The sequence below is a fragment of the Mytilus galloprovincialis genome, chromosome 12 (assembly GCF_965363235.1).
Source record: "Mytilus galloprovincialis chromosome 12, xbMytGall1.hap1.1, whole genome shotgun sequence".
NCBI classification, from domain to species: Eukaryota; Metazoa; Mollusca; class Bivalvia; order Mytilida; family Mytilidae; genus Mytilus; species Mytilus galloprovincialis.
The window spans coordinates 6,625,345-6,697,433 of NC_134849.1; the positions used below are offsets into that span (position 1 = coordinate 6,625,345).

At 32.4% G+C, this 72,089-nt stretch overlaps 1 protein-coding gene across 1 annotated transcript; it reads left to right on the forward strand.

Annotated features, from left to right (window-relative positions):
• Window positions 1-11,909: 11,909 nt before the first annotated feature.
• Window positions 11,910-45,354, forward strand: LOC143054824 (cullin-associated NEDD8-dissociated protein 1-like). The gene is made up of 32 exons (XM_076227873.1): window positions 11,910-12,099; window positions 14,605-14,706; window positions 16,808-16,875; window positions 17,405-17,517; window positions 17,941-18,041; window positions 18,810-18,876; window positions 19,431-19,529; window positions 20,597-20,723; window positions 21,394-21,556; window positions 22,182-22,294; window positions 24,580-24,734; window positions 25,605-25,713; window positions 26,057-26,242; window positions 26,750-26,861; window positions 27,115-27,208; window positions 30,773-30,890; window positions 31,171-31,302; window positions 31,919-31,952; window positions 32,685-32,784; window positions 33,008-33,093; window positions 34,642-34,842; window positions 35,240-35,404; window positions 35,804-35,871; window positions 36,374-36,468; window positions 37,037-37,140; window positions 38,164-38,231; window positions 38,864-39,053; window positions 39,852-40,040; window positions 40,849-40,920; window positions 41,759-41,930; window positions 42,833-42,979; window positions 45,067-45,354. Exons 1-32 carry the CDS (start codon window positions 12,058-12,060, stop codon window positions 45,195-45,197), a joined length of 3,723 nt encoding a protein of 1,240 aa, XP_076083988.1. The 5' UTR covers window positions 11,910-12,057; the 3' UTR covers window positions 45,198-45,354.
• The last annotated feature ends 26,735 nt before the right edge of the window (window positions 45,355-72,089 follow it).

Genomic DNA, 72,089 nt, shown 5'->3' on the forward strand with positions numbered 1-72,089 from the left:
AATATACTCTCCTCGAAGTCAAGATCTTGTTGAAAGTTAGAATTTGGGATCTTAAAGTCATAATAAACGAGTGAAAAATAATGTTATTCCAACTCTTGAACTAATGCATACAAACGTCATAAACTTACTAGTCTTCTGTGCACGATTTTATCATTTTTTTCGCATAAATTTCGTATAATCGTCATTTTTTTTTCAATCGGTCAGTGTTGTTGTGAAAATATGGGAGGTAATTAAAGTTCGTGTTTTGAAGCCGAAGTTTAAATATAAACGATTGTCACCTGTTTGTCAACAATCAACAAAAAGCATGAATATTGAGCATGTATTTAACATGTACAATCTTAAGGACATTCATGCGTATTGCGATCACCGGATTTTTACGAGATGGGTCGCACTGAGGTCACTTTGCATACGGAAAATATGTCGGGGAATTGCTTCCTGGAAAGGAAGCAATGAAAATAAAGTAAACTTCTTTAAATATGAACAAATTAAAGAATTTTCTTAAGAAAAAAGTATATGTACATAATGAAAACTATCCATTCAGTTATAAAAAAAAAAGCATAAGCATTATTTTTTTTTAATTTGAGGTTTCTTAAGACTTTTTAAGAAATGAGCCCGTGCGAAATTATTTTCTCTGTGTCAAAATATTACAATTTTTTATTGTATAGGCAGCGCACGGTAGGTTGTCTCTTGAGTATGCATCTCAACGTAAAAAATAGTGTGTTCATTGTATACAGAATTGCTAAGATATTTTGAAAACATTTCATTGCCCCCCCCTCCCGATTACAAGTGCAAACTTTTTGGCAATTGTTTTTATATTCTAATTTGAGCATTTTCGAATTATACGGATGCTAGCAGATACATGTGGTAAATATACTAAACTAGAAGAAAAATGTCAAAGATAGAGAAACGTGGCGTTAAACATCAGCAATAAATCAAAATCAATACTATATCATAAAGAATATCGACAATCTTTTGTGGAATACGAGATATATCCTTTGTTGTATTGAGAACTATTTCCTCATTATATTTGTCTCAAAATCTCATACATCTTCGCCATATATTAATTCTTTTAAAAAATGATAATTACGCATTTTTTCTCGGTCAAGGATTTTTATAGTAAGTAAATCTTTATATACAGGTGGAGACCGTCAAAAGTTTTGTTCATACATGAAGAGTGTACTTTTTTTTTACGGAGATTGAGATATAACTTAAAAACAGATGTACAAATTAATGTTTAATATGCCTACCAAAATAATCCCCCCTCCCCCCCCAAAAAAAAGAAAACACAAAAAAAAAAACACAATTGCACACAGGCTGAGACATGACTCGTAAATGTTTGTTTTGTTATTTAGTTCATCCAAACAAATGAGGGAAAGGGGGGGGCGGGATCGGAACTCCGGGATCGGGTATTTTTAAATACAGGATTTCGGAATTAATCTTTTCGGGATCCGGGAATTCTTTTTTCGAATTTCGGGATGGCGGGATTTATTTTAAATTACTTTAAATTCGGGACCTCTGGATTTCATTTTTTAAAGTCCGGGATTTCGAAATCAGGACCCCTCCTATTTTTTTAGTAGGTATATAGTAGTAGTATGATATAGAGATGATCGATATAATCTCGTTCTCGACCTTCAAGTTTTATGGGTGAAATAGAATTGAGAACAGTTCTATTCTATATTTGAGATGCTACTTTCAGGGTACATTTTTATTTTTTATTCGGTTAATTTTTACCCATATATATATATATAATTTTTATATAGAACAATTTCCTTTGAGGAGACAACCATACGAATCAATACTAGTAAGACAATTCTTTTAAGGATCCACTGAATGTTCTTTTATTAGGATAATATTCCATGTATAACTCTTTAAACTATAAACTATTTATACATGTATCTATTAAAAAGATTTGTGTTCTATTTTTAACATCGAAACTTTCAACAAAATTGCGGACGTGAAAGAAAACACCATTAGAAAAAAAACAAACACGTCAGAATACAAAATGTAGCGATGGATTAATGATCGTGAAACGTCATTTTTGTTTATTTTTCATTTGTTATAGTCTAAAAACTGTTGTATGAATATTAAATTATTGTTCCGACCGTAAAGAAGGTTAAAAATTTAAATGTATTATAGTTTAGTGTCATCTATATGACTGACTGACAGCAGCGGATAATTTATGACCAGTATTAAGTTATGTGGTTCATTTCCTTTTCGCTACTTTGAAAATAATTGTTCCGAATGGTGTGATAATTTTCAAAATAGGGGATATCTAGTCTTACCGTACAAGACTAAGTTTAGTATTAATGTCCCAAACTTGCCCCCCCCCATTCTGCTTATTTCCTGCTACACGATGTCTTTTTCCAGTGAATATAGGGTTTTTGTATGGACAGTTTTGACATACTACATATAGAATACAGGGGCGGATCCAGGATTTTGCAAAGTGGGGCGAAGTTTTTTAAATTCGCCGAGCGGAGCGAGGCGAACAAATTTTGGGACTTTTTTTGGCTAAAAAACATAAAATAAGTGTAAAATGCACTTTTTAAACGGTTCTTGACGTGGGGCATGTATATTTAATAGTTGCTGTTAAGTGTAAGAGTTGGACATTTTTGATGTTGTATTCTCCCCATAAATTGTCTATCATAAAATTATAGTATGGGTCAAAAGCTATAAACTGATATATTTGATGTGGGACTTGTCAGTAAAAAATTGACATGGAAAATTCTCGCTTGTTGTATGTTAAGTTAGCATAAACTCACAGATTTCTTGTTGTAAACAAGATACACACCGCGCTATTCGATGAATTTTACAATACGAGCGACACGAGTTAAAAAAGACAAACAAGCAATTTTTATACAAATGTTAGGTTGATATGTTTTACCCAACACAATTGAAAATTAACAAAAGGCTATTAATGAGTCTGAAACGACAACGAATTTGTGAATGACGGTCGACAAATGGACATAAAGGCCACACCAGCAGGCAGGTTGCAGTCTGATCTTGATAAAAGTATTCGATATATCAGTTCATGCAAACCCCCGTCCCGAAAAAAATACGCCCGTTTTTTTATTTATTATGTTCATTTAATGCTATATTATTCTGTTGGAAATTTTCGTTTCTATTAGCCAAAAAGTGGACAAGATTATTGTTTTCAATCTAAATACGGCCAGACTCTCAGATCTCAGACTGCCTCCTCAAACAATGGCTCGAACCTTGCACTTTAAATCTATCCAGAGCTTATACTGACTGGGGATAATTATTCAGCTATGTTATTTTAAGATAGGCGCGGGCGTTTAGGGTTAAACATAATTTCGTAGGTAAATAATATTAAAGTGGAACTTTTTTCATGAGATTATAATAGAGTATAACTTTTTTTGGTTGAATTGTGAAATAGAAGTCAATACGTTCTTGCTCACTCCTTTGTCGCTTTGAAGGTGTCATGATTTTTCATGCTCAGAATTGCAAATGTGTTCCTGTAATTTGAATTTCAAAATGACTGAGTGACGTTTTTTCGACGAACTGGTCAACTCAACCATACCGAATCACTCTACTGTGATGCGACTGCCATATAAGTTAGAGGTTTAGCGCTATAAAACCAGGTTCAATCCATCATTTTCTACATTTGAAAATGCCTGTACCAAGTCAGGAATATGACAGTTGTTGTCCATTCGTTTGATGTGTTTTATCATTTGAATTTGCCATTTGATTAGGGACTTTCCGTTTTGAACTTTCCTCGGAGTTCAGTATTTTGTAGTTTTACTTTTGAAATAATCAGTAAATACTGGCGAAAAAAAAATCTGTATATGAAAAGAAATGTCTCATAAAAATTAAATACACGGGAAATGGCAAAGTTTACGAAGTCTAGTCTAAGTCCAAGCAAAAAGGGGGGCGTACTCCCTCATGCCCCCCTCTGTATCCGCCACTACACACAGTTACTGACAGCTTGTTCAAAGCCAATAACAACTAATAAAAAAATCAAGCATCTAAGACTAAATTCTTACCAAGATTTCTGTAAATCAGAGTTGATTGAGATCCACTGGAAAGAAATGCACCACTATTATTCTGTGTAACAGATTGTCATTGTTGCGTCAACCAGATTGATTTCTTGTTTTACTTCATTTGAATTTTAAAAGTGTAAGAAAAATTGATTTCTTGTCCAAAAATACCGTGTGTTGCACTTATAAACCTTTCTTCTTGTTTTTAAAACATGCTAAATGTTTATAATTACATGATTGTGTAAATTTACATTCAAACATTAGATGAATTGCATTTATTTCAAACGTTCCAGAAAATATGCTCATATTCGAATAAGCTGACAACAATTCAAGTGAAACAGGGATGGGGATATACAAAGTACTGTAAAAGAAAAGTTAGAGTATCTTTACTAATAAACGAGAAGACCTAATGTTGTGTGTCGCTTCTCTTCCTTCTACAATGAATTAATCATCATGCCTCTGTGTTCTATATAGGTATAGTCGCATTTGTCATCTTTTCTTATGATTTTTCAGTTTGTGTTATTTTTGGAGGAAAACGAAAATAAAGGTGTCAAACCACCAATTAAAAATCCCTATCTGTTCAACCGAATCTTGCAATTTTCACAGCTATCTAAATATTTTACCTTAAGTTTAACTTCAAGGAAACCAGGTATATCCTGAATTGTACATGTATCACCTTTCTACATGCCAATTTTCAACCAATGTTTAAAGTCTTATATGAAATTTCTGATCTTGAAAACACAGGTACTACCAAAATAACTCCCTGTTTTCTGGAAATCTTAAATTAGTGTACTATGAAGCGCATTAATCCTGAATTTTTAACGCAAACTCATAGACAAGTGAATTTTGACTCAAAATGGTCTAAATATATTGTCCTTTCACCAGAAGTTTCATTTCTGCATATTTGTTGGTAAAACAGGATATGTTCAAATACAAACTTCTTTGATTCTTCTTTAAATGTATGTTCATGGTATGAAACAAAACAGTTTTTCTAATGAAGCCTTATTGTGAAATCCTATTTGTAGTCTTGAAAATGTTTTCTGTGGTAACCATTATAATATTTGAATTATTGCCACCAGAAATGTATCATAAGATTTGACAATATTTATTTTAGGTTGTTTCCTAACAAAATTATCTCCCTTCAAATTTTCAACTTCCTGTTGACCTTTAGACAATATGGCTCTTTCTTTGAACATTAAATATTATCTCAATCCAAACCATCCTCTAATAGTGTTGATCAAAATATATTTTTCAATAAGTTTTTAATGAAGATTGGATATCAAACTAGATATTGGGATTTTTATTTAAGAGATTTTAAATTTCGTTTTTTTATTAAATATTTTTGTAAAAAGCGATTCAGGGACAAGTTACCGTCTAACACAGGCTTGTAGTTACTCACAGGACAATAAGAAAACATCCCTTTCACGATGCTTATTGAACAGTAAAATAGAAAACACTGTTCAATAATGAAATTATCGTAGAAAATTTAGCCGAACTAAGAAAACATGCGGAAAGAAGAAGGTATATATATATATGCAACATCGTGACTCCGGATTGAAAACATAGCTATTGGACTGGGTTCAGTTATTAGAAACAACCTACTGGTTTTCGGAAATACTCTATATTTCTATATCGCTTTGATAAGACAAACAGGTTTCCAGTCTTTGTTATAAATATCGCGGGGGAAAGGGTACAAATGGGATTTACTTCAATTTTTTTACAGTCGCCAGCTGGGCGACCATGATGACTAAATATATTCGCCCAGCCGAAAATCTGGTCGCCTCGGGCGACTGGGCGAGCGTTAAGTTTAGTCCTGCTGGTCTCAAAGCAAAAACATGGATTCACTTTAAAGTTTTAGGGAAATTCAAAACATTAAGAGACCGATATGTAGAATAAAGCAAAAATCGTAATTCACATAATCATTAATACCGGATCTGTCCGTCTGTCTGTTCTTGTCTTGTATTGTGCTGATTTTTTATGACTAGATTTAAATATAGTGACAGTCATAAGTGCAGTAATATACGTTAAATACTAGTATTGCTCAAGTCGACACTAGGGACCATAGGCATATCGACCTTGTTTTACGGTATTTATGATTATTTCATTATTGAAGACCCTCCAGCAACTATCAAGATGAAGAACAGGAATAAAAACTTTGACCATTGATCATTTGTATTTTTTTCTTTATACATTGACATTGTGTGCGATTAGCTCCCGTGCACGTGTACTTCATATTCCTTTTTTTTCTGTTAAAGGGTCTAAACACGACTTGATGCAATTTTAACCCTTGAATGTAAATGGTCATATATATGGCAATGCATTGATGTTTTTTTTTCAACAAATGATTTGATACCGGGAAATTGGTGGTTTTACTTTAATTTAAACCATGTCAGCTATCTAGTTTTATCCACAGGCGCTTGGGTATATGATACAGTTATTATTTTTATTATTTTTTTTGTTGATTAAGTTAGATATTCAATTTTCTATATTTATAATACATATCTATTACTTCTGTGCATATCACCTACAGAAAAATTGGGTATGGTTTTATATACAAGAAAGGCAGTTTCGTATTCTTTGATATCAAGTCCAATTCTCCATGCAGAAACGACCACTTTTTTCTGTGTCCAGTAGCATCGTATATTCTAAAAATACTTTCTCGCATAATGCCTGGAAATTAGTAGACATGCAACATTACACAGTGTGACACGTTTACAAATTAAAATCAACACTCAGACTAGTCATTAAGTAGGACAATAAATGAACAAAAGACAAACCCGGGACACAGAAGTACAAACAAAAGACCATCAACTCTGAAAACGAACAAGTAAAATAGAAACATGGATTACGAAAAATATGCAGGGGCGACATCAGAGAGTGAAGAGAACTTGCTTCTTGCAAGACAATTTCAGTGAAAACAATTGATATGAAGACAATCATATGAAGGCAATCTTTTGTTTTAGTTTTTTTTTTTTTGAAATTTAAAACATGAGGCATTTGCCTCATTTGCCTCAATGTAGTTACAGCCCTGAAGACATAATTGTAAAGCTACAAACTTACAAAAAGAGGAGGAAGGTTACAAGAGAATGTGGATAGGGTTTACAGAATACAGAATAATGGGAGAAACAAAAATAAGAATAGAGAAAAATAGCAATACAAAAATAAAGAACACAGAAGAATGGGCAAAATAAAAATAAAGAATACAGAATAGCCATTATTCTTGAAGTTGAAGAATAATGAGAGGAATAATTAATTAAAGAATACAGAAATGAAAGACCCCATCCATACCCCTTCCAAGGGAAGCCATAACTTAAAACATAAGTCTAAGAAATACTGACAATACAATGACAAGTAATAATGACGAAAAGACAATCAGCAGTCTAGACAACACAACATTAAAAAACTAAAAAATTATTACTGACCAAATAAAAAAAACGGGGATAAACTCAGGTGCTCTGAAAGGATAAGCAGATCCTGCTCTACAAATTTTACACAGCTGCATCGCACATTTGTTCCTTATTAAACTTTTGCTCGGATAGTGTGACTCCCTAATAGGATAGAAATCGTAGAATATGCTGTACTTGTAAATGCAAAAAAAAAAAAAAAATAGCATGGTTTATCTGTGTAAATCCCCTTACATGAACTGCTTTGTAACGGAGTCAGTCTAGACAATTCACTTTGAAACTCAACATACACCACTCCGACTCAGAGTCCGACTCTTACTAAAGAAATCATCGTGAATAATTCGCCGTCTTAGAATTTAATGCATTCTGGGTAATATTTTCAAAAGTGAACACCAAAACGTCATGCTTGGTTGAAAACGTCCAAAACAATGGAAATTCAACAAATGTCGTGGCGTTATTTTCATTTTGGAGTACGAACAATGAAATTACCTATAGACCTATCGAAGTTGAATAAAAGGATACAACATATGCAGTTATGTCTGCCTAATATCTTGACTATTCAGTTATGTCTGCCTAATATCTTGACTATTCAGTTATGTCTGCCTAATATCTTGACTATTCAGTTATGTCTGCCTAATATCTTGACTATTCAGTTATGTCTGCCTAATATCTTGACTATTCGTAGTTAATTTTCTGTGTTGTCTTGTTGATGTTTAACTGGATGCGTTTGAGAAGCGGGCAGTTCTTTCTCCAGTGACTTAATTGAAGACCTGACACATGTAATGTTAAGATGCTCACCCATCCACGCCTGCCTTGTAAGGGTGGTGGTTTCTCACACTGGAACTGATTGAAACAATAAATTTAAGGGGCAGTTTCAATAGGAGATGCCAGTCTAGAAGTTTTTCTGGTAAGAATGTGAGCGGTGAGATTTATCTTTAATAGTACGCATGGCTCTAGGCTCCGCCTGATGGACGTTCTTTACATCTTCGGTATCCGAAGTGACGACATTTGATTCACATTCACAAATAAAAACAGTGTTAAGTTACCTTTTATTTTATTTATATAACTCTTACATGTTAACAAAAACATTCCTGATAAATTTAAAATATGATTATTAAAACTGGATAACAGCATACAAAAATATGTCAATTGGTTATATAAGTTGCTTGAGTGGCCGTACGAAAGTTTTTTTTTTAATTTTCGCTTTTGACTATGGTCACCTCTAAATTTTGCGTAACGAAATTTCTGTGCATATTGAATCAGGACAGATATATTTAGTATTGATTGTAATCAAGGTCTGTGTACTCGGGTACTTACAGTAATACAAGTACAGATCAAGTCAGCGACGATGTTTCAACATTTCAACCTACTTATATATAAAAAAAACTGTTGTCATTAAGACCAGACTATATATAGAGCTAATATTATATGTGCAGCTATAATGTAAATGTTCCATAAATACATCGCCGATTGTCACTTTCACAATCATGGAAATAAGTGCAAAGCCTTGTACGAAAATCTTATATCTATTTTTGTTGAGAGGTAAAATCCCAAACTGGGTTAGTTTTTAATCAAGTGTAAACTGGGGTAATTATTTCTGTTAAATTCCCGGGTTCGACCCGGTGCAGCATTTTATAGTGTTAACACGTTACAAGTGTGTCAGCTCTTCAGCGCTATTTACAGTCCATCTAACAAACATTAGGTCGAAATAAAACAGCTGCGACTTACTTTAATTATAATATGGTTTATTTCCTATATATATCCGTTGCCCACACACCCTGTGTTTAACACCACCCATCTTTTTATGATGATGATATATTCGTTATTCTATTCTATATTCTCAAGAGCTTTACATAGTATAATAGCTATGACTACATCAAATAAAACTAGAGGCTCTAAAGAGCCTGTGTCGCTCACCTTGGTCTATGTGCATATTAAACAAAGGACACAAATGGATTCATGACAAAATTGTATTTTGGTGATGGTGATGTGTTTGAAGTTCTTACTTTACTGAACGATTTTGCTTCTTACAATTATATCTATAATGAACTTTGCCCATTAGTAACAGAGAACTATATTTGGTAAAAATTTACATAAATTTACCAAATTAATGAAAATTGTTAAAAATTGACTATAAAGGGCAATAACTCCTTAAGGGGTCAATTGACCATTTAGGTCATGTTGACTTATTTGTAGATCTTACTTTGCTGAACATTATTGCTGTTTACAGTTTATCGCTATCTATAATAGTATTCAAGATAACCAAAAACGGCAAAATTTCTTTAAAAATTACCAATTGGAGGGCAGCAACCCAACAACCAGTTGTCCAATTCATCTGAAAAATTCAGGGCAGATAGATATTGACTTGATTAACAATTTAACTTCTTGTCAGATTTGCTCTAGATGCTTTGGTTTCATAGTTATAAGCCAAAAACTGCATTTTACCCCTTTGTTCTATTTTTAGCCGTGGTGGCCATCTTGGTTGGTTGACCAGGTCATGCCACACATTTTTTAAACTAGATACCCCAAAGATGATTGTGGCCAAGTTTGGATTAATTTGGCCCAGTAGTTTCAGAGGAGAAGATTTTTGTAAAAGATTAATTTACGAAAAATGGTTAAAAATTGACTATAAAGGGCAATAACTCCTAAACGGATCAACTGACCATTTTGGTCATGTTGACTTATTTGTAGATCTTACTTTGTTGAACATTATTGCTGTTTACAGTTTATCTCTATCTATAATAATATTCAAGATAATAACCAAAAACAGCAAAATTTCCTCAAAATTACCAATTCAGGGGCAGCAACCCAACAACCGATTGACCAATTCATCTGAAAATTTCAGGGCAGATAGATCTTGACCTGATAAACATTTTTATCCCATGTCAGATTTCCTCAAAATGCTTTGGTTTTTGAGTTATAAGTCAAAAACTGCATTTTACCCCTTTGTTCTATTTTTAGCCGTGGCCGCCATCTTGGTTGGTTGACCAGGTCACACCACACATTTTTTAAACTAGATACCCCAAAGATGATTGTGGCCAAGTTTGGATTAATTTGGCCCAGTAGTTTCAGAGGAGAAGATTTTTGTAAAAGATTTCTTTAATTAACGAAAAATGGTTAAAAATTGACTATAAAGGGCAATAACTCCTAAACGGGTCAACTGACCATTTTAGTCATGTTGACTTATTTGTAGATCTTACTTTACTGAACATTATTGCTGTTTACAGTTTATCTCTATCTATAATAATATTCAAGATAATAACCAAAAACAGCAAAATTTCCTCAAAATTACCAATTCAGGGGCAGCAACTCAACAACCGATTGACCGATTCATCTGAAAATTTCAGGGCAGATAGATCTTGACCTGATAAACTTTTTTATTCCATGTCAGATTTCCTCAAAATGCTTTGGTTTTCGAGTTATAAGCCAAAAACTGCATTTTACCCCTTTGTTCTATTTTTAGCCGTGGCGGCCATCTTGGTTGGTTGACCAGGTCACGCCACACATTTTTTAAACTAGATACCCCAAAGATGATTGTGGCCAAGTTTGGATTAATTTGGCCCAGTAGTTTCAGAGGAGAAGATTTTTCTAAAAGATTACTTTAATTTACGAAAAATGGTTAAAAATTGACTATAAAGGGCAATAACTCCTAAACGGGTCAACTGACCATTTTGGTCATGTTGACTTATTTGTAGATCTTACTTTGCTGAACATTATTGCTGTTTACAGTTTACCTCTATCTATAATAATATTCAAGATAATAACCAAAAACAGCAAAATTTCCTCAAAATTACCAATTCAGGGGCAGCAACCCAACAACCGATTGACCAATTCATCTGAAAATTTCAGGGCAGATAGATCTTGACCTGATAAACATTTTTATTCCGTGTCAGATTTCCTCAAAATGCTTTGGTTTTCGAGTTATAAGCCAAAAACATCTTATTTATATGTTTCTCCTATTTTTTCTTTTCTTTTTTCTATCCTCATTTCTTTTTATTTTCTATTAATGATAGTCCGTTGGTGCCTCGATAACCGAGTGGTTTAATTATAGTGCGGCGACTACTGTATCACTAGCCTGTCTGCACGTGCATAGTAGGCCAAAGGGTCCACTCGACTGCCAAAGATATAAGCTCCAGGCAGCCTGGCTTTATCAGCCACTAACAACTAACTGCAACGGAATACTGCCTCTTATATTCTTTTTTGCATAACAATACTAGAGACAAATATATAATACCTCCCCTTTTTTATCATGAATACGGCTATGTCATAGTAAAATACCATTAAATATTGATGTATTTCACGACTTCGATGTTTTAATAATATAACTTTAATATAAAAAGATAACCTAGTTAATGTCAATATTTATTGGGACATAGTGCAGATTTAATAAGTAAGCATACCAATATATCCTGCAAAGCCCTCATTTTTAAATATACAATTCCTTGATTTTTTTAAAGATTGAGCTGTAATCTATTAGAAAAAAAACAAAAGTTGTGTCCCTTGTCACATAGAGGTCGCTAAGCGGAAACTGCCATTTCTCTGCGAAAATAAAATTGTTTTGGCATGTGAAGCCGACACACAAAAAACAGAGAAAGAAGAAATATAACAGAACTGACAGATAAATTCAATCATCTTTGCTCTCTGTTAAAACAAGAAAAATGGCGAGTGTATCGTATCATATCGCCAATCTTTTGGAAAAGGTAGACGTCATTTGTCATGATCTAAATATTTGCCGGCACCGTACCAATCATGTTACTTTTTTACGATAGAAAACAAAAAGTTCTAATCTTTGAATTGGGATAATTTCTGTTGTAACGAAAAAAAAGAATTTTGAAAACGCCCCTTTCCCTGCAAAGATGGGCGGGACGGACCCTTGGCAATGAGTCGAATGACAATGTCTGCTAGTGGGATTTAATATCTCCAGTAGTGCCTCCAATCAAACAAAAACAAAAACTCTCTTGCAAATGAAAGTATGTCAATTATCCAGTAAGTGCAGTCAGACATCATGTCCTACAGATTGTTTGTGAATGTTCTATGAGGGTGGTAATGGGGGTACCTTCATGATAGTCCAAATAATTATGACGTCTTGAAAGGCTATTATAATTTTTTTCTTTGACGCCTTACTTCGACGTCATAATGCTGAAGCCGCCATTTTCGGTTTGACTTTGAGAGCATATTTTGCTCTCAACTTTGAGACCCAATTTAGCCATCAAATTTTCATTGAAGGCTAAAAAAAATTGCATATATAAAAATTCTTACCTTTCATGTGTTTGTTTGTGCAAAATATTTCCAATTAATCCCTACAGAAATAATAATATAAATAACAATTCCATCCGAGGCGGGAACATGTCGACTGCATTTTTTAAAACGTTTATCTGATTTCTTTTTAGGAGATTGTAAAATAATCTTTACACCAAACTCTGTAAAATTTGGACAGACCCGAATTTCCGGAACCTTTGTTTTACATTATCTAAAAATTCAGGTCCGTCAAAAAGTACCGAGTTTGGTTCAAAAATATATTTTATACTCCTAAAATGAAGCATCTTAAGGAGAAATCAGCTAAACGTTTTAATAAAGCAGTAAATTCCCTCTCAAAGTCCAACTGAAAATATGAGTTTGGCGTTATGACGTCGAAGTAAGGCGTCAAAGAAAAAAAATTATAATAGCCTTTCAAGACGTCATAATTATTTGGACTACCTTCATGATGAATAATGGTATGGAGTTAACAGTAAATTTTTGTGTATGATGATAGAATGTTTAAACTGTCTTTTAGGGGATAAAAAAAATTACTGATTTTGACGATTCACGTAAATGTTTTCCCCAAAAATATAGATAATGATATATATTTGAGACCTCTGACAAATCACAACAAGGATGATTATATAAATCACGGTAAAATTTTAACCAATTTGACGTTAAGAGTAGCTGAAAATGACTGTTTGACGCCTGCACTGCAGTTAAGGGCATTGATATCAGATACCCTCTTCTATCCTTCATTATTTATTGGTCCCTACAAATATTTTTTTTAAAAATTTAGATACATATTGTGTTACAATGTCATTGAATGTTGAAGATTCAGGAAAAAAGAAGATCACATAATTCAGTTAATAATAAAAAACATTGATTTTCATTGACAAAAAATTAGATATAAAGCCTATAAAAGGGAGATAATTCTTTTCAATAATCCTGAACCAAACTATCCATGTGCATGTTTTACTGATTCAAGGTACATGTATATAAAAGTCCTGTAAATCCTCTTCATCATGTTCGTTGTTTTATTTAAAAGTCAGGGGTACTGTGTGTACAATCTATTTTTACTTATTTGAAGAAGTAAATGATAATTTTCTTATGTTGGTTAATTTGTTATATCCAAATTTTCTTATAAGGTTTAAATGATCTCCCCTTAATAATCTCAAAAAAAAAAAAAATACTTGTATGTGTAAGTAATTTTTTTCATCAACACCTAAAATTCTCTTGTATAAGAATGAGAAAACATGCCTTAAACAATTTTCTCTGGTTACATGTACATGTAGCTCTTTATTTTTTATTAGAACTCAATGTTTCATCTCATTAGTTCAACTAAGAAACTAAATGCTCAAAGATGTTGAATAATTGTGCAAGGCCTTCAAAGACTAGTCCCTGGACGTTTGTAAATCAGCAGTGTTTTCAAGATAACAGACAAATGAGATTTTTTTTGTCTATGAACACATGATCATGATGATGAATACCTTTGAATGAAGTATTTAGACATTTGCAAAGGACAGACAATTAAAAATGCTGCATTGTATAAGAGAATGAATTCCTGAATATCTAAGGGACATAATTAAGCAATATAAATGAATAATTATATTAATATTTTAATACTTCTTCAAGTAATTGAAATAACTTTGTATCCCTTACTGACATACATGCATGAGTTATGAAAACAACACAATTTTAAACATAATCTAGTTTAGTAACAATCATACAGTAGGGAAAGAACACAGTATTTTCAATTAATAGATGTAGGAAGATGTGGTATGAGTGCCAATGATACAACTCTCCATCCATGTTACAATTTATAAAAGTTAACCATTATAGGTCAAGGTACGGCCTTCAACACTGAGCCTTGGCTCAGACAAACAGCAAGCTAAAAAGAGCTCCAGAAATTACTACTGTAAAACCATTCAAACTGGAATTGAGTTTATATTATTTTTACGTTACAGATGACTTCAAACGATAAAGACTTTAGATTTATGGCTACAAATGATTTGATGACAGAACTTCAGAAAGATTCTATAAAGTTAGATGATGACAGTGAAAGAAAGGTTTGTTACAAAAAACTTTATCCTGTATAGCCGTATCAGTGAAGCATGTTAAGAATATTTATTTCTGAAATATAAAAGAAAATTGACCATTTCAAATTTTGGGTAATAAATTTGATGTACTTTAGGTATGTTGATTTGTATTTAAGTTATTTTATCCATATATAACAGTGTTCTCCCCAGGCCGATATGACGCTGCGGTACCGCAGCGCCTTCATAATATTTTCGAAGATCCCGCAGCGTCTTAATTGTGCGCTGTCCCTTAATACTTGATCCCGCAGCGTGTTAATTTTCACATTTTCATTATAAATGTTGGTTAAAATTGTCAAGTTGCTCATCACCGCTGAGAGGTCGGTCAGTGTTACGCAATAAGTTTTACCTGAGCCACGCTTATCTCAGTCTTATCGGACTATGTTATCATGTAATAGCGTACATGATCATCAAGAAGATAGATATTTGTAGAAGAAAATTAAAAACAGTGCAGAAATTGAAGAAATATGAATAGATCGCAAATACATTGTATTTACGCATTGTGTATGTGATCACTTGACCATTTAAATAACGAATTTTTTCATTGGTCGAGAAGAAGAATCTATTTTAACACGACCAATGAACGTGATGAATACATGTGATAAATTTGAATACACATTGCTAAAGATATTTACGATGAAAATTATGAATGAGAGTATTTGTAATTGAAAAAAATAAAATAAACTTTGATTAAAGATAAAGAGAAGTGATTTATTTTAATAGAAAGTGAAAAAATGTTATTTGCAAGGTAAATTGTCTCAAACTGTCGTGTTTTTAGAAATAAAATGATCATTGAACCTCGATCGTAAAATTCCGTTCGTCGGGAAATATGTGACAATCAACACGGGTACAGAATTGCTGCAGCTTCTGTATAATGTCACTAGTTGATAATTTCAATGGTCTTAACTTTAAAAAAACTTGCAAAGTTTCGTTTATATCTACATTGTACCTGCAAGAGATAGGTTTTAACAATAATACACACGGAAGCGTAATGTAAAACTACGGAATCTTGTCAGCTGTTCATTTACATATTTTTATTTTAAAAAGTTGTATACCAAATATGATCAAATATCTTAACCATATTCGATTTTATTAATTCTGAATGAACATGTTCTCTGCAAATAACAAAAGGGTGACCTCTAAGCAAAAGGCAGATGATGGAAGTAGAAGTTTTTTTTTTCAGCCTAATGACTTCTATTAATGAAAAGGGGAATACACCTTCCTCTTCACTGTCGCAGTACAGTCTTCTAAACAGAGTGTATAGTGACCTTTGTCTCTATATTATTTTGAAAACCAGTGCTATGTTAATTTCAATGGTGCTATTGAAAATTTTTGGGAGAACACTGGATTGAAATATTTATACCCCCGCTTTAAAAAAGGGGGGGTATACAGTTTTACCTCTGTCTGTCAGTCCGTCCGTCAGTCCGTCCATCAGTCAGTCCGTCCCATGAAACATTCGTCACATTTTTCTCAGGAACTACACATCCACCCTTTCTGTAATTTGGTATCAACATTTATATATGTCAGCCATACCGTGTGATGCGTTTTCAGATTCATCACTTGACAACTTCCTGTTTACCGAACACTTGTCTGATTTTACACATGATAGCCAAGTTGAAAATTTTCGTCACATTTTTCTCAGGAACTACAATACAAGGATTTCTGAAATTTGGTTTCAGGATTTATATAAGTCAGCTATACTGTGTGATGCGTTTTCAGATTCATCACTCGACAACTTCCTGTTTACCGAACACTTGCATATTTTTACACTATTAATATTATCCACTTGCGGCGGGGGTATCATCAGTGAGCAGTAGCTCGCAGTTTCACTTGTTAATGCTGTTTTTTTTCTTCAAATTATTGTAAATTGTCATATCTAACACACTTTTTCTAGACAATGTCAGCTATTCTTCGAATTGAAATTTGATGATGCAGGAAATTATAAAGTTTTCAAAATTTAGAATAAAACAATGAAAAATATGTTTGTATTTAAAAAAAGGGAGAAACCAAATGATGGTAAAATGTCCATTAATACCATGATTACCTGATGTCTATGTGTTTTTTGTCTCTGTAGGTTGTTAAGATGTTGCTGAAGTTGTTGGAAGATAAAAATGGTGAAGTCCAGAATCTGGCTGTTAAATGGTGTGTATCTTTTACTAATCAGTTTGCACATGCTTGTCCACTAGCACAACAGTCAAGGCTTTTCAAATTTCTATCAGGGCTGTAACTTTGCCAATGTTGTATAAGTTTGGTATTTTAAAACGATTTCATTTAATGATCTAAGATTCCTCATTGTCAAACTATTGTATATATGAATGGGTTAAATCATTGTTAAAATAATAAGGAGGATATTTGGGTGTAGAATGTATTCAATTAATATGGCATTTATTGTAAAACAATATTTCTGCGTGAATTTATTTATATTGTGATTGTCATTATTTTTACAAAAAATATGTGAAATTATCTATTATGATTAAATTCTGTATGAAAATAATGCTATGATATAGTAGTTAAAAAAAATATTCTGTAATTTCAATGCTGTCATGTCTGTTGCAGTCCCCCCCCCCCCAAAAAAAAAAATAAATAAAAAAATTGTATTTTCCAACTTTATAATTAACACCTCAATATTGCCTCTTTTGAAGAAAATAATACAATTATGCTTTTGTTTCAGCCTTGGACCATTGGTGAATAAAGTGAAAGAGTTTCAAGTTGAGACCATTGTCGATACACTGTGTAGTAATATGATATCTGATAAAGAACAGCTCAGAGATATCTCAAGTATTGGTAAGGATGTTGATATCTGCTAAAAAAAACCATTTTAGAGATTTATTTACAAGTTTAATGAGTATAATGTGCATAAAATGTTCATGTGGCTGGTGAATCTTATAGACATTTCAATTCATATGGTCAATTGAAACATGCATTACAGTGATAGATAATTGTTATAAACACTAACATTTTTTATTTATTTCACACTGATTACACACATCATGCACATTTCATATTGATTACCAAGATTAATTGCAAGTAGAAAGTTTTTGTTTAATTTTTTGTTTCGCTAATTTTGCATTAAAAATGAATTCATCATACTATTTCATTGTGTTAGTTAGATTTTATCATATCCCATGTGTGTTAAAGAGGCATGACAACCAATACCTCAGTCTCTGTATATATTTTATTAATGCAAACAACATTATTTTATTTTAGGTTTAAAGACAGTGATCAGTGAGTTGCCTCCCTCTTCTACTGCACTAGCCTCCAGTATATGTAAAAAGATAACAGGCAGACTTACCAGTGCTATTTCTAAAGTGAGTTAGCTCCCTTTCTATATCTACTATGGGTTATGTTGATGGAGGTCTTCTATTTCATGTTTTCTCTTCTATTTCTTTAAACTTAACACAGTTGATATTTTTGTAATGATAAACTGTAAATCTATAAAACCAACATCAGAGTACAAAGTAATCTTTAACCTATTTTTTTTTTCATGTTTTGTGGCAAACTTTTTGTCATTGATTGACATTAATGTCATGAGTTATGAAAGCAAAGATAATGGAAATTATAAAATGGGATTTGAAATTGTGTCTTACTGACAATTTTTTTTTTAGAAACCCTGTTTGACTTGTAATTGCAGTATTGATATTCTCTTAATATGACATGTGTATAATTCAGCATGTAAGAAAGTTTTTAAAGTTTCCATACTTGAATGTTAATCAAATGTATGTTGAAAAGTATTTAAAGGATACACATCTAATAACCATACGTACTATTGTAGCCTTGATACACATCTAATAACCATACGTACTATTGTAGCCTTGATACACATCTAATAACCATACGTACTATTGTAGCCTTGATACACATCTAATAACCATACGTACTATTGTAGCCTTGATACACATCTAATAACCATACGTACTATTGTAGCCTTGATACACATCTAATAACCATACGTACTATTGTAGCCTTGATACACATCTAATAACCATACATACTATTGTAGCCTTGATACACATCTAATAACCATATGTACTATTGTAGCCTTGATACACATCTAATAACCATATGTACTATTGTAGCAAGAAGATATGTCAGTACAATTAGAAGCCTTAGACATACTAGGGGATTTGTTGAGTAGATTTGGAGGTGAGTACAAAAGGCCTTCATCAGGATTTTTCTTATTATAACAGGAAAAATCATTTGATATTAATGATTCAGTTCCAAGTTTTTGAAAAAATTTGATGCAAATCATGCAACACAATAAAAATACCATGAAGGTTAACATCAACAGTGTCTTTTAAAAACATTCATTAGATATAACTACAGTAAAACCTTCATTAAAATGTCACCAACAGGAGAAAAGAAATACCTTTTACTACAGCCTTACAATAATGAAGGTGTCCCAACAAGACAGGTGTTTTCTTTGGAAAAAAAGTTGCCTTTATAGCAGATTTGACTGTATTCCTCTTATAAAAAAATAGTTCTGAAAAGGATTTCACATTTCACCTGCGCAAAATTGATTTTTTCCAAACTATAAAAGATTTAAAATACAGGAAAATATAATTGTCATCAGATGTGATTTTGATCATTGAAAAACGTTATAAATGTGTAATTTAAATAAATCATTATCTTGATTTGCATAGGGGTTGATTTCTACATTCTACCTAACACAATTGTTTAATCATGTCTTTTATTTTTAGGTTTGTTGATCAGTTTCCATCCTAGTATTATGCAATCTCTGTTGCCACAGTTATCTAGTCCCAGACTGGCTGTCAGGAAGAGGGCAATCATAGCATTAGGTTAGTCACAAAATAAAACAGTTTATACTGCACCTAGTTGTGTTTATTTCCAGGGTTCTCACTAAGGTGAGTCCATGAGTCCTGGACTCATCAAAATCTGTGTGGACTCACCATTTTCAAAACTGGTGAGTCCACAGATGCATCAAGATTGAAATATTTTGTATAACCTGAACACAGTTAAACACAAATATCATCATTTTATAGCAAAAGTTTAAAAGTGATCTGAATTTGATTTGATTTCATTGCTCTGTTAGGAAATGGAGACTAAAATATTACTTTATATTGCAATAAAATATTTTCTTCTTATCATACCTAAAAATGATGAGTCCCTGGTCTCACCTTCAAAAATCCTTAGCGAGAACCCTGATTTCCTAAATATAGTAACACAGATATATGTTGTGTAATGTCAATTTCATCATGGACCGTTTTTTCCACAATCAGGGGTCATTAAGGGATGAAAAAAAGTTTGAAATTAGTTTTAAAATTTAAATAGCTATCAATGTATTAATTTAAGTTGCAGTACATAAAAGCAATATTAGGTCAATGTCTGAAAACTATAAACTTTTTTGTATTCGGCGCAAAACTATTGAAGGACTCGGTAGAACCTCGTTCTTCCCCAGTTTCTCAGCCTCATACAAAAAAGTTTATATTTTTTTTCATTGACCTTATATTGTTTATATACTCCACTGTGTATTTTAAAATTAAATTGTTTTCTGAAACAAACACCAAGCTTACGCTCAGTGTAAAATATTGACCAATATAATGTCTACCCACGTTAAGATAAACATAGAGACTGACATGAAGGAATTATTTCTTAAGTTATTACATTGAAACAGATGCTAGAAAAAATATTTACACAGCTGGTTGTGTTTAAAGATACATGTAGATTTTTCTTAGAAACATAAGTTGAAAAAATATTTTACTTCAAAACAAACATCAAAAGAAATATTTTACTCATTTGCAGATATTAAAAGAAAGATTTAACTCAGAAACAGATATCAAAATAAATATTTTTTAATCAGTTTCAGATGTATATAACCAATTAATTCTTTTTTTCTAATTTACAGGTTACTTAGTTATGAGTTGTAACAACACATTGTTTTTCGAGTTGATAGAATTTTTACTGACAGAGTTGAATAAAAATACCTCAACATCCACAACTAGAACATTCATACAGTGTGTTGGAGCTATCAGGTATTGTAAAAAACATAAAAATCAAATGGTTTCCTTCTTTTCCTCTGTCTTCTGCTGTTCATTCAAATTAAATCTCAGAATTTTGTTAAAACTTTAATTTTTGGAATGTCTACTTCAAATAGTAGACACAGGATCATCATGCTCATCTGTAAGTTCTTTCTATTTTCTTACACCATGGAAGAGTGACAATATTGACCTCAGATTGACGGTTTATTTTTTATTTACCTTATTCATTCTATTATACAAAAGACAAGATACAAACCAGCTTTTAAAAGCACAAAATATGTTTTCAACTTTATCTAAACAGATGGTCTTCATTTAGCAGTGTAAGGTCTATTGTATATTAAAAAAGATGTGTGTGAGGGTATTGCATTATTTCTTTGATCACACATATCTCGAAAAATGTATTGAAACTTTAACACTACTGAAAACCAACTTATTTTTTTCGCGAGCGATTTATTTTTGCTACTTTCCCGAGTAAAAAAATAATGCAAATATAAATCGCTCGAAAATATAAAACTTGGATCTTTCCTCATTAAACTACATCATAAAATTTTGAAAATTGCAAAATTAAATAGCCGCGAAGTGGACTTGAAAGGATAAAACGCGAAATAAAGTGTCCGCGAAAATATGTTGGTTTACAGTATATGAATTTATTTAATACTTACAGTCGACAGGCAGGTCACAGATTTGGGGAACATTTAGAAAAGATTGTGCCACCTATTATGAAGTTTTGTCAAGAAGAAGATGATGAACTGAGAGAGTACTGTCTCCAAGCTTTTGAATCTTTTGTCAGAAGATGTCCTAAAGAAATATCATCATTTGTAACAAATGTTAGTTATTTTATGTTTATTAATGGAACAGATATATATATTAAGTTATCATAAGAGAGAGACATCAAATGATTTTTTATCAATTTAGAAAATTTCCACAACAGAATCTTTACAGTTATATGATTATTGACTTCAGTTAACAGAAAATACTTAATATATATCTTTTAAGTCCATACAAGTAAAAAATGCTTAAAAATATAATTTTATTTAAAAGTTCAAAGAAGTACAAATTTGGCTTGACAAACTACAAAAAAAGAGAATACTAGAAAAACTAGTACCAATGATAAATTAATGAATACACAGTATAGAAACTTAAGATTTTACCTTTTGAAAGAAATGGGAGTAAAAAATAACTGCATGTTAAACAGAATAACAATCTTAAGTTCACACAAAAAAAAACATTGTGAAAATAACTGGATTGTTGTGATTGCTGTTTGTTAATTTCAAACTTGTCAAATGATTAATTGTAAGGTCTAGGGCAATCATTCTGAAATATATAATGAGGGTTATTTTAGGTCACATTTGCAGTGATTTATATTTGCACTATTTTTGAAGTAGCAAAAATGAAGAACTTGAGAAAAATTAGTTTAGTTGTAATTAATTGATGTGTTATTCCTGATTTCAGATTATAAAGACATGTCTGAAGTACATCTGTCATGACCCTAACTATAATTACGATGATGACGATGATGGGTTTGGTGATGAAGCTATGGATGCTGAAGATGATGACGAAGATGAGTAAGTCTGACCTTTTGACTTTTAAACTTAGATGTCATGGATATTGAAAAACATGTCATATTTTATCTGTTAAAAGTGCGACTAGGACTATTTTAAGTGCAGATGTAAACGTTGATCACATTAGAAGTATTTTTGTCAATGAAAATCAAGAAGATACATGAAAGCACTAAGAAGAAAATTATTTACATTTTTGAAATTCAATCCATGAGTCATTCTAGCCATATCAACTAGTGATAGTTATTAACATGGTATGGTGTGTTCAAGCAAGGTTATTCTTTATATTTCTGTGTTTTATAATATTAGGCAGGTGCTACCTGATGAGTTCCAGAAAGTGATTGGTTTTTGACTAGTGGATTTTTTTACTTTCAGCAACAATTTTATCAGACTCATCAGATGCTTGCAGCCCACTTCAATGTCAACTTTTTCTACCCCATAAAATATTTTGATATATCTATGTGTTATTTATGAACAAGAAAATCCAAAAGATTATTTTGATTTTTATTTACTTAATTTTTAAAAAAGTTTCTGGCATTTTTGCCCAATTTTATATGTCAAGTTTCATCACTACTATGTGTGTGATAGGATTTCAGGACCATACTACAGACCTTATTGCACAACCCATTTTCCATTTCAATATTTTCATGGCCATAATACAGATGAAATCTACTTTTCTACAATTTTAGTCACCTTTATGGAGCTTATAATCTGTGAAATCATTTAATGTAATTTATCAAAATCTTGCGTTATTTTGAAATGTTTTTACAGACTTGCCAGGTTAAGTGATTGAAGTAATTTTTAATAACCTTGTTTTATGTGTATTGGATATTTCATTTAAACTAAAGACCTCCATGAACAAGAACAACCACAGAAATCCATTTTTACCACCAACCTTGCAATTGTTGCATTAATGTCATTTGCAATTCGGTTGCTGTCTTACTGAAGCATACCTTCATTTCTTTGTATTCATATGTTGTTAACAAACTGATAAAAACCAATTGAATTTGGGTTATAAAGATTGTTTGAGGTGCCTTAAATTTGTTTAAAATCTATTATACGAAATAATCCTCTCACTTTTGTTTTTGCAAAAATTGTTGACTATATTTATTGTTCTTTCAGAAGTTTCATTTATTTAGTGTTTTAGATTTGTTTATTTTGTTATAAATATTAGTATTGTACTACCAAATGTTTTTGATATCATTGTAAATGATCATGTGATTTGTTAATGCCTGTAAACAATATTGGCAGTATATATAGCAGGGATGGGGTAATTGAAAATGTAATGGTAATTAAGTGTAATGCATTACAATTTTCCATGTAATTGAATGTAATGTGTAATTGAGCATTTTTTTAATTACATGTAATGGTAATTTAATTAATTACATTGAAAAAAGCATTTTTATTTCTTTATTTATATTATGTTTTATTTAAATGATTTCATTTCTGAGATGTCAAAATACCCCTTAATGTATTGGCAAGTAATTATGAACAAATTCCCTCTCCTATCAACACATCTTCTTATCATGGAACTTCCATGTTCTGATCAAGCAATATCTGCCACATAAGCTCCTGTAGAAAAACTTTAGAATCGCTGTCAAAGTGTTCAGACAAAAGATATGCAGACTGACAAAACATTAAAATTACTAATGATTATCAAATGCAACGCTTCAACTATGCTTATCGGTACGTCATGCATATTTTACACATGGATTTTATATACATGTATAATATTGTTAAAAAAATATTATGATAAAATGTAATGTGTAATTTAATTAATTACTTTAGTAAAGTAATTGTAATTTAATTAATTACATTTCAAAAACTGTGTAATGTGTAATTAGTGTAATTGATCATTTTTGCAATGTAATGTGTAATTTAATTAATTACATTCCAATGTAATTGACCCCAAGTCTGATATATAGGTAACAACCATTTCAGTTTTCTTATCCTTATTTAACCCGTAATTAATAAGATATTCCATTTGCAATGTGAAAAAGATGTTGAAATATATAAGAATTTTTTTGAAAATTTAAATGTATAAACTTTGATTACTTTTTAATATTTTAATTTTGGATGTAACACATCTTCTGATTGGCTGACATTGTTTTGTTTATCAGCTCAGACACAATTTTGTCATGTAACTGATGTCATCAACATTTTTCATGATTTACTCCCGTTTAAAATGGGATGAACGGGTTATTCAGTGTGCAACTCATTTTTGATGTTATTTCTTCATAAACAGAAAATGTTTTACAGTCATTTCTTTAATATATTTTCCATATTTATAGGGAAGGTGATGAGGAGTATAGTGATGATGATGACATGAGTTGGAAAGTCAGACGTGCTGCTGCTAAATGTTTGGATGCTGTCATTGCTACTAGACATGAAATGTTGATGGAATTCTACAAAACTGTGTCTCCAGCTCTCATTACACGGTTTAAAGGTGAGGAGTTATACAAAACTGTCACCATGTTAAATGGCTAGGTTACTTTTATATTTGATTTTTTTTTATCTTTGCTATCAGGAAAAGTTAACTCTAGCATTGTCTAGTTTAAAAAAAAAACCAGAATTTTACTAAGTTATCTCCCCTGATAAACTACTACAAAGAAATCCATATTATATTTGAATGAAGGCTGACATCTATCTAATGGTTATTGGTGTTAATTTTACATTGGCTTGAATTCATGATTTACTACTCTCCCAGAAAATTTTGTTTGCCATCATTTTTGCAATTTTGAAAAATGAACATCAAATGTGAGAGTCAATTTTTTGAGATTTGAAAAAATTCTGCATACAAAAATTTATAAAAGATATCTAATATGAGTTCTATTGCAATAGTCTACCAGTCACATTATTCTTATTTTCTGAATTTACAGTAGCTCTCATTATTGATAAATTTAATTATTACATTGGTTGCAATGAATTACATTAATTTCCCAGTGAAATAAAAACTGATAATTTCACATTCATGTGGTTATTTCACTTCTCTGACCTCATACAACAATAGAAGTTGTCAAGACGTTGATAACATCAGATCAAAACAAATTGTGAATGCATAGAAAAAGATATAGTTCCTTACATTTTGTACTTCAATTTCATAAAAAAAAAAAGCCATTTGCCAATGTATTAAAAAGAATAACTATTCGAAGAATTCAAATATCGAAAAATATTCAACTCTTGACCAAACAACACTGATAATTAACTCATGCGCTGCGTGCATTCATGAATTAATGTGTTGTTCGGTCTGACACTCATTGAATATTTTTCTCTATTTAGCTATAAATAATAAGATTTGTTCCTTTAAATTTGACAGAGAGAGAAGAGAATGTAAAAGCTGATATTTTCCATGCCTATATCACACTATTAAGACAGACTAGACCTACTGTAACCTCTGACCCTGATGCTATGGATCAAGATGGAGGGTAATATTTTACAGTTAAACCTGTACTCCTTTAAACTAGAGAAAATTGAACTCTCAAAAGGGGTGACCTTTGAATGTAGGCCTTGTAGTCATGGCAGTAAAATAATTAAAAAAAATTGAGCAATAATTGAAATTAACCATAATGGCCAGGTATGACATGATTATGCTTCAGTGCATTTTTCTAAAGAACTACAAATCAGGCTCTCTGTTATTTGGATGTGAGCATGTTTCACCTTGTTTTTTCTTTTAGATCCTTCACTTTAATATCAACACCCTATTTACTGAATACTTCTATCATAAGTGAGCAATATCTCATAGTCAAACTTGTAATTTTCTGTTTTTAGACCAGTTTCCATGTTACAAAATCAGGTACCAGATATAATCAAAGCCATACACAAACAGTTAAAGGAAAAGAGCGTCAAGACAAGACAGGGATGCTTCAGTTTACTAACAGAATTAGTTGTCGTCTTACCTGGTGCCCTAACAGATCACCTACAGGCATTAGTTCCAGGGATACAGTATTCTCTAGGGTATGTTTATATTTTTGTGCTGTAACAGGTCACTTGCAGTAAGTAGCTGTAGGTGATATGAGATACAATATTCTCTTTGTTTCTATTTTGCAAAATGTACTTTTGTACTCAAATGACCTGACCCACCAACTTGGGTATAATTTGAAAGATAGTTTAGTTTTGTCAAAATTTGAATGAAATTTAAAACTTATTTATGCTTCTCTGTCCAATATACCTTTTATCAAATAAAAAATGACAGCAACAATATAGCCAATATGCTGACAAAGGTGTTAAACAACAATTATCAATCAATCAAATCACTATATGCAAGGTAGGAATTTAAATTTGAGTTTAAAATAATATGGTTTAAAGATTTAATGCAATAAATAGGATTATTGAAACATTGAAATTTCTGAATAAACAGCAATCTGTTTGATGCAAATGCAGGTTTATAAAAATAGTTATCAAAGATGAGCATAAAAAGGTTGGAAGTTTTATTTCATATTTCAAGATGCATTATTTTTTCAGGGATAAAAACTCCAGTTCAAACATGAAGATAGACACATTGTCTTTCCTGAACTGTATCCTAACTCACCATAGTCCTGTAGTATTCCATCCTCATGTTAAAGTTTTGGTACCAGTAAGTATAAAAACTAAAGACTAAGGTAGAAATTTTATTTTAAGTTTGGTTCATTTATTTAAGGTCAGGTATATACACATGTTATTGGCAAGTATCACAGAACCATTTAGTAAGCATCAGACAATAAAAAAATACATATGTAACCTTTTTCACTTTCAAAGACATGATCCATTACAAAGTTGTCAAATTGATCTATAATTGTATAGAATGCACTTAGAAAGCAGCAATTGGAATCTATTTTATCTTTTTTCAGCCCATAGTACATGCAGTTGGAGATCCATTCTATAAAATAACTTCAGAAGCTTTGCTAGTAACACAGCAGCTAGTCAAGGTCATCAGGCCATTAGGTTAGTAAAATATTTGTGTTATAAGGAGGAGACTTCTGAACATGATATCCACAAATAACTGTGGTGCTATTCATTGTTACCAAAGTTTGAGAAAGTTTTGATCTTTTACTAATAGTTATTCATATAAAAAAGAAGATGTGGTATGATTGCCAATGAGACAACTTTCCACAAGAGACGGAATGACACAATGTACTGTGCAATGGAAATTATGATGTCACAATTACGAAAACTCATGAGACAAGGAAATATGAATAAAAAGAGACATGGGGAATATGTTAATTAAACATCAGCATGAAAACACAAGAATAAAGACATCTAGAGTTCAACATTAGTACTGTGTTTACAATATATCAAACTCTTAAAGAAGCCATAGTCTAAAAGGTTGTGAGTCAGACTTTGTTTTAGCAAAGACTAACCCTCAATGCTAAAAAATCAACTGTTATATGTTTCTATACATGCCAGAATCATTTCAAAACTGTTAATTTTTCTCCCAAATTTCACTGAGGGCTATTCCAGAAAAAAATGTATGGGGGGGTTGGAAGGCACTTTATTTTTATACCCATCACCCACTAAATTACATTTCATCATAGGACAACTACCCATACAATTCATTTTCAGTTTGACCCCACTACCCATATAATTTTAAAAAGTTTAAGCTAGCTTTTTCAAGTTCACAAATTAGCAACAAAAATAATATGCATTTTGATACCAGAAAGTGGCTATACATGTATTGATGACAGTATATATGTTAATAAGTTTTCGATTTCTTAAGTTTTTTTTGCACTTTTGACAATATCAGATATTTGATATAAATTATTGGTGACAAGTTTTTTTTGCGCCTGTCCCAAGTCAGGAGCCTCTGGTCTTTGTTAATCTTGTATTATTTTAATTTTAGTTTCTTGTGTACAATTTGGATATTAGTATGGCGTTCATTATCACTGAACTAGTATATATTTGTTTAGGGGCCAGCTGAAGGACACCTCCGTGTGCGGGATTTTTTCGTTACATTGAAGACCTGTTGGTGACCTTCTGCTGTTGTTTATTCTATGGTCGGGTTGTTGTCTCTTTTATACATTCACCATCTCCATTCTGAATTTTATTTAAAGCTCAACATTTTATATTTTGTCCTGATACTCTTGGCATTAAAAATAACTTTTATTGCAGATGTGTGCATAAATGTGTTTTGTACTAGTCACTGTCAGTGTCATGAAAATAAACAACTATATATCTATATATAAAACTATCATATTGCATTTATTATTTAAAACAGTGTTTGAGTAACCTCTTAATGTTTTTAGTATTGCTGTTGTCTGATGTGATTTCTTTAAAAGCTGTGGTATATATTAATTTTCATTAATTTCAAATGATTTAAGTGGTGTGGACCTTCTGCTCAAGGATTTGAGAAATATTCAATTCAACTTTTATAAATTATTCTACTTGTGTTTTTAAATATTAAAATAGTCCTCTTGGTCTTTTGTGGATAGTTGTCTCATTGGCAATCATACCACATCTTCTTTTTTATACTTTGAAGCATCTGTGAGTGCAGAAATATTTTTAACTACATGTACAGGTGGAACACTGTAACAGAATATGACCCATCATAAAGAGAGGCAGGCAATAAATTCCAAAAGGGTCAATCAAACTCAAATGTGGAAAAAATAGCTGTGCCAAGCCAATGCAAATAAAGAAAACAAAATGTAAAAAGATATGAACAGAAATCCACATATAACACAACTAGAAAATGGCAACAGAGCAACATGTACCCCAAAAACATTGTTATCTCAGGTGCTTTGGAAGGGTAAGATCCTGTCCAACATGTGGCATCTGTCATATTGTTCATTATACTGTATGTATAAATTCAGTTACAAGTCTCATATGGAGGAGTTGGGTTTGCACACTATAAGTTATCTCCCCTACTAGGATGCATTGGACAGGATTAATTTGCCAGATGCACATCTTCAGGTGGTATAAGACAAATGCAAAGTTTAATTGATCATATATAGTTAAAGAATGGTACTTAAAAGCTTACATTCAGCACAAACAGTCCAAAGCACTGGGTGATTACTATAATTATGCATTCAAATATAAAAAAGATGTGGTATGATTGCCAATGAGACAACTATCCAAAAAAGTACAAAATGACACAGACATTAACACTTGTAGGTCACCGTAGGGCCCTCAACAATGAGAAAAGGCCATACCGCATAGTCAGCTATAAAAGGCCCAGATAAGACAATGTAAAACAATTCAAACGATAAAAACTAACAGGCTTATTTATTTAAAAAAATGAACGAAAAAGAACTTATGCTGACAATTAAAGTTTGGTTTTAACAGGTTTTTTTGTAAAATTGTGAAAGCCATCAAGATGAAAAGCAGCAATAAAACAATTACCTTTTTTATCTGGTAAACATCATCATCATTTAACATGTGTATTGTAAACCTATGTAAATAAACCCATGAAACCTTATTTTCTGCTGTCAGATGTTAAATAATGTTGGATATTGTGTTAAACAAATTTATTCAAATAAGTCATCTTCTTTAAGATTTCTATTTTCTAGCTCCTTGTCTTCTAATTTAAGAATGTCAGCTCGATTGTTCTGTTGTCGTGTGTATGAAACATTGAAATTCTCAAGTACTTTTTAAAGTTCTATAACTGTCAACTTTCCTAACAAACGATCTAAGAATGCTTTTTTAATTTCAGTCTTTTTCACTGAATCCTCCTTTTTTTCTTCCTTATTCCTAATGTATGCCCTTATTTCATCAGAGCTGAGAGAACAAACAGCGATAACATCACACTGTTCTGCCATACTGTTTCCATGCGGTAAACAATCTGGTAACCGAACATGTCATATCAGGGAGAACAGTTGAAAAAGAAATTCTGGAAACCAGTTACTACTCTGACACTTTGTATCTCTCTTCCTTTTAGGAGCACAGATATGCATACATAGTTCCATTCGAAACGCTCGGGCATTATCCAACGGATTTAACATGTGCAAAAAGTAAACAAAATCGCAGAATAAAACACTTTTTCTATCGATATTTAAAGGTTCTATCAACTGAAAAAGAGATTTTCTTCTCTTTAGGTACAACCACCCATCTAATTAAGTTATGTAAGAGAACAACTACCCACACAATTTCAATTCCTCCTCCCCCCATCACCCATGCAAAAAAAGATCAACTGCCGTCCAACACCCCCATACATTTTTTTCTGGAATAGCCCTGATTGTAAGCTTGATTTGCTTCTTTAAGTTGCTCTAACCTGACAGAATACAATAATGATGTAACCTCAGGGAAGGTAACCTGTGAAAAAATATATTCTCTATAGTCAAAAAATAATCTAATGAACAGCATAAGGAATATGTAATGCTTTAGATCATATGAATCCTCTTTCTTGCAAAATCATTTATATATTTCGTGTCTTTTTTTGCTATTTTGTTTGATGGCCATTAAGTGGTTGTTTATATTCTTGTTCTTTCGACTTTGGTGGATATATAGGTGTCTTGTTTGGTAATGCACATCTAATAATTACTAACATGACTAATCAGCATCTATTATTTTTTCCAGATGTACAAGTGAGTTTTGATTACAAACCCTATGTAAAAGACTTATACAAATGTACACTGAACAGATTAGTGGCTGCTGATATAGATCAGGAGGTCAAGGAGAGGGCTATTTCTTGTATGTAAGTCAACATTTAATATGAAGAGTTGTGTTTGATAAAGAATAAAGATAGACACTGATTTGAGAGGAATTACCTTGTCAGGTTTTTAATGTCTTCTCCTTTTTGTATCCTCATAAACAATATTTAGTTATTTCAAGCAAAGAAATGTATAATTGAAATATAAATGATACAACAATTATTAAAGGTTTAAATGACTATTTTAAACACATGAAAGATTGAAATTAAAAAATCATGCAGTGCCAAGTAAATGCAAGAATTATATACTTTTTTTCCATTACAGGGGGCAAATGATTTGTAACCTTGGTGACTGTTTATCTGCAGAACTGAAGAATTGTTTACCAATATTCTTAGAGAGATTGAAGAATGAAATAACAAGATTAACTGCTGTAAAGGCTTTAACTATGATAGCAGGGTAATATAAATTTGATATTGACTTATGATAGTAGCTGCAGGCTTTCAACAGCAATGTTTTGGAAGAATTTTTAAATTAGCACTGATCAAATATATTTACTAGAGTTATTCCCCTTGGAAGTAGAAATTAAATGGAGAATGACATTGAAAGCTATTTCATGCCTTTATTTCTTTTAGGATATAGTTGAATTTGTGCATCTTTAGACATTTAAATGCAGTTCTTTCTTTTCGTTTTTAAACTGTTAATATACAAATTGGTATATTCAGAGTTTAGTATGACACCCATTATCTCTGTACTAGTATACATATTTGTTAAGGGGCCAGCTGAAGGACGCCTACGCGTTCAGGAGTTTCTTGCTACATTGAAGACCCATTGGTGGACTTCAGCTGTTGTCTGCTCTATGGTCGGGTTGTTGTCGCTTTGACACATTCCCCATTTCCTTTCTCAATTTTATTTGGTATTATAACATTTATATTATAACCTTTATGGAAGTTTCTACTAAAGCCAAAAAGAAATATTTCTATATTGCCTCCATTGCTCCTGTTTATTTTGGTTTTCATTTTGAATTTTCTGATGAACATTCTTTGTATAAAATTTTGAAATTATTTTTTTTCAGATCTCCATTGAAAATAGATTTAAAACCTATATTAGTAAGTATGTTAAATTGTGTAGAAAAAGGTACACAAACTACAAGTGAAAGGGCAGTTAAAAGAATAAAAAAATAAAACAGTACGAATTAATTATACCTGAAGTTTCAAAGAAGAGGGGTCATATACTGTTGTATATGTCAAGCCATTAGTCACTAATCGCTTTTAAGATTATGAATCAAATACTTTATATCAAGACTTTTTACATTCATAGTCACTTAAGGGGGCTCGCGGGTCTAAATCAAATTTTTTATTTAATATAGGATTTCGCTATATTTTTCTATAAAAGAACTTTATTTTCTTCTATTTTTCTGTTGAACTAATAGGAGAAAAAGCGGTAATATCGAAATAAAAAAAAGAAATAAATTACAGAAATCGTTTAAATTTTACAATTATTTAGTTTATGTACAGCTAATTCGAAAACAACAATAAAAAATATAGGTCACCGATGAGTTAAAAAAGATATTTCAATTTAAATGCCAAAAAATGGCATTTTTGCACCAAAGGGAGATAATTTGGAGCTTTTTCAATGATATCTACAATTTAAATGTCACCTGGGACCAACACAAATTGAGTTTTTAGAATGATTTTTGTACCATATGATAAAGTAACAACTACTAAAGGTAATTAATAAAATTTGTAATGAAAAATAAATGTTAAATTTTTTTCTGAAAATTTTATATCCGCGAGCCTCCTTAAGGAAACCAAGTTTAACACGCATCTTTTTCTTTTCAGGATGAGGGTATACCAATCTTGGCCTCATTTTTAAGGAAAAATCAAAGAGCTTTAAAACTTAGTACATTAACATGCCTGGATGTTTTAGTAAAAAATTATGGTAAGTAAAATTTAAATACTTTTAGTACTTTTCAGTATAAAAAAAATCTGCTAATCATGTTTGCTGTTTAAAAGTTATAAACATGATAGATGTTGATGTTGTCAGTTATTTGCCTCTTGAGTGTATAATGAGAAATAGTTGTATGTTTCATTCATATTTCTGTCTTCGGAAAATAATCAAAAAAAATGTAAGGGATAAAGTATATTTTGTTATTTTATTTTAGGTACAGCATTATCATCTGGTATGATATATGAAGTCATGAAGGAAATGCCTATACTTATCAGTGAAAATGATCTTCATGTTTCTCAGGTAAAATCTGACTAAAACTTTAGAATACTAAATTAAGTAAATGTAATGCCTATTTCCTTGTCAGTATAAATAATCTCCGTGTTTCACAGGTAAAGGCATGTAATACTGTGATTGTCTATAATTAAGATAGAACTGTTTTGTTCGTTGATGTAACAAAGGAGACTTCTCTTCCTTATTCAGCATGGTGATATATTGATTTAATTTGGCGGAATTTTGCAATGTTTTTTAGAAGATTATAATTAGTCTTTAATACAAATTTCTAAGATCAATGGCAATTTCTAATTCTAGGAAGGTTGAAGGCAATTTGAATAAATTATCATGTTTTCATACACTGATTTGCATGAGAAAATCTGTCCCTTGGAGTTCGAGTTTTAAAATTTGAACAAGCGAAGTAACTCAATTTACTTATAGCATATTTTATTACTATGAATATAATAGATTTAACGTTTTTATCTTATAAAGTAAATAGCCTCTGTTTAAACTTTCCTTACAGACTTTATGGTATCCTTGTTACAGAAATATTTAATCAAATTAAAGATGAAGCTTAAACTTCCATCTTGCATTCTTTCTTAAATGTCTTTGTTCTTAAAATTTTTACATCTTGAAAAAGAGAGTGGGAAGTACCGAGAGGGATAGTCAAACTCATAAGTTGTGAACTAAAGTGACAATGCATAGCAATAGCAGGGGGGAAACAACCAAAAGACAAACAACATCATTTAAAATAAAATAAATTTAAAACTGAGATACTGTAACCCCGCCAAAAACAGGTGGGTGTACTCATAGGAAGAGTAAGCAGATTAGGCCAAAAAAAAATATATGTCTGTTTCCTGTTTCCCGACCGACCCTGACTCAAACCCCCCGACCCTAGATCTTTTTATTCAAATCCGGAAAAAAATCTTTTCCGGTCTGGAAAAATCCATTTCCGGCCCGATCCAGATCCGTATTTTACTATGCCCAAACAATCAAAATGGCTGCTCCCAGCACAAATGTGCTACAATTAAGGTTTAAAAAATGTCAGCACTGGGAGGATTATTCAATTAAAGCTTCTTTAAAGGGATTAAATCATTTTGGGGTGCAGGACCCTAACCAAACATGACATGTAACCGACTGCAAATCTGACAGGGAGTGCAAAAATTAAAAAAAAAAAAAAAAAAAAAAAAAAATCCCGACCTACCGACCCTGATTTATTTGCCTTGGAAGCAGGAAACAGACATATATTTTTTTTTGGCCTTATGCCCCACATTTGAAACTCAAAATATGTAAATATTGAAAAATTTAAAAGATTTCCAGTTAACTCCTACTTGTATTTTTATGGCATGGTGTTATAATACATGTACATGTATAAAATCATTGACACATTTTTTTCAGTAATTAATTGCATTCTAGCCATTTCATGCTGATAGTAAGTTTGGCAAGTATCAATCATTCATTCAATTTGTAAATTGGGTTTCTACTTTGTATATGCTTCATGTTTGTTAGGGAAAAATAAGTTCATAAAAAATTAAAACATTGCCCAGTTTTATGTATCTGTATATTTGTTTTTTTCAGCTTTCCCTACATTTGTTGACCTCCATATCTAAGATACACAAGTCTTGTATGGCGACCATACCCAATGAAATATTACCACAGATCTTAGTACTGATCCAGTCCCCACTTCTACAAGGAGGAGCTTTGAATGCTCTATTGGAGTTCTTCCAGGCTTTAGTAGCTACTGGACTACCTAAACTTGGTTTTAAAGATCTTCTACAGGTAGGTATTGAATGCTCTATTGGAGTTCTTCCAGGCTTTAGTAGCTACAGGACTACCTAAACTTGGTTTTAAAGACTTGCTGCAGGTTGGTAAAGATTGCTGAAGATTTCACCTCTGAAGACTTAACCTTGATTACCTTTTAAGCTATGACCTCTAAATGACCTTAAACAAATTTGATTGAAATGGAACATTTTGTATCTTGATGCAACAGCCTTTGTGACTACATTAAATATTGAATGATTAGAATTTGAATCAACCACATTACAGACATTGATAACAAATGAAATGGTATATTCAATAAACTGACAATTGAAATAAGTTAAAGTGTTAAATTTTTTCGAAGATTGGAAATTTTGATTAGCACTTGTTTTAACCTTGTTATTATTTTGTTTTCCAGATGTTAATAAACCCAGTGTATAACCCTACACAACAGACGTCCAGTAACATATTTGCTGTCCACCGACAAGCTTTCCATTCTATAGCTAAGTCTGTAGCAGCCCTGACAGTTAAAAGTTCCTCAGACTCCACCAGTGTGGTAAACCAGTTTGTTAAAGATGTAAAGGTTGGTATTATCTCTTAGTCATGTTTAAGACGAAATATTAAGCAGTTTATTTTTCACAAATTCTTGTTCGAGTCTCTGGTATTTCTTACACAAACATGCATGTTCATGTAGGGCAAATTTTAGAAATAAGCAACACAGAAATCCTTCTTGAAAATTGCTGACATGTACATGTAAGTATAGTGTTAATAATTAAAGCACACTAAAGTGAGATAATATTACATTGTATATTCATTCTTAAGTTTTTACATATCACAGTTTCATAGTACTGCAATGTACTGTAGATTCATTTATATTCATTGGTACACATTTTTGTTTTCATGGATATCTGATTTTGTGGTTTTTCAAAAGTTTGTATACAAGCCTATTGACAACTTTACTTTGTACTTATTTTTATTTTAGAATGCCAAATCATCAGATTCAGTGAAACTGTTTTCTTTGTTGGCTTTAGGAGAAATAGGAAGGCATATGTAAGTATTCTAACTATATGTCTGGAAGCAAAAATACATGTTCTGGACAACAGGAATTTAAATTAAACACAATAATAAAGTCTTGTTATAGTGGTCATAAGGGATTAAGGTAGGGGAAAATAAGATTGCCACTGAAATTTTTTTAAGATGTCACAAAATTTAATGTCATCATTCTGACCAGAGATGGCTGTGTTCTTATACATTCCCACAGCCAAATAGACGCCCAACTTTGCAAGCTTAAGGGTTTTACTAACTGACTAATGGTGTTAAGGAGACCAAAGTGACCATACTTCTTACACCTGGGTCAATGAATTGAATGCCATACAGTTTATGTATATTACATTATTTGAGTAAAGTGTTCTGAGATAAAAATTAACTACTTCAATACAATCATTTATGTAGAAGTCAAAGCTGATATATTTTACTACTAGAGATAAACAATCTTCAAGACAAATAATCATGATGTCCCAGATTATAAAATTCTACATTGATATATTTGCAGAGATTTAAGTTCTCATGGAGAAATACAGATGGTAATTCTAGAATCGTTCTCGTCTCAGAGTGAAGAGGTGAAATCTGCTGCTTCATATGCTCTCGGTAAGTTATTATGAATTTTACTCAATAAAGGAAGACATATTGTTTTATTTATTTTTTTGGTTTTTCTTTAGTTTCTTGTTTTCATACAGTTGTTTGAGCCAAAACGCTTTTCCTTTAATTTAGCAACTTCGATCTCAAGGCCATAAAAATTGACATTTTCAAGTCAGATATTCCTGAAGTAAAATGAATAAGAAATGGATAGATATATGTATGATTTATCTATTGGAAAACTTATCTATTATGATTTCTCTATATGAACTGTGCTCTGAAGTCCTACGGCTGGAACAAGTCCCTAAAAAAGGCTGCCAGACTAGATTTTAAGACTTAATTCACAGGGGTGTCAAATTTATGAACAATAAAGTTAACCACTTTGGATAAGAAAACTAAATATAAACATCAAAACTTAATTGATAAGATACAATGTTATTTACAATTTCATAAATGATTCAAATTAACAACAAAACTGGAGATTGGCTTGTCAAGCCTATTTGTTCAAATATCTAATGTTTTTTTTTGAAGGAGTAGATTCATTGAGTATAAAATGTTCATGAAATCTACTTTATTGCAGGAAATGTCAGTGTTGGAAACATGCCAAAATTTTTACCTTTTGTGTTGAAAGAAATAGAAAATCAACCGAAACGACAATACTTGCTGTTACATTCTCTTAAAGAGGTATGTCTGATTTTTAAACCGCCATTCCTCCCCTCTTGAAATATTTTGTATAAGTGTTAAAGTAGTTTGAAGATAGAATGAAAGAGAAAGTAATCAATGTATTTAAACCAAAATAGACATTTTGAGGTCACAATTTCACAAAGTAGGAAAAGTGCCCATACTGTGTGTGTATCTCTAATTGCATGGTTTGATTCACAAACCTGCAACTTGGTGCTAAATGTTAACACATTTATGTAAAGTTGTATCTTGCTGAATATTATTATCTCGATTTGGAATTTTATTTTCCCTTTTAAAATTCTTTTACATTTTATTATTCTTGGACCTTTTTATAGCTTAGTATACAGTTTGTGTTTTGCTTATTGTTGAAGATAGAAAGTCACCAGGGCTTATTTATATCTTAGTCCAAATTGCTGTTTGGTCTTTTAGTGTGTAGTTGACTCATTGGTAATATCATTCCACAACTTATTCTTATTCCCCTGCCACAGTCAATGTGCATTAAGTATTTAAATTGAGAATGGAAATGGGGAATGTGTCAAAGAGACAACAACCCAACCATAGAACAGACAATAGCAGAAGGTCACCAATAGATCTTCAATGCAGCGAGAAACTCCCGCACCCAGAGGCTTCCTTCAGCTGGCCCCTAAACATATATTATACTAGTTCAGTGATAATGGATGTCATACTAAACTCTAAATTATACACAAGAAACAAAAATGAGGCGGGGTTAAACATGTTTTTGGAGATCTCAACCCTCCCCCTATACCTTTAGCCAATGTAGAAAAGTAAACGCATAACAATACGCACAGTAAAATTACCCTTGTTTCTGTGTACATAAGTCCTGAAATTGGTTTCCAATCTGTAACATAAATTTGCCTCAACCAAATGTTTTAAAACTTTTACACAATGCTAATTACCACAGAACGCAGCTCAGGTTTGTACAATTATATGCAAGCAGGGGCATCATTTGTGTCTAATGGATGCAACGTCATTTATTAATATATATATTTATGCTTATGTTTACAGATAATAAGCTGTGAGTCGTCGTCAGCAGGTGGAGTAGATACACTTAAAACATATGTAATGACTATTTGGTAAGTAATGCTGTTCCTTAGATAACCTTAAGAATATGATACTAAGGGACTAACTAAAAACCCAATTAGACAAATAAATACAAAGAACACCATGGCCAAAAACAAAAATGAGGAAAAGAAAAAAAACTTGCATGCAAGTGTAATACTTTTACACAGTGTACTGTCATAATAATTCCTGGATAATATCAGCATTCCTGGCCTTTTCCTTTCAAATCAACAAAAACTTCCAATGTTGATTTTGATATTTACTGTCAACATATTTAATGACACCTTTCACATTTAAAGCAATACGAATTCTTCTCTTGTTTTAAAATATCGATAGAAGGACAAAGGCCACAGTTAACTTACAATTGAGAAACAAGATCTCCAACAAAAGCACGGTTGAAAGGAGATTTTCTACAAGGTTAATTAAGCAGTTCTGTTTCCACTGGTCACAGCCCTTTTGTAAAGGTGTGTTTACACACTACACAGGTCGATTTTTATTTCAATTTTCATTTGTATTGGTTGAGTCCCTAGAGAGTACCACTGTTAAATGTATGTGCCTGTTATTCTGATTTTGGTTAAGTAAGCTAGAGTAACAGAAGAAAACCAACTGGTTTATGAATTTGACTGTTATCTTTTTACTATTTCAGGAATATGTTGTTCCATCACTGTGAATGTCCTGAGGAGGGGACCAGGAATGTGGTATCTGAATGTCTGGGTAAACTAACCCTTATAGATCCTGCCAACTTACTCTCCAACCTGAAACAACATCTCAATTCTCAGTCAGCTTTAACAAGATCTACGGTCGTCACAGCAATCAAATTCACTATATCAGATCAGGTACGTAGCTTTGTTCAGGCATTGGTTATTATGAAGTATTTCATTATCCTGTATCAGGTATAAGAATGGTATTTGAAAAAAACAAACAAACCACAGTGGATCTGAACCATTTTAAGTGTTAGTAGTTATATTATGTGGATATCTCCAACTTATTTAGCACATTAAGGATTTTTGCTAATCATGTTTTTTAACATTTTGTCAGATTTTTGGATTTTTATTGTCAGTGTAATGCACACAAACCCCTAATAATTTTATTACATATAGTTTAAAAAGTCACTTTTAAAAATTTCATAAAATTTATAAAACATGAATTGCTGATATTTTTTTATTTTTTTATTTTTTTTTTATGCCCCACCTACGATACCTATGATAGTAGAGGGGCATTATGTTTTCTGGTCTGTACGTCCGTTCCTCCGTCTGTCTGATCGTTCGTCCTGCTTCAGGTTAAAAGTTTTTGGCCAATGAAGTTGAAGTCAAATCAACTTGAAACTTAGTACACATATTCCTCATGATATGATCTTTCTAATTTTAATGCCAAATAAAAGTTTTAACCCCAATTTCACGGTCCACTGAACATAGAAAATGATAGTGCGAGTGGGGCATCCATGTACTGGGGACACATTCTTGTTTATAACTAGTTTACCATGTTTACCTCAACCAAATGCTACGAATACAGAAATTATTCTTTGCATATTTTATTGTGACTTTTGAAGAATGGATAGAAATGCAAAAATAATTATTGCAATTTCAGGAAAATCTGCATACAGTTTACTATATACTTTCTGATTTATTTTTCAGCCACAAGGAATAGATGCTTTATTACGCACTTGTATAGGAGATTTCCTTAAGACTTTGCAAGACCCAGATTTAAATGTTCGACGTGTTGCCTTGGTAACATTTAACTCAGCTGCTCACAACAAACCAACTTTAATCCGAGATTTATTAGATAGTGTTTTACCACATTTATATAATGAAACAAAAGTTAGAGTAAGTAAAGAAAATCATAAAGTGATACAAATGTCTGGTAAAGTCATGATAAACTATACATACTGTGTTTAAAAAATCTTTTACAAATGTTGATTCTTACAATACAAAATAACAGATCATGTTTTAAAATCAACCCATATAACAGATAAGAATGTTATATATTTATTATACCCTGCATTATTAAAGTGGGGGTATAATGTTTTATTTCTGTCTGTCTGTTCTATGAATATTTTTCATCGCATCTTTCTCAGGAACTACATCATAATGATTTCTGAAATTTGGTTTCAGACTTAACATAAGTCAGATAACCCTGTGATGCATTTTCAGATTCAACACTCAAAAACTTCCTGGGCAGGCAGTAAGCAGTAGCTCGCAGTTTCACTTGTTATTTCATCATGTCAATTTTTCATGAAATTTTGAGCTGTTGGATTGATCATTATCTTTACACTAAACTTTTATACTAAGTTTACAAATAAAACAATAAAGACAACAACACCCATCAATTACCCCATGGTAAGAGTTTATTCTGGTCGACATGTTTCCCAACAAGAGTGGCGTCTTCAGGACAATATAACACATGAAATCAAACAGTGAAGTACAAATTTTGCGGTTGTGTGGAGGAAGTTTTCACCATTCATCAGTTATGGTTCTTGTGATATTGCCAGGACACAAATAAATGTTAATAAATCTGGTTTGCTGTCCTTGTGACAGCCTCTTGTTTCAATATGCTTTACTAAAGTTCAAGTGGCACCAATCTAAAAAAATGGAAATATTGTATCAAAATAAAAGTTTTTTTTTTTTTTTTTAGAAAGAATTAATCCGAGAAGTGGAGATGGGTCCATTTAAACACACATTAGATGATGGATTAGATATAAGAAAGGTAAGATTTCAGACATGTGACCAGTATATATGTATTCAAAAGGAGAACTGAATCTGTTGCCATGCTAATCATACAAAATACAAGGTATATATTGTCAGCAATTCTTTCCTGTGCTACTTTAACTTATTTATAAACCTTCTCACCTAACATGCCTAACTTATTTATAAACCTTCTCACCTGACTTATTTATAAACCTTCTCACCTTTTTCATTCGTATTTGAAATCAATAAACATCATGAGAACTCTGAAATATTATAGTAAATGAATTATTTAAAAGCCTTTCAAATCCATGAAAAAGGAAATAATTCAGCTTGTTTAATTTTATATCAATTAAAATGATATTTCAAAAACTGTTCATCACAAATACATCCTCACCACATGATAAAGAGCAGTAACTATTTTGAAGCAAGAAAAGTCAGTGTCTGTAAAAACATTGTGTGGCATATATATAAACTAACTGAAAAACTTATAAAAAATATAGAACAATTGTACATATTTGTAGAATAACTATTTAACAATTTAACACCAACATATTAATTCATGAACATATGTAGTGCACTAGTTAATTTTCAGTTTTGGTTTGTGACAAGTTTTGAATTCTTTGAATAACTATTAATTTTATGACATTGACCATGGGCTTTAAAATAGAAAGAACAGAATAAAATACAAGAACCTTCATCTTTTTCTGTGCAGTCCCAATTTGCTTTGATGCAATATCATCAACATTATTGATGTCAAAGGAATTGAAATTGAAATTTTTATTTAACATGGAAATCTTGGTATTTTGTTGCAACCAATGTAATAAATGTTTTTATTATTTACTAATTCTATGTTTCAGGCTGCCTTTGAGTGTATGTACACTTTACTAGATTCCTGTTTAGATAGACTAGATATATTTGAATTCCTGAACCATGTAGAGGATGGTCTAAAAGATCACTACGATATAAAAATGTTGACATACCTTATGTTAGTTAGACTGGCTCATCTGTGTCCTAGTGCTGTTTTACAAAGTATGTATTGTCATATGTCAAAAGTTATCTCATTTTTGTATGGACTACTGTAAATTCAGATATTATTGCATGCATTTATTATTATGATTTTGTCATTTTAGTCTAAAATGCAATTTGTATTTTTTGTGATATAAAGATACACAAAATTTTAAAATGCGAGTTTAAATTACTGTAAATTCAGAAATTATTGCGTTCATTTATTATTGCGATTTTGTCATTTAAAATTAAATGCGATTTTAATTATTACGATTTTGAGAAAAGTCATGCTTAATTCAGTTAAGATATTACAAAATGCGAGTTTTAATTATTGCGTTTACAACTCTGTCGCATTATTCGCAATAATAAAAACCTCGCAATAATTTCTGAATTTACAGTATTGAGATTATGACTGTGTTGCATTTTTCGCAAAAATAAAAACATCGCAATAATTTCTGAATTTACAGTATTCGTATTTTGCTATATTTTATTGGCACTTAATATTTATGGGCTAGTTATAAAATAGAGATTTACAACTTTTTAATATTGTCAAATAAAGTTCAATCAATCCATCGATGTTTATTGCCATTGTTCATTGCAGATATCAGGTGTCTATGGGCACTCTAGTTTTATTGTAACATATTTTTGTGAATTAAGGCCATTGAAAAAAGGTTTAAAAGTTCATTTCATGTTTTTCACATATATTGGAAAACTCTATTCACCTAGTTAATTTCTCAGAAGAATTTTAGATTTTACCTAATTTGGAACAACACAATTTTCAAAAATGGTCAATGACTTATATTTTGATTCGCTTTGTATCATTCAAAGATTATCTATTCCAGCAGGCCAATATTAGATTTTCCTCTTCATGTGAGAGGTGTCGGGTATGCAATATAAATCACTCATGTTCATTTCTTTCGTTGTAGAATTGGACAGATTGGTGGAGCCACTAAGAGCAACATGTACAACAAAGGTCAAAGCTCACTCTGTGAAACAGGAGTTTGAGAAACAAGACGAGTTAAAGAGATCTGCCATGAGAGCTGTAGCAGCATTATTGGCCATAACGGATGCAGGTAAATAGTTGATTCACATATGTTTTAGACTCTTAGACCTTTACTTATTAAAGCGTTTTTCTGTAGTTAAATCTAAAACATGACCAGCACAGTAGTCAGCACTTCTGTGTTGACATAAATTATGGTTGATATGGTCATAATTATAAATTTACTGTTTACAAAACTTTGAAGTTTTTAAAAACTTTGGCTTTTCTACCTCAGGAGTAGATTACCTTATCTGTATTTGGCAAAAGTTTTAAGATTTTTTTAAATTTTCAATGCTCTTCAACTTCATTCTTTTTTGGCATTTTTTTTTTTTTTCGAGCGACTCGGATGAGTCTTTTGTAGATGAAAAACGTGTCTGGTGTAATGCAACATTTAATTTCTGGTATCTATGATGAGTTTATTTTTGTTCTTGTGGTTTACATTATAATAAATAAATTTTGTGTTTTTACTGTCTTCTGATTGGTTAAAATTATTAGTTTTATTGTGAGCCTGCAACTTTTGTTGCAGAAAGCTCGACATAGGTATAGTGATCCAGCGGTGGCGGCGGCGGTGGCGGCGTTAGCTCACTTCTTAAAAGCTTTATATTTTAGAAGGTGTAAGACCTGGATGCTTCATACTTTGTATATAGATGCCTCATGTTACGAAGTTTCCGTCAGTCACATGTCCAATGTCCTTGACCTCATTTTCATGGTTCAGTGACCACTTGAAAAAAAAGTTCAGATTTTTTATAATGTTGAATTCTCTCTTATTATAAGTAATAGGATAACTATATTTGATATGTGCGTACCTTGCAAGGTCCTCATGTCTGTCAGACAGTTTTCACTTGACCTCGATCTCATTTCATGGATCAGTGAACAAGGTTAAGTTTTGGTGGTCAAGTCCATATCTCAGATACTATAAGCAATAGGGCTAGTATATTCCGTGTATGGAAGGACTGTAAGGTGTACATGTCCAACTGGCAGTTGTCATTTGACCTTGACCTCATTTTCATGGTTCAGTGGTTATAGTTAAATTTTTGTGTTTTGGTCTGTTTTTCTCATACTATATGCAATAGGTCTACTATATTTGTTGTATGGAATGATTGTAAGGTGTACCTGTCTAGCAGGCAGATGTCATGTGACCTTGACCTCATTTTCATGGTTCAGTGGTCAAAGTTAAGTTTTTGTGTTTTGGTCTTTTTATCTAATACTATATGCCATAGATCATCTATATTTGGTGTATGGAAATATTTTATGATCTTGATGTCAGCCGCACAGATTTTATTTGACCGTGACCTCATTTTCACGGTTCATTGCACAGTGTTAAGTTTTTGTGTTTTGGTCTATTTTTCTTAAACTATAAGTAATAGGTCAACTATATATGTTGTATAGAAGCATTGTTAGCTGTACATGTCTGCCTGGCATGGTTCATCTGACCTTGACCTCATTTTCAAGGTTCATTGGTCTTTGTTTAGTTATCTTGGTTAATGTTAAGTTTATGTGACAGTTGTATTAAAGCTTAACTTTATACTTAGGACTATCAACATAATATCATTGATTAGTATAGAAGGCGAGACATTTCAGTGTGTGCACTCTTGTTTTCAATGTTGTCAATTTTGATGGCGACACGCCCACTTTGACCGTTGTGTATTCATACGCCAACATGTGTGTACGTTGTTATTGCTAATATAAATATTATAAAAAGTTCTTTGAGCCTTAGTTTTGAAATTTATTTATAATGAATGGCAATAATTTATTTTAATTTTATTGAACCATAAAACTAATTTTTGACTCTTCACATTTTACATAATCCGCTTTGCGGATTATTCAATGTGAAGAGTCAAAAATTAGTTTTATGGTTCAATAAATTCAAAATAGATAATAGCCATTCATTAACACTTTTGCTTCCAATGGCAGAAGAAAGGACTCTCTGATTTGTGATATGTGTCAACATCAAATCAGGTTTCATTTGAGAACCACTTTCAAACAGTGACTCTGAGAATCATCACTTCATGATTAAGTTGCTAATCATTGATAATACAATATAAACACATTTTTGGTTGACCTATACATGAACAATTGCTCTCCTTGAAGGAAACTTAGAAATTTGCCTTTCTTTTTCAGATAAAAGCCCACAGATGAATGAATTCTTGTCATATATCAAATCCAACACTGAGATGGCGGCCATGTTTGAAAGTATTCAGAAAGATGCACAAGCCTCCATTTCAGATTCTATGGTGATGGATACAAGTTGATGTGTTGTCATGGAGATATCATTAAAGTGCTAATTATTGAACTCTGAAGACATTTTTACATGTGAACAAATAGTTTATAAACCTTTGTTTTGCTTTTATCATGTTATGTTAACGAACTTGTTGATGACTGAATGACAATTAATATCAAATAGAACCTCGTTTTGATTCCTTAATATAAATGAGGTAATTAGAACTCATTCAAATGCTGCAAATTTAATTTTGACCTGCCATCTTTTCTGATTTTGGGGGATTTCTCCTAGAGGTGATGACATTGATGATAAAATCGTCCATTATAAAAAATATATACCTGAAAACATCACTTGTACACTCATTCCAAATCAAAGAGTATTAGACACTTTTGATACGTATACATAAAGGCAACAGTAGTATAATGCATTTGGTCATCTTGTGCCTAAAACACAGGTATTTTGAAAAGTTGGCAGGTATCATTTATGAATTAATGAAATGCATGTTTATGCTATATTTATAGTTTGTTTCAACTGTAATATCTACTCTAACTTCATATAATAGAGGATAACAGTCAAAAGTATGTGTTTCCCTTAATGAAAGCTGCATTTCTAAATGAGAAAAAACAAAACCTGCCCATGGTTAATGTACCAATAATTCATTAATTATTGCGTGCATTTATGCTTGCAATTTTGTTCTTTTAGACTAAAATGCTATTTTGATTTTTGCAATGTTAAATTCATATACCGGTAAAAAAAATCAAAATGTGAGTTTAAATTATTGCGATTATAACCCTGTTCCATTTTTCACTATAATAAAAATATTGCAATAATTTCTATATTTACAGTATCTTTTAAGGTACTGTGGCTTTCTCTGCCAACAAAATCTGGCCACCATCATAGCGCCAAAATCACTGAAAGTGGAATTAAACACTAACAAAAATTCGAAATGAGTGTGAAATGATTACAAATTTTAGACATCCTACTGAAGTTTGTAATTAAACCAATAATTGCTTTTCACTTTTTTTGCAAATATTGTATATCTTAAACTCTGTTGCTATCTGAAAGGTCTTAACTTATATTAAATTGTCCAATGGGACAAGAACATTAGGTACAATAAAGTTTTTCAGTTCCTTGTAGGTAAAGTGTGGAACTAATATTTAAATAGGAAAACAAGTTTAAGTCTTACCATGAATCTTGCATAATCATAGCTCATGTTTGCTACAGTGCAACTGTTATATTTTGTATTCAATTGCTTAGATCTATACATCTCAATCTATTTACAATGTAAGAATAGTGTAAATGTTTGCATAACATTATCCCATCGGAACTAGTTTTAATGGACAGGCATTTTTATTAATTTCTTATGTTCAAAGTTAAGATTCCATATGATTTTTGTGAAGTTTTTATTTTGTGAAGGTCAATCCTTGTTTAGTGGTCTTTATAAATCAGTCTGTTATAAGATATTTAAATATACTGTTTGGAAGTGAAATAAAATTTTCAAACAACACATTTATGATTTTATTACAAACCATGATTTTTAAAAAACAGTATATGAAAAAAATATTATAATGTAACAATACATCAATGTTTTAACATCTGCTCTGTTTGACAATAATCACAAAATAGAAGACATAGAAATGCTTATCTGGTGGCAGTTGTGGCCATATTTGTAGGATAAAAAGTAAATTCACAAAAATACTGAACTCCGAGGAAAATACAAAACGGAAAGTCCCTAATCAAATGGCAAAATCAAATGATAAAACACATTAAACGAATGGTCAATAACTGTCATATACCTGACTTGGTACAGGCATTTTTAAATATAGAAATTGGTGGATTGAATCTGGTTTTATAGCGCTATACCTCTCATTTGTATGACAGTGACATCAAATTCCATTAGATCTACAACGATGCATGAACAAAACAAGACATAATATGTAACATTTTCAAAATAGGGGTACAACAGTCATCACTGTGTCACAATCCCAATTAGAACAAAAACAAACATCTAACAAAGAAGCACAAAAAAGCATATATCAAATTAAACAACCATGTTCATTGCTTACTTACTTTTGTATTTTAAATAAATCCATAAACGATTGAAATATTTGAAGTCATGTGACTGAATGGCTAGGTTCACATCAACTCTGGTGTAGAATCGTGTTTGACGTCGAAGTTAAATGTCCTCACAGGTAGAGATGTGAAATAATTTTAAGTATTTTGAAAATTACAGTAGAACAATAACATAATGGGGGATGTTTAAAAATACACAGCCTCGTCATTTGTACTAAAGAAACACAAAAAGTCACACGTACAAAGCACACCAACAAAAATGAAAGATAATACAAACAACACATTGACGGGATGCATAAGTACAAAGCCACGTCAAATGGATATCACCAAAAACAGACCAAACAGTAAAAGTAATATTAATATTAGAACAAAGACAAATAAAAGAACAATATAACACTTTATTAATTTGATATAGATATTTATCAACGAGGTCTTGTTACCTTACGATGAACTTTTTTTAGAAAATGGTCGTGACATTCTTTGACATACTCCTGATTCATCAACTTTTTGCTCAGACACTGCTGACGTTTTATTAAAGTAAAGATGAAATTGATATATTGCTACTAAGTTGGGGGAAATTAATATCGGCTCGTTTGTCATAAATTCTGGTACTAAAATGACTGTTAATGTAAAATTCGAAGTATAAGTCTAAACATGAGGCAGAGAAAGCCGTGTCTGTTGTCTCGTTATCTTCTAGTTCTGTGGGAACCCAATCAGAAAGTACCGATTGCTAATTGAAAGAACATCATCAATAAATCTGAATTGAAATTAAGTAATTTGGCTTCTTTAATCTTTAAGTAAAATTGAGAATGGAAATGCGGAATGCGTCAAAGAGACGACAACCCGACCATAAAACAAGGCAGTGTCTGCGCGTACCCGCATATGGGTACGAATAGTCAAATTGCCGTTCTAGGCTGCACGTACCCACATCCGGTTTTCTATTAAAATGCCATCGGATCGAGAATGAAACGTGAAATATATACGGAAATTATCGATAATATGGGGATTTCGTGTAGAAAGAGTGAAGAGTATGAAAAATAATATTTTCAAATTGTATTTATTAAATAATGATACATAATAAACATTGCAAAATTAAATGCACAATGATGTAAAATGAAACTGTACAGTCCCTGTAAAAGAAAAACATGATAGAAAATAATACTATTATAAAATTTAAATGAAAATTTAAAGAATAACATTTTAATAATTTAAAAATATACCCATATGATATTTTAAAACAATCTTTTAGTAAAATGTAAAACAAAAACTGAATTTTTAAAATATATAAAACTACTAAAATTAAAGCTTGAGTTTATAAAAATTTAAGAAGCAAGTAATAAATCAATTTAAACCAATTATAAAAGATTCATGTAACTGACTAGTTAAGATTTCGAACAAATTTTACATATCCAATATGATTGTTTTGGCACAGTTTCAACCCTGCACATTTCAAATGTTGCCAGTCTAAACAGCAATCACATGCCAACCGAGTCCTGATCGTGTAGGTTTTTTTTACACTTTATACATATCCAGTCGTATGTTTCCCTTCTTTCCGTGATCTTAACTTTTAGTTGTTTCCAAGCTTCAGTGGTAAAATATTTTTCAATGCGCTGGAGGTTTACGTTTTCATCAATTGTATTAAATTTAATGCCTGATAGTTCTGTACAAATCTTTCTAATTCATTAAAAGTCTGAAATGTCTTCCCTACAGTTATAATATCACTCTCTTCCATTTTAAGAATATTTACTAACTGAGAAAACACTGTTCACTTGCCTATATATATGTGTGTATATTTATAAAAATTCTGAGTAGTTTTGATCAATTTATTCACTAATTGCAACAAATTCCGTATATATTTCACGTTTCATTCCCGATCCGACGGCATTTTATTATAAAACCCGATGTGGGTACGTGCAGCCTAGAAAGGCAATTTGACTATTCGTACACACATGCGGGTACGCGCAGACACTGCCATAAAACAAACAACAGCAGAAGTAAGAAGAGGTCGGTAAGGAGATGAGCACAGTTCGTTACCATAGGAATAACGATAATTTGTTGAAAAAGTCCATCCAAATTCAACAAATATATTGTCGATAAGAAACTTCGGCATATTGATCACTTGTTCCTCTGTGTAGCATGTAGTACCCTTTTGTTACCCTAAGTAATAAATTTATAGCGTATGTTACCATTTTTATCTTGAAAGCAATGCGGATTATTTCTTTTAGGCGATTTTTTTTCAATTTCACATTGGGAATGGTGGTATACAGGGTTGAAAAATCAAAAGTTTTGATAGAACTAATTTTAGAAAAAGACCGAGTTTTAGAAATTTCCAGAAGTTCATTAGAAGTTTTAAGAATCCACATATGGTTTATACCACTACGCCAGTAAACAGTTTAACAGTATTTACGAAGACCCTATTTCACTGCGGAGAGAATTTAAGTCAATCTAATGGACAATTATTTAACGGAACATGCAGATGAGCCGACAATGTACCGTTGTTTGTACGGACTTTTGTGAAGCTTAGTTATCCAATACAAACACGGTAAGTTCTCCGAGTTGTTCTTCGATGTGATCTGCATTGAAGCCATGAATGACTTATGATTTGCCAAAATCTCATCCTTGTCAAATGAAATGTTTTTTTTATTTATTCCCAATTCTTTTACAAGACATTCGTAGTAATACGATTCAAACACAGAGACAATATTATTTGAAATTTTGTACGCATGACCAACAACATACTTATGAAGAGATGATAGACATTTCACGGCCTCTTTGTCTCTTAAAACGGACTTCGATCGATCAATCACACAGTGTTTCAACTTATGAATGCGACGTTTTATCAGAGACCTGACTGTTTCTTCTCGTTTAGCCCATGCTCTGGCGTAGGCCTCCTCAATGGAATCCATAATTATTTTGAAAAAATTGTTTCCAATTGATGCGTTGGGATTCTCTAAACGTAGGACCATGAAAAATCACCTTTCGGAGATTTCATGTTGAATTATGTTTAGATCCCCAGTAAGAACATGACCAGATCGGCTGTAATTATAAGGCGAGTAGGAACAGTAACATGTCAGATATGGGATATATCAGGTGCCCAGGATGGATACGCATTGCCACATCATATGTGGCACCCTTTGTGTTGCCCATTTGTTCAAACACTGTGACATGTTCAAAGTGTGTCAGAAATCATATCTTATATTCTTCTTCAGTCATTCATTACCGAACTGAACAAAGAGATAAAACTACGGGTGCCGTATACGGAGCAGGGAAAGCTTACCCTTCCGGAGCACCTGATTTCACTCCTGATGTTTAGTGGAGTTCGTGTTGTTTCTTATTATTATTTATAACTGATATAACTGAAAAAATATATGATGTAAATGTCTTTTGGTTTTGTGAGTCTTTGTTTACTGCTTGGTTCTGATTGTTATTGTCTTGTTAGGTCACATTCAATGAAACGAGGACGAGATAGTGGTTACAACAATTAAAAATATTTCCTTCTTAACTTTGATTAAAAAAAATCTTCTTTTCATAACTACCTTATTTTACAAAGTTACTGTATGTCGTAAGTGTATTGTCCTTGAACTCATTTGCACGATTCAGCGACTGCTTTGAAATGTGTAGTTTGTTGTGGTATGAATATTTCTTTTATTACGTTACAAAAGAACTATTATTGGTGCATAGGTTTCTAGTAATGTCTAAATGGCCCAGTTTTGTATCGAATGATTCAAAGTTGTATATGTGTGTCTGTCAGGGATCGTTTGTTCTTGGCCAATTTTCGTTTTAAATTGGTCATTGTTAAATAAATGTTAAATTTGAAGTAAAACTATATATTTTAAAACTATCAACTTTAGATATTTACAGTACATAAATAAAGGCAACAGTAGTATACCGCTGTTCGAAATTCATAAATCGATTGAGAAAAAAAGTCGGATTACAAACTAAAACTGAGGAAAGGACATCAAATATAAGAGGAGAACTACCACACAACAGAAACACTACATTAAAATATAACACACACAGAAACGAACTATAATATAACAATGGCCATTGTCCTGACTTGGTACAGGACATTTTAAGAAACAAATGGTGGGTTGAACATGGTGTTGTGGCATACCAAACCTCCCGCTTTTATTGCAAGTTTAAATATAACATTAAAATGGCAACATTATATGACAGGACTACAATACAAATAAATGGGATAACATATATGACAAAGAAACACACAATTAATACGTCAGACGCGCGTTCCGTCCGCACAAGACTAACTAGTGACGCTCAGATGAAAAGTTCGAAAGCCAAAACAAGTACAAAGTTGAAGAGCACTGCGGACCAAAAGTTTCAAAAAGCGGTGCCCAATACGGCTAGGATTTTCTGTCTGGGATAAGAACATCCTTAATCTTTAGAATAATATATATTCCTTTACAAACAGTTAATTTTATAACATGACTATATAATAGATATACATGATAAAACCTAAGTAGTTACTAACTACAGAAAAAAACCCGGACACATTACATAAAACGATATTAAGCAGCACATAAAAATACACAGCCGAGTTAGTCAAAGCCACCAATTAAAGTGACGTCAGATTTGAATTAAAAAAAAAATCCAAAAAATAAGATAGAATTTGGATAGAATCCAAGATTAGATTTGTAATACTGATATAACATTTATTGATAACAATGAAAATTACAATACTTATTAATATAAAATTTTGGTAGAAATTAAATAATTAATTGTATTATCTAGCTATGTCGGTGTTTCTTCTGAATCAAACTTTAAACCAAATATATTGTATAAATTTCGTTGACCCAAACTAAAATCTAATAAACGAACTTGGTGATTAATTATCTATACCATAACACACGAATATAACAGGGAAAAAATTAAGATTTACAACTACAAACATTAAGACAAATGACAAAATCTGATGAGGATAACAAATATAACATCAAATCTAAATACATGAATATGGGATAGAAAAGTACCGTGACACGTCTTTTAGCAATGCAAATTCACAGTCAGCAAAACAGTCACAATGGGGAATAAGTCACGTTTGATAACTAACAAATCGGACGACGTAAGACAAACCACCATCTAACACGTGATAAAAATGTCCTTAAAAACACATCTTATGGATCAATCAATTCGAGATGGTGTCCGTAAAATTTACGGAGTATCATTTTTAATCTGTCCTCCTCAACTTTGTTGGAGCAGTTTCTGCGTTAGGAGCACACTCCTGTATATAAAATCCGTATAGTGTTTACATACAAGAGAATAACGTATCAATTGAGATATGTAAACACCATACGAAGGGGGAGAGGGTATATTACTGCTTGGGAAATTTAAAATTGGGAAGTTGAACTCGTCTCGTTTATCATAAATTATCGTGTGAAGTCGTCCATCTGTGGCAATATTTTGGAAAAGATCAAGTAATGAAGCAGTCATTCTAGTATCAGTAGTATCCTTAATTTCAAATTCACTAGGATATATGAGATGTAAGTATTGGCTGAAATATAGGTTATTCAATGATAGGACATCTTCAATATATCGGATAGTAAAATTCAAGAATTTCGCAAGGTGCTTTTTCTTATGTCTTTTAGAAAGTTCAGAATAAATTCCGCTTCATACCAGTACAAAAATAAATCGGCCAGTAGGGGTCACAATAAGTACCCATTGGAATACTGTTGAAATATAAATCCTCCAAACTCAACAAATATATTATCGATCAAAAAGTCCAGCATTTTGATAATATCATCTTTAGTATATTTTCTGGTAGATTCAGAAATTTGTATCTACGATTCCCATTTTTATGAAAAATATCTGTTTAATGAAATTGTGAAGTCGATCTTTCAACTGAGCATGGGAATAGTAGTGTAAAGCGTAGAAAAATCAAAAGTCGTTATGTTGCTGCAAAATTACAAAGATTGTGATCGAAGATTAAGCAGTAGATCTTTCGACTTTTTGAGAATCCACATCTGGTTAACACCACTGGTAGAATATCACAATATTTTTGGAGTCCATCTTTAACTGTAGAAAGAATAGTAGTCAGTACTTTAGAAAGATGTTTAGTCGAACATTTTGATAAACCAGCTATGTATCGTTCTTTATAAGCAGTCTTGTGAAGTCTGGTTTTCCAGTATAATGATGGCAAATTTTCTTCGTTTTCTGTGATGTTGATACCAAAAGAAAGAAGGACATATTTGGGATTTTGTAAAATTTCGTCCTACGTAAATGATGTGAAAGAATATGTTGGATTATCAGTAGTTCTATTCATACAAAAAGAGGGATGACTTATACTAGAGGGAGAGTCAAACTCATAGCTGGAAAATAAACTGACAACGACATGCTCTGTTGTGAGACATTGCAAATAATGGTTTTTACATATGAAGACAATATTATTTGAGGTTTTATCTGCTGGAAAAACGGCATGTTTGTCATGCAAAGGGGATAACGCATCTACAACATTCGGATTCTGGAAAGGGTTAGTAACTCTTGTGTTCATAGTACATCGTAGTTTTTGAATGCGCCTGTGAATGCATGGTCGAATAGCTTTGATCAATTCAGACAAAGTGTTCAGTTCTGGTTTGTCTGGTTTTCTTGCAAAGTCCTCAACTGCATCCACCATTAACTTGAAGTTCTTTTGCCTGTTGATCGGCTGGGGAATTCTAACATGACCAGCTGGACTATATTTGTATTGTGACGATGCACATGCGGCGTGCTTCAACCAAACATGTATACTAGTTCAGTGATAATAGACGTCATACTTAACTCCAATATATATCAAAGAAACTAAAATTGAAAATCATACAAGACTGACAAAAAAAAGCCATAGACTCCCGAATTGGGACAGGCTAAACAATGTGGCGGATTTTAATGTACATGTATGTTTCATTATTATACACTTTACCAGTTTCCTAGCAGCAATCTCGCGTCATTCTGAATGAAATAACCTTCATTTCAAAATGAAATGTTAGATTCATGATGACACGAGCTTCAACAATAAAGTGAACAGGTAAAAAAAAAAGACAAATGTGATAGAAAATATGTTTTCGTGATCCTAGCAAAAGCAATGTAATAATATTGACTGCTTTTTGCGTAATTTCATAGGGTTGAGAAGTTACCGTGCAAACATATTGTAATATTTTAATGTTTTGTAAATATTGACCTCTAGTTAGTTTGGCTTTATAACTATTTATTTTGTGTACAGAGAAAATTAATGACGCAAGGCTAATTTGACAAGTTGCTAGTTTATTATCTGCAGTTAAAGTTGAACTGTCAGATGTGATTAAGACCAGAAACAATGTCCTGGTGTGTAGGGTTATAAAATTAGTTATGCCTATTTGTTTGTCTAGAGATGAAGTAATTAAAATCTATGATAAGGTGAGTTGGTCAAGAGACTGGGAGATTTTGTATCAGCTGTGATACTGTAAGGATATTGTGCATTCGTTGAGCATTTTAAGTCTTGAATCAGTTAGATTCTGGAGGACTTGTATTTAAAGTAAATATGTGAAAACTTTGTAGCTAACTGTCAATAAGTCGGAAGTAATGTACATTTGTTAATAAACTTGTATATATAAATACCGTATTATTTAGTTACTGGGAATTTTCCACAGGATATATTGTCGTGCCATAGATGGCTATGTCCGTCCGTCTGTGTCGGTGTTGACCTTCCCCTCGATCACGTTACATTTTTTGGTGGCAGCGGTGGGATATTATAATCATGGATTAATTATATTCAGTGGATTTATAGTAATATTCCGATAATTTTGTGTGAGAGGATTATAGCAAATGGAATAAAATATATTTCTTGTGCGTAAATAAACATGATAAAGTAACTGTAATTAAATTGTTATAAAATGAATAAACGTGATTCTTCTGATAAAGAAATCTATTTCGGAGGTGCAAGACCTAAAGTATCAATGGATACGGGAATAGGATTAAGTTCAACTGTGTTTTCATCTTCAACGCCTAGAATGATTGAAACCCAAAGAGAAATTCAGCGTTAACCAAAGAGAATGAAACTCTTCAGGAAGAAATTTCAAGTGCCCCGACTCCGAGAAGATCGCAGATTCTATCCGTGTTCCAACCTTTTGGTAATCAAGGATCGCATTCATCCAAGCTTATAAAAATTGAAAAGCCAGTTGTCCCACTCTCAAAATATGATGGTGCTGTTCCTTGGGAAGATTACATAATTCAGTTTAAAATGATATCCGAATTAAATTGTTGGACGGATAATCAGAAAGCAATGTTTCTTGCGACAAGTCTAAGTGGGAATACGCAAAGTGTTTTAGCCAATATTGATCCGATAAAGCGTAAAGATTATCAATCGATATGTGCCGCATTAACAAGTAGATTTGGAACCGAAAACAAAACAGAGCTTTTCCGTGTGCAGCTTAAGAATATCCGTAAAAGAAGAGATCAAGAATTGCCAGACTTGGCACAACATATCAAGAGACTAAGCCGTAAAGCATATCCTAAAGGTCAACTTGAACTACAAGAGATGTTGAGCCGAGATCATTTCATTGATGCATTAGATGACGCAGATACACGGTTGCGTATATATCAAGCTCATCCAAAGACACTAGATGATGCAGTTAAGTTGGCTGTTGAGCTTGAGGCTTTTTATATTGCGGATAAACAGAGGGACAAACCTTCAAGTGTTCGAAATTTTGCTATTTCGGAAAATTCAGAAGTGTCTGGTCAAATTAAAACAACTGACTGATGTGGTAGAAGAACTTCGACGTGAGCTTCAGTTTCTGAAGAGCGATATGAGTCAACAGAGACGCGGATTTAACAACAATAACAACAAGCCGGGAAAAAGAGGATGTTGGACTTGTGGGGACACGGGACATATTAGAAGAAATTGTCCTAACGATGACAAACGTAACGCGAACTATCAACAAAAAGACAGAGTTAGAACAGGTAACGTTGCGAGTGACGGTGGAGAAATGTATATTCCTGGTAAATTTCAAGGTACAAACGTTCAATGTTTAGTAGATACAGGTGCAAACGTGACAATTTTGAACGATAAGGTATACCATTCTCTGTCCGATAGAAACAAAGTAGTGTTGCGTCCAACACAAACAAACATGAAACTTGCCGACGGTCAACCACTAAAAGTAAGAGGAATCGGTAAATTGAATGTTGAAATTGGTAAGACACTTCTCACACACGATGTTTGGGTAGCTGATATAGATGCAGATATAGACTGTATAATCGGTTATGACTTCATGAAACAAAATATGTGTTGCATTGATGTGGCTAACAATACAATGACTGTTAACAAAGAACAGATATCGTGTGCAGTATTAAATACACAAGGTGTGCGATGTTGTCAGGTTGCTGTGTCAGAGACAACAGTTATTCCGCCGGATGTCGAGCAGATTATTCCGGGGAAAGTTATTGATATTGGTTATGCTCAAGATTGTAGTATGTAAGTAGCTCCAGATAAATTTGTGTAGAAGCATCAGCTCATGTTGGCTAAAACGGTAGTTAAATCATCATCAGATGTCGTTCCGATTCCAGATTTGAACGCAACAGATAAGTCTGTTAAGGTGTATGAACAAACTATTCACAAGCCTTGTGAAGCAGTAACAGTACTTAACGAGTCAGCTTGTTTTCGAGATTCGTCAAGAGAAGATATTCCAGAACATTTATCCAGTTTTAGCACAAACAGTATTTGTGACTTCGTATACCGGATTCAAAAGTTAGAATCGTCAAATCCAAGAGTTGTTCATTACAACAGACTAAAATCGTATCATGGAGATTTTGACAATTGGCTAATTAAAACTGAAATTCAAAGAAACACCGAGTCTCGCGCTACCCCAATTGAAGAATATAACATTGAGTCTGACATTGAATTACGTGAAAATGAACAGTGCGATATGTCTAATTTTTCAACGGACAATATTAAATACGGTCGCGGTCATCGTGTGAAACGTCCACTCAACAGATACGTACCTGATTAGAACTTTGTTGAAGTTATGAACATTTAAAATTGAAATGAACATTGCATGTTTTCATAATTATGATTGAGTGAATTGATTTATTTTATTGTTAAAATGTTGAAATTATTTTTTGATATATTTTGATTTTTCGTATATTTTTATTGCGTATTTTAGTTTTATTTTTGAAAAGTAGTTTTCTATACTTTAATAAGTTAAAGTTATTTTTGTTTACATGTGAGACACATGTTTTTCAAAGAAGGAGGCAATGTAATATTTTAATGTTTTGTAAATATTGACCTCTAGTTAGTTTGGCTTTATAACTGTTTATTTTGGGTACAGAGAAAATTAATGACGCAAGGCTAATTTGACAAGTTGCTAGTTTATTATCTGCAGTTAAAGTTGAACTGTCAGATGTGATTAAGACCAGAAACGATGTCCTAGCTGGTGTGTAAGGTTATAAAATTAGTTATGCCTATTTGTTTGTCTAGAGATGAAGTAATTAAACTCTATGATAAGGTGAGTTGGTCAAGAGACTGGGAGATTGTGTATCAGCTGTGATACTGTAAGGATATTGTGCATTCGTTGAGCATTTTAAGTCTTGAATCAGTTAGATTCTGGAGGACTTGTATTTAAAGTTAATATGTGAAAACTTTGTAGCTAATTGTCAATAAGTCGGAAGTAATGTACATTTGTTAATAAACTTGTATATATAAATATCGTAATATTTAGTTACTGGGAATTTACCCCAGGATATATTGTCGTGCCATATATGGCTATGTCCGTCTGTCTGTGTCGGTGTTGACCTTCCCCTCGATCACGTTACAATATCTAAAGCTTCTACGGTTCACAGAAATTTTTATTCGCTCAATACTTGTACACTCCAATAAAAGAAAAGTAGCATTACAAATTACTTACAATGTGTGTTAAATAACTCGAAGTATATGTGGAAAAAAAAGAAATAACAGCCTTCCAAATCCGCCATTCATTCAAGTCTCAAATTTGAAATTGACTATATTTTTTGAAAATTTAAGCAATACTAAGTAAATCAATACTATCTAAATATAGTAAACGGGTATTTAAATCTAACGGTATTAAATGCGTGTGTACACAAATGATAAAGGTAAACCAAAATGACCTTGTTTTCAACAAGTAGGATTTAGGATAATTCTTACTTTATAAAAGGATGAATACGGATTAAATACGACAATTGATAACTCTGGTTAATTGATTGATTGGTGGTTAACATTACATCGGAATAAGGTAATTGTTTTGTGACTTGTAACTATGAAAATCATTCGATGTAACTAACAACTGTACAAAAGCGAAACAAATAAGTATGACCTAGTTTTTTATATATACTATGGGGATACAAATGAAATGAATAAATGAAATCTAATTTACAATTAATACTAGCATTAGCGTATCACTTGTTTGAATTATGGCGATTTATCGCGATGACATTGGTACTAAGCATTCCATATTTATTTTCACTATATACAAATACAAAATATTTTATACAAATATTTTCTTGGCACAAACTCAATTACACTAATTGGCAACGGCCTATACAACTAGTATAATAATAGTAAGAAAGTAAGTAAGAAAGAAAGTAAGTAAGTAAGTAAGTAAGTAAGTAAGTAAGTAAGTAAGTAAGTAAGTAAGTAAGTAATATTTATTGGTTTGAAATCCAAAATTACAGGATTGATACCAAGACAATACAAAACATACATACATATATAATACCAAATTCATTAACATTGTATATTTATATAAGGAGGTGGTACCACAAAGTTATTTAGTACTTAATAAAGCATTTCTAGAAATGTACATGTCGCTTATAAATTTAACAATAGTTCTAATTATATCAGTCTCACCACATGTATACAAAAATTTAAATCTTGCTTCATTAGTCATATTAAAAAAAGATGGAACTATTTTACTAATTTTGGAAAACAATTGGTCTCTAATTATATTTAGTTTTGTACATTTTAAAGTGAAATGAAATTCCTTTTCTACTTCTATGAGACACAAAGGACAAATTCTTTCTTCTACAGGGGTTTTAGTGTGACGCCCTTGTTCAATTCTAAGAACACTATTACTAATGCGAATTTTAGCAAAATGCCCTATTACTTTTCTGTCTATATTTTTAACAATAAATAGGTTTCCAATTTATAATTTTCTTTAAGCTGTCTATATGTTCTCAGCTTATTACCGTGTACTGATTTATTATCACAAAATATATTTTCTTTCCAGTAATTAAGATATCTATCATTAAGTTTGGTTTGAATTGCATATAATAAACGCCTTTTTGAAATAGTATCATGATTTTCCCAAACATGTGAAAAATTTAATGCAGCAAGTAACTGTTCAATCTTTTTAGCAAATTCATTGGTTAATTGCAGGTTTGAACAATATACATCTTTAAGTAAAAAATTGTTATTAGATTTTATTACATGCAACCAGAAGCCAACTGACAATTTTAAAGCTTCTATAAAAACTGGATACATACCAAGTTCAACTAGTACTGCTAAATTGAGAGCTGATTTATTTACTCCAATTAAAGTTTTTGCAAATTTAATCTGAACTTTGATGGTAGCCAATGACCAATATTTTGACTCTAGATTTGTAATATCTTTTATCATATAAAGAGACCAAACTTCACTACAATAAAGAAGTATAGGTTTAACACAAGCATGAAAAAGTTTTATGTGAGGTAATACATTGATATCTTCAGAAAATAACAGTTTTCTAATACAAAATATAGCTTTTAATAGTAATGATGCAGCAATTAAACAATACTACATAGCACATCTACAGTTTTGTAAGCGCATTTTGGGGTGCGATCCTCTACGCCAAATTTTATGGTGTATGGAGAACTTGGAAAATTTCCTCTTGAACTGCAGATCAAGTTAAAAATGGTATGTTTTTGGCACAAGCTTGCAACAAACGATGAAAAATTATCGGGTAAACTGAACAAGTTACTTTGGTACATGCATGAGCATGAAGGTTATAATTTCAAATGGTTTAACTATGTAAAATCCGTGTTTAATGACTGTGGCTTTTGTGAAATATATAATATTCCGGAGCAAGTTGATTATAATTATATTACAACTAATGTGAGGCAGCGTCTCCAGGACCAGTTTATTCAAAAATGGTTCTCTGATATAAATAACTCATCAAGGGGGGAATTTTATTTACACTTCAAAGAAGAGTTTTGCTTAGAACCATATCTGTTAAAATTGAGGCGGGGTCATAGAGTTAATATATGTAAACTAAGGGTATGTAATACAAAGTTTCCCAATGAAACAGAAAGATGGAGAAATGTACCACGAAATGAGAGACTTTGTCCACTTTGTAAAGCTGGTCTTGGGGATGTGTACCACTATATATGTATATGTACCAATTGTGAAGTCAGAGATTTAAGGGGGAGGTTCATACCTCTATATTATTCAAAATATCCAAACGTTAAAAAAGTACTGGGTATGCTTAAATATTGTAATAATAATGTGCTGTCTAAGCTGTCAATTTTTATTCAAAAGGTAGAAAAGATGTTTGTCTGATTTAAAATTGCAATAAACAAAGATTTATTTCTGAAGATGTATAATATAAAAATGTATACTGAATGTATAATGAAATATGTTGTGATTTATATTGTGCATAATATGCTCCTGTTACGCAGTCTTCTGCGGCTGAGTTTTCTTTAATAAACTATGAAACTACATATCATTGGGCACATTTCGAACAATGAAATGTGCAGTTATAAATATCAACATATATAGGTTAATTGGTAAGAATAGACTACTGACATAAGTATATTGTATGTTATAGCTTCAAATTGTTCATATTACTCATTTATAAGGACATTTTTCCTTAATTCAAATGATTGATTAATAAAAGATGATATTAATCTAAGTGTTTTTCTACACTTGTTATTAAGTAGTAGTTTGATATATTCATCCTCAGTTTTGGATTGTTTGTCATAATTTTTAAAATAGGACAATTTTGATATAAGAACATTTCTTTGTGATTCATATTTTGTGCAGTGCAAGATAAAATGTTTTTCGTCTTCTATATTTTTATTATGAAATAATTTGCACAACCTTTCTTCTCTGTTAACTTGCATGTATCTACCTCTTTCAATTTTAAGATTGTGTGCACTTAGCCTTGGTTTTGCCAAAGGTGCCTTATCTTTCAACATATTCAATTGTTCAACATAGTGTTCACGTTTATTTAAAAAAAAACAAAAACTGTCGAAAAAATGATAGTTTTGATGATTCTGTAAGATATGAATTCTGTTCTTGAAAAATTTGGTCATGAATTCGTTGTTTTATTTGAGCAAGCGTAGGTGTAATAGGTACATTAAAATATGTTAAATATGAGAAACCCAGATTATGGATACATTTCTTCATATTACTTGTCCATAGGTTGTTTTCTCTTGTTTGAATAAATATGTCATTGATTCAATTGATTTTTGAAAGTGTGTCTTTTTTATGTTTCGAAATACTAGAAACTTATCATCTGTTATTATTAATTGTTTATACATTGTCATTTCGGGGCCGTTAAAGCTGACTATGCGGTATCGGCTTTGCTCATTTTTAAATGCCGTACGATGACCTATAACTGTTAACTTCTTGTCATTTTGGTCTCTTGTGGAGAGTTATTTCATTGGCAATCATACCACATCTCCTTTTTTTTTTATATATGATACACGTTTCTATTGATGTATAGAACATTGAGTTTCGTACTGTATACACCTTGAATGTGCAAAAAATTTAGTATCAGTTTTAAATGCTCTAACTAGATTTGTTATATAATAAAGAATATGTTGAAGGATTGTAAAAATTTAAATCACGCCCTTAGTCTGTGTGGACAAACGCACGTCTGGCGAATTAAACCTGATACCTTTTGTAAGCCATTATTTGTATGTTTCTCTGTCCTATATGTTCTCCCATTAATTTTATTGTGGTCCTGTCATGTAATAATGTCATTTAAATGTTAAATATAACATTGCCATAAATGCGGGAGGTTTGGCATGCCACAAAACCAGGTTCAACCTACCATTGTTTTTTTTAAAATGTCCTGTACTAAGTCAGAAAAATGGCCATTGTTATATTATAGTTCGTTTCTGTGTGTGTTACACTTTAATGTTGGGTTTCTGTTGTGTCGAGGTTCTCCTCCTTTATTTTACGTGTTTCCCTCAGTTTAAGTGTGTAACCCGGATTTGTTTTTTTTCTCAATCGATTGGTGAATTTCGAACAGCGGTATACTACTGCTGCCTTTACTTACATCTTGTATCTAAGGAAAATGTTTCATAAGTTATGAGTCCAAAGAGCGTACACAAAATGATAAAAAATCAATACATATAGGCCACCTAGAGCAAAAGTGTGACTATGAATGTGTTTGTTGTTACTTATACAAAGTAAGGTAACCATAGCCAATCATATAAAACTTTTTTATCAGCCTTTAATATTTTGTAGTACGTTGCTTTGGCAACGGTAAAATGCAAAGGAATTTGAATCAGAAATATTACATGTATTAAAGAATAAGACCCAATTCGTTTAAAATTTATTCAAAATTCCGGATTAATAGTGATATAATGTATATTGTATTCCTAATATTAAATATCTATATTTTTAAAACAATAAAAAAAAAATTGGCAGACTGGAAGATATATTTTTTGCTGTTGGTTTCCAAAATTTGTTTTTTTTCCCTTTTCTTAGTTTTTCAAATAACACAAATGAAAGATCCTTATAGTTTGGAGTATTAAATAAGTCATCTTTATTTCTTATCCCTTTATTCTGTTTCTTGTGTACTACTAGTAGTTAGTCTTCATTCTTTGCTATGTTTTCAAATATAAAGTTAACAGTTTATAAATTGATATTCTGATTAATGGTATTGAACAACATCTACTCATCAACGAAAAAGCACTTGAAATTGAAACGGATTGTAATGTTTATTGGTCGTTAAGGTTACAGTTGAGTAAAATCTTAATGTAAAAATGTATGGTTTACGCTAGAGAAAGAGTTGGGCAGATTAGACGTTTGGCGGGGAAATTAGTGGCAGGGTCGAAAGTTATAAGGATGATTGTAAAGGACTCTCTATGCTCCGTAAGGGTAACATTTAGAGAACACCCCTATCAAGTAAATAGTATAGTCGCCCTGGGGTATATAAGAGAATGGGAAACGGCACTCGAGGCTGTCAGTTGGCTGTCGATGAGCTGTCACCCTTCAACCGAGCGTACATCGGGTATATTAAGTGCTAGAAGAGCCTTGATATTCAGAGGACACTTTGTATAGGGTACAAAGTGGACGTACACGTTGAAAGGATTGCCATAGCAAACTGTCCCACTCGGAGGACAGGCTGTACCAGCCCGCACTGTCTGGTAGTGACAGACTGTCCAACTCGGAGAACACGTTGTACCAGCCCGCACTGTCTGGTAGACAGACCGTCCAACTCGGAGGACAAGTTGTACCAGGCTGCACTGTCTAGTAGTAACAGCCTGTCCCATTCGCAGGACAAGCTGTACCAGCCACATTGACTTATAGTGACATAACGTCCCATTAGGAGGACAGGCTGTTATATTGTTTAAACTTGTATATATATATATATAATAGTTCATACTAACTTTGTATCGGCAAAGAGCCCGTGTATATATTTTGGTTCATTGTGGATAACATGGATAGTTGTAGTTTTTAGTATTACCGTATTGTGTGTGGACAACTTGGATCCAAGTATTTACTGGAACGGACGTTTGAGATATAAACGCCTGGTTACACGTTACTCGATCATCCTAACTTTTTAAATTACACTGAGTGTCTTTTTGATGTTTAGATGAACAAGTACCCGACCACGTCCACTATTTGTAAGATATAATTTTATTTCTATCCATCTGATGAGCTAAGCATGTTCAACTGATTTTTATAGTTTGTTCTTATGGTGTACTGTGACATCACTCCCGTAGGTTAGGGGAGGGTTGGGATCTCGTTAACATGTTTAACCCGCCATATTCTGTATCCATGTGCCTGCCCCAAGTCCAGAGCCTGTAACTCAGTAGTGTTGTTTGTCGCTGTGTTACATATTTGTTTTTCGTTTATTTTTCGTACATGAAATAGGCTGTTCATTTTCTCGTTTGAATTATTTGACATTTGTCCCTTTAAGGCCATTTACAGCTGCAGTATAGGCTTTGCGTATTTCTGAGGGCCATACGTTGACCTATAGTTGTTAATTTCTGTGTCATTTGGTCTCTTATTAGCAATCATACCACATCTTCTTATTGTCGAGCCTGCAACTTTTGTTGCAGAAAGCTCGACATAGGGATAGTGATCCGGCGAAGGCGGCGACGTTAGCTAACTTCGTAAAAGCTTTATATTTTAGAATGTATAAGACCTGGATGCTTCATACCTTGTATATAGATGCCTCATGTTACGAACTTTCCGTCAGTCACATGTCCAATGTACTTGACCTCATTTTCATGGTTCATTGACTACTTGAAAAAAAGTTAAGTTTTTGTTTTGTTAAATTCTCTCTTATTACAAGTAATTTGATAACTATATTTGGTATGTGCGTACCTTGCAAGGTCCTCATGCCCGTCAGACAGTTTTCACTTGACCTCGACCTCATTTCATGGATCAGTGAACAAGGTTAAGTTTTGGTTGTCAAGTCCGTATCTCAGATCCTATAAGCAATAGGTCTAGTATATTCGGTGTATGGAAGGTCTGTAAGGTGTACATGTCCAACTTGCAGGTGTCATCTGACCTTGACCTAATTTTCATGGTTCAGTGGTTATAGTTAAGTTTTTGTGTTTTTCTTATACTATATGCAATAGGTCTAGTATATTCGGTGTATGGAAGGACTGTGAGGGGTTAAACATATATAACTAATCAGATTGATACACTTATGAAAAAACTCAATAATAGAAACACAAAAGACACACTTTAGTGTTATGAGGAGGAACAAAATTTTACATTCCACTCCGTAAATTTTATGGACACCCTCACGAATTAGCTGAACTATACTGTGTCTGAGTCGAAACAAGTTAAGATTTTTGTTTACCATTTACGCTGTTTTGTCTTATTATTACCGAAAAATGACATATTCCCAAATATAACTGTTTTGCTGAATGTGAATCCGCATGGATATGCAACGTATCTATATTTTCAACATTCATGTATTTATCTATGAAGTTTCGTCTGTAAGTCCAGATTGGATATTTTGTTATGTCTTATGTTTGCTGTTGTTATCTACAGTCCGTTTCTATGTATGTTGGCGTTTTCTTTTGTTGTAGTTGAGTGTTCCTGTTACTCCGTTGTTTTCCTCTTATAGTTGATGTGTTTTCCTCAGTTTTAATTTGTTATCCGGATTTGTTTTGCTCAATCGAATTAGGACTACTTAACAGCGGTTCACTACTACTGCCTTTATTTTTACGGATAAAACTATATTCAAAGCATCAATTACAATTTTGAATAAGCAATCTTTCAAAATAAGTTTTTTTTAAATGATCGGTACCAGAGTTATGTCAAGGAAGGTCTGGTTCCTTTTACATGTTTAACAAGAACTTTCATTGGTAGACCTTGTTGATAAATATTCTGTTCAAATTTTCACAAATGATACATGATGTTATTGAAGTATAGATTATAGTTTCTGACGTTGTTTACTATCTTAATTACGTGTTGTAATGTTCTTTCACGCGTCTTTGAAATTATTCAACTTTACTGTTTATTTTTGGTTATATCCTTTTAACGTGTGTTATTGTGCTATGTTCAATTTAGTTTTCTTGTCTTTAGTTTTTAATAATGTGTTTGACGTGTTTTAGGTTTTGATTTTGCCATTCAATTACGCACTTTCCGTTTTGTATTCGGTATTTTTGTTATTTACTTTTTGTCAATTTGTATTTCTTTGTTTACACAATTGTTTGCTTTTATAGTTATTAAGATTATAACACAATGTTGACTGCTGTACCCTCTCTGACATATTTACCTTTTATGTTTTTTTTACACATGGTTGTTAATATAATGGATTTGTTTGCCACTGTCATTCACCTAAAAAAACAATGTTTAGTCTAATATTTTCCGCAAAAAGGAATTGCCTGTAACAGGTCAGGAAAATGACCGTGTTATTCATTCGTTTGATGCGTTTTGATTTTGATATTTTTTTGGGGACTTTTCGTTTTGAGCTTTCCTCGGATTTAGTATTTTTGTCTTTTTACCTTTTGTCTTTAAATATTCCCCCTATCAATAGTGTTTTTTAAGAGAATATCAAACTGTGAAATTTGTCTAAAATAAACATCCCACAAAAGAACTTGACCCATGGATTTGGCAAATGCCAGATCTTACATTTGAATCTAAGTTATCACTGTCTGTTGTTTAAAAGTTTTATCTATTTACTGAAAAAGGAAACATGACCAATTTAAAAAGTCAACGGTTTTCATATTTTTTTTTCAAGAACCCCAAATCAAACATAATTTCCAGCTACATTTAGTGATTATAAATGTTTGATTTTGCCATTTGATAAGGAAATTTCCGTTTTGAATTTTCCTCTGAGTGCGGTATTTTTGTGATTCTACTTTTTCGTCCCTGAAAATGACCAATTATCTCATTAAATCACTGATTATTTTAAGGACATTCTACATATTCCCTGAAATTATTCCAGGAATTATTAATGAAAGATCCGCAGTTAGATAAATTAAAAAAAAATATAAACAATCAGTCATCTGTATTTCCTACCCCTTTACTGGTATAATAACAGTACAGTTAGTCTTCATTCTTTCAAGCAAAAAGGAAACAGTTTGTCAATTGATATTCTGATTAATTGTATGGAACAACATTAGATGTACCTCGTAAACAAATACGCATGTGAAATTGAAATGGATAATCCCAACTTTTTAAATTATACTGATAAGTGTACACAGTCAGGAATCTACTTCGTCAAAATTAGTTCCCATTTCGCAAGTTCATTTTTACAATCGTATAGAAATAGAAGTCATTGTAGGGATGACGCGCTGCCAATTTTGCTCTTGAAAACCGATAAATTTATCAACATAGCACCATTACGATACTTATATTATGTCAGTTGTATTTTAAAAGAGAAATGTACTTACTAGCTAATCATGCTAATTAGCCCCAGTAAATGTTCTTGTCGGCATTGAGTCAACTTAAAACTATTGTCTGGTCGGTTGTCAGGGGGAATTTTCGAAAATTTATAAACATTTAGAAAAAATCTAATTGAATATTTCGTGGAAGGACAGACAAAAAATTTCAGTGCTTGAAAGACTATAAACTCTTATTTTCACACACAAAAAATGAAGTTTTTTTTTTCGAAGATATGCATTTAAAAATCTAACTTAAAAGACTGTCGTGAAGTATTTTTAGTATAAAAATAAGTTATTCGGACACAACTACTCTGTTTTTGTGATTCAATAGATAGTTATTTCACTTGAACCATATATTTCATCTTTTAGAACTGTGAAGTTTAGATGTTATAAATTCAACCTGTAGCCTTGATATATAAAAATGATAGAATCTGAAACGAGATGATGTATCAAATATTCTTGCTTTATACGTTTTCAAGACAAGCTGTTCAACTTAAACACGCCCTAAAGCTGGGGTCACACATTCCCGATTTTTACTGCCGTCCTTGATATGACCATTCCCGATTGTAATTTGTCAAAAGTCTGATCAAGATCCTGTGAATCGTGGATGGAAATTCGATTTGTATCTTTCGCCAGGTAAAATTCGACCGAGTCTGTGACGACTGCGTCCCGATTCTTTAATCAAAATTTGTAAAACAAATAATTTAATCCAGTAAAATTTGACCGAGTCTGTTACGACTGCGTCCCGATTCTTCCGAATTGCAAACGGCTTTGTCTGGTCTCAGTCGTATTGTATTCTGTAATTGTCGGGACTCTGACGTGAGTATACAGCACGAATTTCGTATTAATAACGGGACTGTTCCGGAACGGTTTCGGCAAAAACGGTTCGCAATCGACAAGATCTGAATGCAATCTGGCCTCAATCGGCAGAAAAACAGCAATGAAAAATTACTCCAGATCATTCCCGTTCCACAGGACACTGTCCAGAATACATAGAACATTGTAAGGATTTTGATCCAATACAGCAGAATCTGTCACGACATAAGCACGATTGTAATCCGACTAGACTAAATCGGCTGAGTTTCCCCGAATGTTACGGGACGCACCTAACTGTCGGGGTGATTCGCCGAACTATTCAGACCCTTCCCGACCCGTTGGAATCTGTTACGAACTTAAACGACTGCAATCAGACAATGACAGGATATTGCAGATAATTTAGGATAGTAATCCGACTTTCCCACTTTTAGTATCGTATCGCTGTCTGATCTCAAACGGGAGCAATAATCGGCAAGGTGTGAACCCCGCATAACATAAAAAGGTGCACTAGATTTTCTGTTTTCGATAAAAATTGTTACCCATTTTTTTGAATTTTTTCTAGAGTCACATAATGGAGGAGCCGACACGAACATTACTCAATTAATGCGGGTTTCACACATTGCCGATTATTGCTCCCGTTTGAGATCAGACGGCGATACGACACGAAAAGTGAAAAAGTCGGATTAGTATCCTCAATTATCTGGAATGTCCTATTATAATCTGAAAGCAGTCGTGTTAGTTCGTAACAGATTCCTACTGGTCGGGAAGGGTCCGAATAGTTCGACAAAGCACCCCGACAGTTAGGTGCGTCCCGTAACATTCGGGGAAACTCAGCCGATTTTGTCTAGTCGGATTACAATCGTGCCTATGTCGTGACATATTCTGCTGTATCGGATCGAATTCTTACAATGTTCTGTGTATTCGGGACGGTGTCCTGTGGAACGAGAATGATCTGGAGAAGTCCCGACAATAACAGAATACAATACGACTGAGACCAGACAAAGCCGTTTGCAATGCGATAGAGCGGATCGTGATAGGATTACGTTCCGACAGTACCTGATCATCCCGATTATGCTGACAGTTTTCGAACGGATAACTTCCGTCAGCGTCGGTTCACTGTCTTGTCACTATCTGATCTCTGTCGGATTACATTCGGTAGAATTGGGACGCAGTCGTCAAAGACTCGGTCGAATTTGACCTGGCGAAAGATACAAATCGAATTTCCATCCACGATTCACAGGATCTTAATCAGACTTTTGACAAATTTTAATCGGGAATGGTCCTGTCAAGGATGGCAGTAAAAATCGTGAATATGTGACCCCAGCTTAATAGATTAATATGTTCTCAGTTGTCCGTGGTAATTTGTTTTTAAATCGGAGGTAATGCATTTTTTACATCCAACTAGATAAAAAACCCATGTCGTCGACTTGATATCTAATTTTTCTGCTTAACTATGTAATAGATAAATTGAAACTTATGCAAATGGTGTTTTTTAAAATAAAATACTTCGTGATTTAGCCGAAAATTGTCATTTTATTTGTTTCTATTAACTTTTAAAGTTTTTTTGTTACTATAGCAAACATTACACCTTCTCTAACAGAGAGCTTCGATTCTTTTGATCTATATCAACCGGGTTTCTGCCTGTACATGTAAGCAAAAACAGAGTACAATAAAATGAAATTGGAAATGGGGAATATGTCAAAGAGAAAGCAAATCTACATAAGAGCAGATAACAGCCGAAGCTTTCAATTGGTCTTCAACGCAGGTAATAAATCAACGCACCCGAAGGTGGGCTTCAGCTGCTGTCCCCCCTCCCCCCCAAAAAAATGTATTGCTTCAGTGAAAAAAGATGTCATACTATATTGCAATCATATTAATGAACAGAAAATACAAAAACATACAAGACTAACAAAGGCCAGAGGTTCCTGATTTGGGACAGGAGCGAGAATGCGGCCGGGTTAAATATGCATGTGAGATACCCACCCTTCTCTAATACCTGTAGCCAATGTAGAATAAAGAAACACACTGAAATACGCACAGTAAAACACAGCTCAAAAGAAGTCCGAATCCGATGTCAGAATAGGTAATAAAAGAATCTAAGCACATGACAATAATACATAGTGTAGCGATTTTAGTTTGACAGTATAATTTATTATTATGTAACATGTCTTTTTATTAATACATTTGGGTTAAATTACATTTCTATAGGGCAATGCCCTGTATTTTCATTTATTTAAACGGTATCTATATTACTTAAATTCATCGCCTAGTAACCCATCTTTGGAACCGTCGAGGTACCGTCTGGTACCCCATCTTTGCAACTGTCAGGGTACCGCCCGGTAGCCCATCTTTAGAACCGTTGAGGTACCGTCTGGTACCCCATCTTTGGAACCGTCGGGATACCGCCTGTAATTATGTATATAAGGGGAAGCGAGAGAGATCAGAGAATACTAGTATATAGAGTGGAGATTGTAAGCTAGAATAATATTGTGTTAGTGAATTAGGATTATTGTTCAACTGTTTTATTATGTCAAACTGATATACATTTAATAGGATTACATAGTGATTTGAATTGGAACTTTGTGCTGTGGTTTGGTTTCTTTGTGCCATATGAACATGGATTTTACGTTATTTACGCTACCTAAAAATAACACATCGACAAACACGAATCCATACAAAAATGACAACGATACAAATGGCGGCAGCGGTGGGATAGCCATAAACAAAGTTTTATATATTCTTAATGAGGATAATTGTTGGAATATCAGTGAGACTAAAACTATTGGGATACATGTTGGAATTTTCAGTTGAAGTTGTGTTTTATTATTAATGGAAATGGATCGAAATAGAACTGACTATAATATTTATCCAATGGATTTTACAAACGTTGGAGAAGAGCAGACTGTTTCTGAAGAACAAATCTTTAGGAACAGAAGTTCGTATTCACCAGAATTTTTTTCACCATCTCAAGAATTCTAAGGAGTAACTGATTTCAATCCAAGGACACCGGGAGATTCCAGAACCATACACCGGACGGTGCCGAAAACTTACTAGTGGGGTGGTTGCGACGATAAGAGTAATTGGATGGATGAATCTTTTATTTCGAGCACACCGATGTATGATATGAACCAGAGACAACAAAATGCTAATACAGCTGGAATTGATCATAAATGGAAGAAATTTGTTCAAATATGGATTTGGTTTATCTTAAGTTTGAGACTTGTGATCGGATGGGTTTCTGTAAAATTTCCTGTGAAGTTATTTATAGATGAAACCTCTAGACGTTTGGAACACTTTGACAACCAATATGAATACAGAAGAAGGTCAACCGATACCGTACGTCAGATATTGAACTTCGGCCAGAACATTCCAAATATTAGAGACAATGCAAAGACTGTACTGATGAACTTATTACCACCTTTGCAAGTTAACCGATCAGAAGTTCGGGTAAAGATAACATTTAGCGGCAGTAACGATGATGTGCTAGCAATCTTTTTACGTTACTTTGAAAATATTGTGACACTAAATGCGTTAAATGAAAAGAGAAAACGGTTAGTGTTCTTTCCTACCTTACGAGGACAGTAAGCGGAGTTCCGCTTATAAGGCGAACTAAACCTAAGACACTCCAGGAAGCTGTTTCCAGTGCCATGCAAGATGAATGTATACAAATGAACGAAGGAAATGTGAACAAGGTTAACAGGAGAAATAATGTATATACAGTGGAAAAAGAAAGTGATGTTCAAGAACAGAGTTCTCAGGAGAACAATTATTCATAAAGTCCTATGAACAACCGAGGATATCAAAATAAGAGATATAGACAGTGTACGAATTGTGGTAACAGAGGACAGACAGTACTGTTGGAGTATGACCCATTCAAACAATCAGAACATTTCAAATCAGACGGTACCAGAGGAAGACACCTCCCAGAATAGTGGAGGTACCGTCCAGCAGTTAAACAACCGACCGGAGCATTAGGCCCTGCTCCGACCGACAGTTC

Coding starts and splice junctions, on each gene's coding strand:
- LOC143054824 (XM_076227873.1), top strand. CDS start 12,058: ATGGCGAGTGTATCGTATCATATCGCCAATCTTTTGGAAAAG. Junction 20,724..21,393: donor CAGTGTGTTGGAGCTATCAG/GTATTGTAAAAA, acceptor TAATACTTACAG/TCGACAGGCAGGTCACAGAT. Junction 27,209..30,772: donor CAAGGTCATCAGGCCATTAG/GTTAGTAAAATA, acceptor TATTTTTTCCAG/ATGTACAAGTGAGTTTTGAT.